The sequence below is a fragment of the Hoplias malabaricus genome, chromosome 6, assembly GCF_029633855.1.
Source record: "Hoplias malabaricus isolate fHopMal1 chromosome 6, fHopMal1.hap1, whole genome shotgun sequence".
Taxonomy (NCBI): Eukaryota; Metazoa; Chordata; class Actinopteri; order Characiformes; family Erythrinidae; genus Hoplias; species Hoplias malabaricus.
This window is the reverse complement of record NC_089805.1, coordinates 24,734,813-24,806,901: the sequence shown is the minus strand read 5'-3', so window position 1 is coordinate 24,806,901 and position 72,089 is coordinate 24,734,813. Positions and strand designations below refer to the sequence as shown.

Genomic DNA, 72,089 nt, shown 5'->3' with positions numbered 1-72,089 from the left:
CTGCTACCACTTACAGCTTTGGAAAGGCCACACTAAGTTACAGTGAGTCAACAGTTTACCAGAGCTATGTCCCAATTACCTATTCCTCCTTTACTGTTACAAAGAGAATTCATTAACCTCCTATGACGTACATTCAAAAATTACTGAATGTATAATAATATGAAACTGTACATTTCCTTAAGCTACAATGACTTGCAAGTTCAAGTATGTGTAGATCCTATGTGTTTGTGCTACAGCCATGTTACAGTTTGAGAGTATTTGATGTGTGCCCATAACAGATCTACATTTTAAACTTGAAATTATTCTCTATGTTCTCACCATGTCTGCATGGATGTCCTCTAGGTGCTCCTGTGTCCTCCCACAGTCTAAAAACAAAAAAAACCCTGGACACCAGTCCATCACAGGGCATCCCACACACACACACACACACACACACACACACACACACACACACCTATGGACATTTTTGAATAGAAAAGACACATACCAATGTGTGTTATTGGACTGTGGTAGGACATAGGAGCACCTGGGGGAAACCCATGCTGGCACGGTGAGAACAGACATTCATTTTTAAGTTTAAAATGTTGGTCTATTATGGGCACACATCAAATACCCTCAAATTGTAACATGGCTGTGGCAAAAACACAGTTAAGTTTACAATAAATATAACAGTGACACAAAGATAGTTATGATTATAATGAACATAACAGTAGGTTGAAGTTGTTCATTCTTTATACATATAAACATGTGACTAATGCTGGCTGACACTTCACATGACCACTGATGACCCCCCCCAAATAAGTCATATATCTGCAATGTGAATTTCAACCAAACTTTCCTGAAGTTCCATTTAAACCAAGGCTAACATATGGATTCATGGAGATGGTAAAGTGTAGGAGTGTAAGGTCACTATTTCAGGTGATCTTAGTCACAAAAGCAGATTAGGCCTCCCACTCCCAGATGCTCCATGGGCACAAGCCCAGAACAGGCTGTTTTGACAGTCTGCCAGAAAGTTGTGCACAGAAAAGAAAGAAGGTTTCCTGCCCAGGACAGTGTAAGCAGTTAGATTTTGAGAGAAATATGTTTTCAAATAAAATCAATAGCATGAAAACAAAGAATGGTTTTGGGGATGATAAGTTCAAAAATATTTAAATGTGGATATATTGTGTATATATGGTAGATACTGGGAATTAATACTGGGTGAGCTTGGGGTTTGGAATGTAACAGAACGTACAGTAGGCTAGCCCACTTACAAGGCATGTTTGGAAACACAAACAATGACTAAATGGCACTTGCTTTTTAACCCTGTTTTAATGAGTGCAACCCAAGCCATGCCTGTGTGACGCCTCTCTCTCTCTCTCTCTCTCTCTCTCTCAGACAGAGCCTCCACTAGCATGCTGGACTGGGGTGGGGGGGCTGGGTATATAAAAGCCTTGAGGCATGCTCCCGTCGGGCTTTAGACCTGCGGGACAGCACAGAGAAGCCCTGAGACTGTCTCGCCCTTCTTTCAACACTGCGCTCCCCATTCTGCCATGATGCTGGCACGGTGAGTAAGCAAGGCACTTTGACTCGAGGCTGGCTAATGCATTTAGCATGGTGCATGAGTCTGCATTATTCTCATCTGTCTCTCATCCTTCAGATGAAACATGGGGTCAAATAATGTTGTGCATGTTATTTAGCTTTTGTTTTATAGGGATCCAGTATGATCCAACTGTGTATCACTAAATTGTCTGTTTTATCCTGATGGTTTTGGAATTTAAGAATTTACATTTGCTCCTCATGATCTAATAAGTTGATAAAGTGTATGTTACAGTGTGAGCTGCTTAAAAATGGTGATTAACAATACTGTTTATAATGTTTTAAGTAATACATATCAGGCAAACATAATTTTACATTTTAATTCAATTTGTCCCATCACAGTTTTTGAAAAGACTGGAAAATCTTTCTTGCTCCTGTTTTTAAGTGATTTATATGCAAGGGAAAGAAAGCAAATGAGACAGGGGATCAGACACACAGAGGGAAGAAACAGACAACAGGAAAGATACCAGTTTGAGCAGTGTCTAATTACATGTGGAGCAAGAGTTCTATGAAGCTATAATGTATTAGCGATTTCACAATGTCACAGATATATGTACATTTTAACATGACACCTGTTACTACTGTCTGGTTTGGTCTTTTTTTCATTTATTTATTTTTTAATTCAATATATTCCATTTCTATTTTTATTCATAGGACACTGATTGCTCCCCTGATATTTGCTTTAGTGGGTGTCGCTATTTCTGCACCTATAAGTGGTAAGAAAATACTTACACAATGGCAAAGCTTTAATTAGGGTTGTATTATGAAAGTATACATTCAGTGAAACAGCCAATAATTCAGTGCAGTAAAGACTGAAATAAGCAACAATTCCTCTCTTTCAAGGGGTACTTCGTGCTTCCCCCCAAAGAGAATGTAATTAGAGCTCAGGTCTGTCCTGAATACACAAAGATGTTTTGTTCACCTGAGCCTTTTGAGTTAGTCAGGGCCTCTATAGGAGCCTTTTCCTTATAGCTAACCAAATTGAGATGCTTAATTTCTCTCCCCCCCCCCCCACCCCACCCTGGGTTTCCTTTCCTTTAGGTGGCACAGATAACGATGGTAAGGACATATCTGAATACCATGCATATCTGCATACACATTAAATGACAGTAACTCTCATAGATATAAGCAATACATTTAATCTAAGGCAACAAGCAATGGTTAATAAATTCTGACTTAAAATTACTTATAATGTTGGGGTTTTCACATTTTGCTTGTTTAATGTTCTTTTTCTTTGCTTGCCCTAGAGGTTGCCCAAGATTTGCTAGCATTAGGGAATGGTATGTGACAATGAACATGGAACACCCCATAATAATACAGGCCATATCACAAATGTATATTAAGCCAAAGTAATTCCTACATATATTTTTGTTTGTTTTGCATAATATGGTAGCAATTGTGCTAAAAATTCATCACAAAGTAAAGGCTTCCTCCATGTAATCATAATGTACATTATTTGCTATTTCAGCTATATGATATAGTTGTGTTAGAAATAGCCATAGATCTAATCAGTTAAGCTCTGGAATCAATTATCTATTCTTGAGACAGAAAAAGATATGTCTTGGTGTAATGGATACATAATCTATAAGCTAGCATCTCACATTATAATTTATTTATTTATTTATTTATGTATAATTATTTATTTTCTCCTCAAGATCTTTTAAAAACATATTATATGCAATGTAAGGTAGAGTCATGGGATGGGGAGAGAAAATGGGCTTATTTTTGTGTTAGTTCAGAAATGTTTTCACTGACAGAAAATACAATTTAAAAAACTGATCACAAAAAAGGTCAACCACTCATTAATATTTCTTCATCAGGTGCCATAAAGGAAGCTGAACCAACCCATAGTCCTGGAGACACAGGTTAGTACTGGTGCTAGATTAAGGCATTTTGAATCATTTTATATAGATCTGTAGTCCTGGTAGTAAATATATAAACTGTTAATAGAGAATGGCAAAGAAATACAATACTGCTGGCCTCTAAAGCTGATACATTATAGTGATTCAGCAAATATTTTTGAAACAGGAACTACTGATGGAAAAGATTCAGCAGAGAAAGCAGAAGGTATGGCAGATCAGAGATAATGAGATTTGGGTAATTTATCTTAGAAAAAGCTAGAGACCTCTTTTCTTGTAATCTAGGACTGAATAATATTTGATCAAAATACAGGAGAAAATCCCAAATAGGAAGAAAACCAATAAAGTGAATGTAAATACTGAAAACTATAGTGGTGTGACTTTTCAGTTTCAGGCCTTAGTGACTCCTCAACAGACGCAACAGAAAAGACAGGTAAGGACCTCAAAGAGTCATAGAGTCATAGAGGAAAAAATTAAGATCTTGCCATTGGATCCATATTTAATGTTTTTAATAATTACTATATAATAGTTAGCTAGAACAAAACATTTAATCAGCACATTCTGGCACTACTCAGCCACCTGGATAAGCAACAATATTTCTCTCCTTGGAGCAGTTGGCTTTGGTCAACTGAGTGTGTCCAGAACATTGTAAAAGCCCTCAAGTATTCCAGTTTGAGTTAAAGGGTGACTATGTTTGCAATGGCTGCTTTCTCAATGTATAACCTTTAAAGCAGGAAATAGATTAAACTTCAGTGACTGAAAAAAGGGTGTTTCGGGTTAAATGTTGAAAAGGACCTTGAATTATTTTGAGTCTGTTTAATTATTTATGACTGTTCAGGAATCAGTAGCGCAGGAGCAGCAATGTATCGCTGCTTCACTAATAAGTATACTGGCATATGTCTAGTAGAATTATAAACAGTACATTGCTATAATATGTACATTGTTATAATAGTTATTTGTACATTGCTATAATAGAATATTGCTATAAAAAAACAAAACATGTGTGTACATTATTATTAGATTATTTGAGTTTAACTGTACAATATAAATTAATATAACTATTTTAATGTTTTTCATGTTTTGGAAGAAATCAAAAGTGAGAGTGAAGTGTCATCAGATGCTAACAGTAAGTTATTCACATTCTTTGAGATATAAATAAAATTAAAATAATCTGGTTGAAAAAACATTGGCAAATGGTGGATATATTTGGCACTATGACAGTTCAAATATGCAATGAATTTAGGCCTGTCAGATATAGTAAAACTATATTTACATATAAATAAGTATTAATATAAATTAATTGATTTAAAAAATTAAATATTTTTGATCTTTTCCATTTTTTAAGCAGACTTTAGTTGCTTAAACTGATATGTCATTCTTTATAAAAATACATGTCTATGAAAATGGTGTCAAAAAACACCCTCATTTTTTAGGTGACATAAGCCAGGATGACACCACAAGTGGCCATAACGCAAGAGGTAAGAGATAATATTTTAGTTGATGACCCATGTCAGTAATCATGATATCAGTCTTTTTCCCCCAAGTCCACAACACCTCTAAGCTTTACAGCAAATGCATACATAATCTGTGTCATGAAATCCCATTTCTTACATCAGATTCAGCAGAAGGCATGGTTGAAAAGAAGGACCCAGGAATGCCAGGTTGGTTCATGGTCATGTCTCTAAAAAAAGAGATGTGATTAACTGTAAATCACAGAGTTTGGAAAGCAGCAGCTTGTTATTTTCCTTCATTTGAATAGATTTTACCAGACCATGAAATTGTGTGAAACATAAATTTGTATAACAGAAATAAAAAAACAAAAAAACAAACAAGTCTTTCTCCCTAAACAACAGATGACAAAGCTGAACGATCATCAGCAGAAAATAAACAAGGTAAAAGTCCAAACTTCTAAATAATTATGCTAGCAAATATGTTCTTACAGACAGAGGTAGAGTATCAGTTGATCCAAGATCACAAGCAGAACTCTTCATTCATTCATTCCTTTGTTTATTCACATCTACTATAATGTACTCACACAGATGAAACCAAGGAAGCAACAGACAAGGAGATTGACTCTCCAGGTGAGGCAATCTACATAAATCCAAGCAAAAAACTCATCAAAAAGCATTGTATATTTTATTGATTTTTGAATAAACTGGTGAATAAATACTTCATATATTCATTACGTAAAGCATCAAATGAAATAGACTCTCCAGATGAGACTCCATGATCAGAGCTGATGAAGAAAACAAACACAATCCAAACAATAGCTGAAAGTTTTCTGTTATCCAGATCCTTAAATTGTGTATAATAGTTTAGTTGTTTTGCCACTCATCCATGACAAATGACCTTAAAGAGTTTCATGACATCACTAGTATGATTCAATCTCAAGAATTTAATGCTAGGGTTTTTCCCCCAATCAGTTAATGATAAACGGACTAGGTTAATAGTTAATGTTCAAAGGATTATTCTACAAGTTCAGTTGCCTTGAATTATTGCTACTATCTAAACTACAATTATAACAGGATTTTAATTTAGTTCAGGGCATTAATAAAAGCTGAGAAATGAATATTGCAAAATAATAAAACCTGATCCTTCTTCTTCATTTCCTGTTTCGTTAATCTGTTCAGAGGGATCAGAAAAGGATGCTGCTGCTGATGATAATACTGACAGAGGTACCGCTTCAAATGTTTATTCCCCTTTTGTCAACTCAAAGCCAGCACAAATGGGCACACACTGCTTACCCATATGACACATATTGTTTCAGACAAGGATTCTTCCAGTAAGATGTCAGACAAGGAATCACATGATGAACCGCTCAAGGATTCCCAAGGTATGTTACATTATGTACTATTAATCTGTATTAAAATAATAATGTATAAACTAATCATAATAATCTTTTAATATAACAATTAATTACAATTTATGGTTTATCCTTGCTTTCAGTGTTTATAACCACCAGCAACTATGATGCTAAACTGAAGGTGGCATACATATATGTTTACATTTTTGTGGACACTCCTTATGATTAGTGAATTTATAGTGATTTAATGTGCACCCATTGTGGATACACATATATGTATACCACGGTTCTATAATCCCACCAGAAAACCATGAAACACAATGAGACATTCTCTAGGATACACTTAAGAATGATCTACATATCACCATGACTAAGACAACATTTCAGCCCACCCCCAACCACCATTACAAGAATAGTTTAAATCACTGAATCACCTCACCATTTTATGTATTATTTTAATAAGCTTAATTTTAGTTTCATACTTTAATTCCATATCAAACAATCTTGAATGGGTTTAGACATACGCTGTCTAGAAAGCATCATACCTTATCAAGTCATAATTGAGTTTATTCACCCTCCATAACTTTGGCAGTATATGCTTAACACTGGCAGTTTTTTAAAGCTGCACTTAGAAAGCAATAAAACAGTGCCACACTCTGGACACAGCTATGAAAGATCAGCTTTTAATAGAGGACTATTATTTCCACTATGGGAGTATGAAAATGACAGAATCAAAATAGAAATAAACAAGTCCTTGTATATATTGTAAGAAATATGAATAAGGCATATTTCTGTGTACTTGTTTTTAATTTGCCCACAGAGGACACAGCAGATAAGCCTGATGCTGCAGACACAGACAAAGAAACTTTAGATTCCAAGGGTGAGACAAACAATATAACATTAAATATATAATATCTAATCTCAATTAGTTTTTTACTTTGAGTAATAGCATTATTATTTACAAATTTAATTAGGGTTATTTTGTTTGCAGTGTATGCTAATGATGATTTTGCATATTGAACACGCCTTCCAGAAATTTCTCTTAAGGATAATTTCATTTGAAAATAGACATTTCAAAACCAGTCCAGCTTTCTCAAATTCCACATACATAGTAAATAGCTTCTTTAAATCCTTAAACTATAAGAAACCAATTCTCACCTCACATTATATAACATGTCCACTGAATTCAGAATCTGATAAGGACAAGCCAGATGCCAGCGATGACACAGACAAGAGCAGTAAGGAGCAAGACATAGACAAAAACTCAGAGGTGGAGGACAGTGACACTGCTGAGAAAGACGTGAAGGACACAGATGGCGACAGCAGTGAAACAAGAGACGCAGAAGAGAACAATAAGCGGGAAAAGAATGACAACACAGACACAGAAGATAACAATAAGCGGGAAAAGAATGACAACACAGACACAGAAGATAAAGACTCTGCTCACTCCTTAGAAAGAGAAGACAAGGACAGCAAGGATGACACAGAGACTGCCGATAAAGACAGCGGCAGTGAAAGTGACACAGCAGATTCTGCAGATGCTACAGAGACCAAAGACAGCAGTGAGAAAACAATCAATGTTAGTGACAAAGACAATGATAGAGATGGAGACAAAGACAATGATGCAGACAGAGACAGTGATGCAGACAGCAATGGAAATGGAAATGCAGACAGGGATAAGGATGGCACCGCTGAGACTAGTGATGATAACAGTGACAGCAATGAGGGAAAGGAGATTGACAGGGAACCTATGAATGAAGTGAAAGAAAAAGACACTGACCAGGAAACATCAAGCAAGTCTGAAGAGACTTCAGGTCTGAAGAGGGAACCATCTTCTGTAGACTCCCAAGAAAGCCAGAAGGCAGACTCTACCAGCTTGGACTCATCCAACTCCTCAAGTAAAGAAGAAAGCCAGGACACAGAGAAGAGCAGCAATGAGTCCAGTGATAAAGACAGCTTGGACAACACTGAGCACACTGACCGGGACAGCTCAGAGAGAGAAGGTGCCATTTAGAGTCTTATTTACATCATTCTACACAAGCATTTAACACAGATTTTACAGCACAGAAATCCACAAGATCTTTTTTGTGGTAACAATATTTTTGTCCACAGCTGCAGATGATGATAGTGCCAAGAGTAAAGACACAGAGACTCCAGGTAAGTAGGTAGCTCATAGTGACAAATCCTAGCATCTTGCTAAATCTGTGGTCTAACGAGTAGCATTTCCTGCTCACAGATTCTCCAGATTCAACATCTTTAGAAACAGATGAAGATTCTCATGATGATTCTAAGGGTGAGATCTGTGAATTACCAAACCCTTAATTCAGAATAATTGAACCTAGCTATACTGACTTGAAAGTAAATCTTGTTCTATGCCCAGATGAGAATGACCACAATGACTCACTAGATGAAACAGATGTGACATCACATGGTAAATATTTAATTATTTTAGCTTTCAAAATGTTCAATATCTGCTTAGACGAAAGTGAAACTGTTTTATTTTGCCATTACAGAGAACACAGATGAAGACACTGACATAGACACTACTGGTAGGTAACCATAAACATGGGTGTTGGTTCAGACAAAACAGTCTCTTTTGCACATGGAGTTGATCTCACAATAACTTTAAGTACAACATAATAGCAGAGAATTGGTTCTCAAAATACAGGTGGGATTCAGGACTCAAAATGTAATTTTGGCTTTTATCCTGGGAGAGACTAAATAACGTTAATTAAAGGGTACATGATTCACAGCCTGAGGGAGGAAAAAAGCATAAGCTTCCTTACTTTTCTCTTTCTTTTTAGATGAAGACGATGATGCAGACATAGATGAAGATGACACAATGCAGGAAGACACTGAGGGTAAATGACTGTACTACCACTTAAATGGTTTAAAAATAACCTTAAAATAACCATATCTAAAAGCAATTTTGGTGTGATGTCATATGAAAACATATGAAAGTGTGAAGAACCAGTTTAAAAGATTTTACATCACCTAATAATGCTGCATTTAAATACCAGTTAAAGGTCCTTCCCAGAATTTCAAAGGCAAGTTGGAAATATATCTTTAATGACATTAAATCTACTAACCAAACACTTTCTGGTGTTTTTTTATGCAAAGTATATGGTCCAAAACACATGTTAAAGATTATAATTTTATTATACATCTGGGAAAGGACTTTGCATGTAAACATAAGTGCTATATTTTAATACATATACCATATAACACTTATTATTTATATAAATAAAAAGAATAAATAGGTTAATATATAGAAAAAGGAATCTATTTAAAAATGTTATATTTATTATATGTCAGTTTTATAAAAAATATATATTTAGATATATAACAGTTAGATTTTTAATATTCTAACGATTGAATTTCTCTCAACAGCTTCTCCCATTGATACACCTGACCGGCCAGATCATCTAGATGACACAACACAAGGTATCTGTGGAACTTGTGACTAATGTGTGATTTTATAGCAGGAAAAGAAGATCATATAATACTCTCACTCCTCTCTTTGCAAAACAGATTAATTTACACAAAATCTGCTAGAATCATCCTGTTCTACTATTTTTCAGGGCCTGTCGTTGGCAGCAATAACCCTCCCTTAAGCTCCTAGCATCCAGGACTTTGCTAAAAAAAACAGTTTAGCAGGTAATTACATACTTACTGCTTTAAAGAATTTAATTTCATTGTATGGTGGAATATGGCAGCTATCACAAGTGACTAAACTGATTATAGAGGTTTGGTTTTGTTTCTTTATTTCTGTTGGTCTTTCCTCTACAGGGTCATCAGACACAAAACAAGAGAAGCAACTGAAGTCAACAGTAACCAGACACATTTTGACTCCCATTAGGACATGCCTGTTTTCAATACCTTGAACCATCCCCCATCCCGCACCCAGCACCTCTAGGATACACATTAAATTATTCAGCTGTTTGGTGTACATTCTGGGGTTTTTTTTAATTAAAGTTGCATTTTTCTTAACTCTAAAACTGAACCAATGTGATACCTTCCCATATTGGATCAGATAATTTTTGTTTAATTTATGTAAAAACAAAGTTGCTAATTCCCAGAGGTCTTATATATGCTCCCTATTAACATTTTGAAACCTAGATAGAAATATTAAACTGTTTTTTGGGGGGTTCTAAGCAGCTAAAGAAAAAGCAATGAATGTGTTCAATAACTGCAGAATGGTGGTGATCCAAAACCCAGAGTCTTCTCATTTTATTGTCTGCCTTTTCATTTTTTCCCACTGTCTTTGGCCCTGGTGGTGAGACATAGTTGTCCATCCAACTGCTCCAACTTTTAGGTTGACAATGTTGTCCTGACTCTCAGTTATATTTCTGCCAATTAAACAATCTCGAACCTAAATGACGTACTGTAGATTAAACATTTTTCTACAATAAAAAATGTACAGACAGTTTTGTCCTTAAAGTTCAAGTTTCTCAAGCTGTATTAACTAATATCGTAGTGAAGTAATGGCAGATTGGTTTGAAAATTTACTGAGATAACATATGTATAGACACAATTAATGCCACTTAAATATGTATGCAGGGAGCAATTCTAATAAAGACTAAGTTGTCAGACAAAAAACAGTCCATGTTGTTTTTTCACAGCAACACATACACAAGCATGCACACTATATTTACTCAATCAATAAATGGGCCAGACAGGTCTGGAAGAATGAAAGGTATGTTTTTCAAAGTGAATTCAATAATATGATGAGTATAACTGCTTTATTCATAGAGCAAGTCTAGTCTTAATTTGACTGTTTTATAATGTACTACCTTTTTTGTGCTTATTTTGCTATTATGCTGTTATTTCCTTACATAAATGCATAATGAACTGTTATTCATTTTCTAAACACAAACATATTGCCATTCAACATTTTCTGATTATTTCATTGTCTCTTTGTGTATCTCCTTGAAAACATCTGCATGCTTCCAAAGACCAGCTACACTTCAAAAAATATCTCCAATAACAATGAGAGGTGTTCCCATAAGTAAAAACACTCCAAAAGAAACGATTATTACCACAAATAATCTTCACGCTCTGGTGATGTCACATGCTGACAGAAGAAAGGAAAAAAACAACTAGCGCATTTTTGCTAGTGAGCTCCATGCAATTAAACCTTGCTGCACCTAATCTTCAAGATATTGTGGAGCAATTAAATCATTCTGTCCGTTCTGCTAGCAGCCATCGGGCAAATAAACTTCATTCTACGAACATTCTGTGTGCTACATGGGGTTTAAAACAAGTTTGGAAGGTTAATTTAATTAAAAAAACAACAACAAACGTTTATTTAACCAGCAAAGATGACTAATAATTAATTTTAATAATAAAGGACTGATTCATGCCTGGGCATTCATGAGCACCTGCGATAAACACTTAAACAAGGTTAGCCTGCCTGCACTTAAAGTTAAATGTTATCAGATCATGTGAATGACCTTAAAGTCAGGTCATGTTTCATTCTCAGAAAGGCAAGAAAGGGCATTATCTAAGAACTGCTCTTTTGGTTATTCTTTTTTTTTTAAATCTTGAAGCCACCCAGCAACAGACTGTTTGAACCCAGAGGCCAACACAAGAAGGAGGTAAATTTCCACGTGTCTCCAAAGGGCCTTTGGTGCAAGGGCCTCAGACTCACATTACATGTTGCCTAAACTTGGTGGTCCAAGCCTGCCCTAAGGTGAAGCAGGAGGAAGATGAGGAGGAAGAAGGGCTGGACCTCAGACAAAAGCCACCAAACAGCTCTGAAACAAAGGGTCTATGGCTGGCCAGACCAAGCGTGACTCATTTCTCTGTGCTTTCTAGTGGCTGGCCATCTCACCCCAAACTAGAGGCTTATAGGGAGGCCACTGAAGAACCCGTGTCAATGTCCAAATGGATACAGCCAATGAAGCCTGACCTTCCTTGCGGTGCATTACGTGCCCTAGTCTACCCCGTCCCACTTTCCCAAACAGTCAAGAACGGACGGAAGGGCGCAAGCTCTACGAAATATTATACTTTAATTTAAGGTGTAAGAGGGTTTTCAGTGGCTACTCTGGTCATGGGATTGATATCTGTGAGAAAAGAGCTACCTTTAACTTAAAAAGAGACTCGTCTGGAGAATGACACACTCAGTTGTCTGCACTTATTGTAAGATTAGCCATTGGGCATTTGTCTAATATCCAAAGCTAACAAGACTGATTGAGGTAACAGTGTCCTTAGTACTTTCATATAATAGCAAGTACACTGTCAGCAAGTTTCAAAATGCCAAAACAGCAAAAGCATCAGGTATGTAGCCTACAAAAACATTAAAATAAATATAGATTCTACATCTAAAATGTATTATATTAAACCTTAAATGATAATAATTTAAAATCAAATCTGGCAAGATTTTGCTTGAATACTATCAGTACAATGACAACACTGCAGCAGTTTAGCAAAAACAGAGGTGCTTTTGCCTCTATTACTGGTCAGTGCAGAATCATAATTATTCTGAATCTGCCATTTTAAAATAAAAATACTACTTACACTATTAAAAATATTTGAGCAATGACAAAGAAGAACCACTTTTGGTTCCATAAAGAAACATTCTCGATAATAACTTTTAAATGGGTAAAGAACCTTAAAGTGCAGTGATGGATTTGTAAATGTTAAAAGGTTCTTCACACTCACACATCTCTTAAACAAACATGGTTCATTAAGGAACCATCACTTTTTTCATGAAATTGGTTCTATGGCATTATTCAAAGAACCCTTTGAACCACCTTTATTTTTAAGATTGTAGTGTTGCTTTATTGCCTGGAAAATCTCACAATCTTTTAAACAAATCTGTAAAATTATATGTATTTGATTTGAGTCGCAATAACACAGCTTTTTGGGTTTTTTCAATTATAAAACTAGAAAACTGGATGTGGACACTTTGACTGTCATGGGGTGATATAAAATGGCTTCTGAGAGTTCGTGGTAGGCATGCAGCAGTAAGGGGTCAAGATAGTTAATGCCCAGTTTCATTTTAGTGTCCACCTGAAATCTGTTCACGCTTCAGCCCACCACCGCATGACGATACTGCAGATTAGATTCCTCCCAGACTGATTAATTACAGACTGGCCTGGGGTCTCCAGCTCCAGTGTTCCTTGATATTTCAGGGCAAGTTGTATTTATAACCAGAAAAGGCCCCTCAGGAGGAGCAGAGGTAGATTCTAATAGAGCTTGAGACTGTGTTGAAAAGTGAGAATAGAGGAAAGTCTGTACTGAGGGTGGGTGGGGGGTGGGTGGTGTCTGTGTGAATTTGAGTTCGACAAGTGTCCTCCAGCGTGTCATAGGAAAAGTGTGTGAGAGCTTGTGTTTTCCAGGGTGATATTCTCACACCAAAATGCCAGAATTCTTAGTAACCAATCCTTTCTTCCATACAGCAGGCTGAAGTGTAGAAGATGTAGCCCCGGTTGCTGACCCCTGCGGCCATGCAGTCTAGGGCCAGCAGTGTTATGGCTTCTAATCTCATCACCCAATATTGGCTCCAAAGCCACTACGGTTTCACTATGCCACAGAGGGCTATTGTCTCAGGTCAGGCAGGCCTGCAGAAAGCAGGAGAGGCGTACGACATAGATCTGGCTAAGGGAAATCTTGGCAAATTGACCAGCAGGCCCCAATCCTATGTAATAATGTAGCCTTTCTATACATCCTTGCCTTTGGACCTTGTAATTTGACCTGTTCTGCTCTATTCACCAAGTGGAACTTTTCATTTCCACAGGAATGATTTACTTTTCATGGCTTAAAACGATTGTGCTAACTGGAAAGTGACCAGTTTTAGTGACTATAATTGACCAGTGCTGTTAAATCGCAACACAACTTGCATTGGTTAGGATGAAATGATATAATTTCAGAGTGGTTCACTATGCTACCTTATAGTTCTCACGAAGTTAAAGAAAAATCAGGTTTAAAAATGGAACGAGAGGTTGTGTAATTCTACAGTTAATTACTTTTGTTATGATAGACATACATTTTAGCTAATCAAGGATCGTATATTAAAGGAAATCTTGGGGCCTGCTCTTATTAATTACAGTCTACAGCCGATGGCTTGTCTCCTACTGATGTGAACTGGCAAGCGGAGCGGGAATGCAATCTTCCTCAAAGAGAGCAGGTATTCAGTAACAGCAGAGTCACAATGCATTAAGCTTCACAAACATACAGCCATTGACACCTGTAATACATATTAATTTTCCTTACTATATAACACAATTAAAGCCCTTGTAGTTATAATACTACTTATCTATCAATTAGGGAACATAACTTCAATTTGTAAATCTCATATATAGCTTGCAAATGCTCAGCTTACCAAATAAAAAACCTGGAAAGGCCAAGGTTGGACAGAAAACAAAATAACTCTCAGGAGGTCAGTATCTTTAATCAGCAATTTAAGCTCATCTTAACAAGGTCACCTTACTGGGAAAGATACATTTTCTCCAATCTGTCCTACAACTTCCTGGGGTTACTGTTAGGCCCAACTACTCATTGACTGTATTTCAATAGGAAGAGAGAGAGAGAGAGAGAGACAGAGATTGAGATGTAGAGAGAGAGAGAGAGAGAGAGAGAGAGAGAGAGAGAGAGAGAGAGAGTGAGAGAAAGAGAAAGAGAAGAGAGAGAGAGAGAGAGAGAGAGAGAGAGAGAGAGAGAGAGAGAGAGAGAGAGAGAGAGAGAGCTGCAGTAGGATTTATCTAAAGACAGCCTGTGCCCTCCACTGGTAGATCTCCTCAAATGTGATCTCATCTGTGTCAGAGGTGATAGTATATGCCAAGAGCATAAGTCCTTAAACCAAGTGCCAGTTTGGTAAACCTTAGTTTCTCATCATGTTTTAGATTTTAATCATGCATTCTTATATTCTTAATGCAAATTATTTTTTCTTTCCTAACCTACAGCACAGATTTAAAACAGTTCTGTCAATTGCACAAACAGTGGGAGTAGCTTGACTGATAGGGGCTGGGGTTAAAAATAAAGTCCTGCCCCTTACCAAGATGGGGGGCCAGGAGGGTATAAAACAAATATTGGTGTCCACTGAGGCATAGGGAAGTCAAAAAACCTGTGTGCTACCTGCTCTATGTCTGTTCTTGAGTTTCCCACTTAGATCTGTACAAAAGATGTTGACACGGTGAGTATATCTGTAAATATTTTTGATGCAAATTTATAAAACTGTATATAGCTTAAGTCATGTTACAGAATAAGTATAAATGTATAAATATCTATAAATAAAACAAATGCCAATATACATTTTAAAACATATAACACACAGCTTTAAAATGAAACAGAGATTTGGATATCATGTGATGGATTTATGCTGATGAACTTCAGAATAACATTTTGAGTAGGCTGATGATTTTGATGATATTTTGCTCGTAATTTTCAGTTTAGATCCTGAAGCGGATCTGGCCTCTTGTGGATTTATTATCTTGTCACTCCTGATTTCTCATTTTTTATTTAATATATTTTATTTGCTGTGCATATTTAAATATGTTAACATAATAATTATACATGCACAAAGATGGGAATTACTCATTTCTGTGAATAACTCTTAATAGTGCTTCTGTAGTGTTGTTTTATATCTTTTTTTCACATGTCCTGCCTAGAGCACTATGTTTTCCACACTGTTTGCTTCCTTTAGGCATAGGCTGCTTTCTTGCTCATTGAATTTTATTTTATCATAAGATTTTCTGTTTTTACAGAAATCTTATAATTGCCTCAGCTGTAGTTGTCTTTCTGGCAACAACTGTTTCAACCGCTCCAGTTGAAGGTATGATGTTTGAGGTTCCTGTTTGAGTCTGATACCCCATGCTTAGTTCTCAACAATAATGCAATAAAATTTGACAAACAGATTTGATAAGTGTAAGAATCTCCATTTTCAGATAAAGAACCTGAGGAGAATGATTTTGAGGCAGAGGAGGGTGAGGAAGAGCTCTCAGAGGAAGAAGAGGGTAAGGGATGAAAGTCCAGTTTCTGCTACATGAACCTCTAGTGCAGTGAACAAATACAAACTACAAACTGATAATCTAGCTTCCTGCGTTTAAAAAAAAAAAATATATATATATATATATATATACTGAATAAAGAAAACATCTGTTTGCATTAAGTAAAAAAAAAAACATAACAGTAACTTCTAGGATAAGCTTTAGCCAATAAATCTGTCAGAAAGACCCTCCTTCATACAGCCACCCATCAGCCGTACTGATATTAAATCACTAAAATGATTAGCTTAACACAAAATCTAATTAATCCAAATAATCATAAATGGATAAAGAATTTTAAAACATTCCATAACTTTGGGGAAAAATGAAAGCAAAAAAAGAAAATATCTAAATTAACACTAAACTGAGAGTACAGTATAGACATAAGCGATATTCAATCTTTGAGTTACACTACAGAAGCAAAGAAACCAATTTTCTTGCATTCAATAATTAATCTGAAAATTGAATATCTCAAACTAAAGAAAACATTTGGAAAGTGGAAGACTTACTTGTGAACAGTTTTTATGAACTGTATCATCTCCCGTTTCTTTTCAGATGATGATGACTCCAAAGGTCAACCTTTGAAGGGTGGGTGACAAGTTAGCCACTTACCACCAACATATACAAATTTAACTATGCTTTAATACGCTAAACTTTCTCATTGGCATTTTACCCATTGTATATCTTGGCCTCATGCACTCTATCCAATTTGATGATGTTCACAGCTAGGATTTTTGATACAAATGTTATAGAGTTATACACCTATATCTATCTGTCTATCTATATATCTATATACACAGTTCTTAAGAGCAATTAAATAAAACTAAAAGCATTTTATGGACAGTAAAGTTGGTCATGTTACACAATAGTATTTAGCAAAATTAAAAAAAAAGCTTTTTGTGTCACTCATTTGAAACATTTCTCTATTATAACTAAAATGGCCTTAACATAGATTCATAAGTACTAAAATCTCTATAATCTAAATATAAAAACCCATAATATATTTAAAAATTGCCTATTACATGTGCTTAATTTTTTAATATAAGGGATGTACAGGTTTGTAATCAAGAGACTGACAAACTGCTTTTGTCTTCTTCTGGGGGTGTGTGTGTGTGGGTGGGGGGTTAACTAAAACCAACAAACTGCTTGAATAAGATTTGATCTCACAGAATCTCAATAATATGTTTCTTGTTTCCTTGTGTATTTCTCGACAGGAGCAGGAGCACAGCAAGCCACAGTGGTGCCCAAAGGCCCAGGTAAGATGATGCTAATCCTCTTTTAGCTTTGGAGACAGATCTTACTCTGAGAACACTGAACCCCTCAGCTGTGGAAATCAGCTCACTGGGTGCAGCTTAAGCTTCCATTAATGCCAAGTGGGCAATGTCAATCACTCCTTAATCTGGTTGGGGCTCAGGTATGTTGACAGATATGCCAAAAGGGGCAGGAACCTATACATGTTACTTGATGCATTCATAGACGCAGGAAACTGAAACTAGCCCGGTGCTTGTCTTAAAGGACGCTTAGAGTTACATATCGTTAAGAGGGTGCTGAAAGGTATTTCAGTGGACTATGACTCTGCCTGCACTAAAGGGTTGGTTCTTTCTAAGGTATGACTGCTCTACCTGGCACTTCTCTGGTGGGCCAATCTCCAAATGGTAAGGAGAGAATTCTCTATTCCTTAAACCCAAGAAACCAGTCCATTAGCCCAATTTTCTCATGTGTTCACTGACAAAAAGCTGCTGAGTGAGACTGTTAGAAAATCAGTGACCTCTATCCATGGCTTTATAAATGTACTTTTAGCATTTGAGAAAATGGAACCTAATAGACCTCATCTTGTTATTTCCCAGGTCAGAAACTGAATGGAGACGGTGCTGCTCAAACCAGCATTGGCTGTAAGCCCCATGGAATCTTATCAAAGACAGATACAGGAAATATTTTAAAAATAAAATACAGCAAGGGATTTGGACTGACCAGTCCTATGTAAAGACTTATCTGACACATACATAGTTATAACACAACATATATCACATATAAGAGGTTCCAGAGATAATTTTAGGTTACACAGAAAAATGCAGATGTTTGATTGCCTGTTTCATATTATATTTTTATATTTTTATAAGTGAAATTTAGCACACACCCTCTACTTATTTGTGGACATTTAAATGTATGAATACTGTGTTTTTGTTTAATTTAATGCTTTAAAACATAATTGTGGCCTTTGCTACAGTTAGCATATTTGTTTTTTTATTTGCATATAATGCCAAATTTAACTTTGTATACTGTAGAGAATGGTTTCATTTAATTTTCATTTTAACCAGGGGCAAGCTTTTTATACAATTGTAGGCCCATATTTATTCAACAGAACAATTAACACAAAAAATCCTAGAAAAGGTCCAGTATTCAGTTGTCTTGGGACATTGCGTACAGAATAGATATTTATTAGTATAAGCTAAACAAGTGGATATGATTTCTGCGAAACCTGCATTTCAACCAGTCATGGATTTCTTTTTTGTTTTCATAGCCTCAAGTGTCTCGTCAGCAACAGCAGATGATACTAATGGTAAAATTAATATTGTCCTGTTTCATCCACAAATTAATGTTGAGTTTGTCTTATCTAAACCATGCAAAGGGCCATGTCTCCCATTCAAACTTACTTTCCTACCCTATTTTCAATACAGGAAACAATGGACGAGACTCTCAAGACTTGCCTGCTGGTTCAAGTTCTCTTGGTAATGCAATGCGAGTTTGAGATGTGAGACTTACCAAATTGATCCATTTAAGTGTCCAGCTTTCATCTCCTCCTTCTTCTGCTTTCAGATTCAACTCAGCCTGGACAAGGAGGGTCCACTTCAGGAGCAGTTTCTGCAGGTAGTTATTGTAATGAGTTGTATGCAGCTATAATGTAGCCTTAAACCAGACACTTAAGATTAAACACAATTAGACATACTGCTGAGTAATTTCAAGTAGTAAAAAAATAAAATAAAATAAAATAAAATAAAATAAAATAAAATAAAATAAAATAAAATAAAATAAAATAAAATAAAATAAAATGAGAACTGGGGGAAGCACGGTGGTGCAGCAGGTAGTGTCGCAGTCACACAGCTCCAGGGACCTGGAGGTTGTGGGTTCGATTCCCGCTCCGGGTGACTGTCTGTGAGGAGTTGGTGTGTTCTCCCCATGTCCGCGTGGGTTTCCTCCGGGTGCTCTGGTTTCCTCCCAAAGTCCAAAACCGCAGGTGGATTGGTGATTCAAAAGTGTCCATATGTGTGAGTGTGTGTGTTGCCCTGTGAAGGACTGGCGCCCTCTCCAGGGTGTGTTCCCGCCTTGCGCCCAATGATTCCAGGTGGGCTCTGGACCCACAGCGACCCTGAACTGAATAAGCGGTTACAGATAATGAATGAAATATTGAGAATTGGAGTTTGTGTGTGTAAGTCTGAACTAATTTTAGATTACATTTTACACTTGTATTACACCAGTGTAGCATTGTTAGCATGTTAGGTTAATCAAATAAGTATTCCGCATTTTGGAAATGAAACTGTTATTCTTACTTTGGATAAATGTAAGCAGGGTTTTCTTATATGTCCGTAGTGAGTGTGTGTACTGTTTAATGCACTCTAGATGTCCAGCTAAGAATAAGGTATGGACATGGGTGCCAAAGTTTGAGTTAGTGTGCTGAATTTAGGCAAGCCTTCCGTTTTATATATTTATTATTTTAACATGCAATTCCTGAGCATGAATGAGAAGGCATTAGATCGTCATCTGAAATTAGCTTCATGATAAATGCTACATCAGTTAACCTTAGCTCTTAACAGCTGCTTTCATACATACAGCAAAATACTGAAATGTCTTAAGGAAAGAGCATTCTACTAACTAACAAATCGTTTGCCAAGAAAATTTTAATTACCTTCATATTTTTGTGTCTTAGCCCCATAAATGCACTGTTGTCAGGTCTTAGATATTATGACTGTCAAAAACAGGTAGCATCTAGTTTTGTTTATTTTTTTGTGCCAATTTGAAGCAACTTCAGTTATAATCATGAGGTAGTTCCATTTTAAGGTTGATAAAATTCTGTACTTTTCCCATATGTAAAATGTACACTAGGAACATGTTACACTAGGAAAATTGGTTCATGGGTTTAAATTTTATAAGTGTTCAGGCACACACAAATGTTGCCAATTTTTGTCCTCTCTGCTGCTCATTGTAAGGCTAGCTGTGCTAAATGCATTGTCCTTCCCCTCCCTTTCTTTATATTTATCCAATATTACCTTATGGTTTGTCCCCAACACGTTTTAAAGCAAAGTTATGCAAATACATTTTTCTGCATTTCTTCACCCTGTTATTTAGCTTGCAGTTTTACTGATGAGATTTGTAGTAGTTGCAGACTACTCAGGCATCTTTGTAAAATGCAAGGAATGATGTGCAGTGACATCATTCTTTCATGATTAAGAGAACCGGGTTATGTACATAACAATTCATTCTTTTGTTATAATTTTGGTATCTCATAAAAAGAAAGGTATAGCCAACCCCTGTATGCTTTCTAAACTTCTGAATCAGATGCAGTACATTAAGAAAGGACAGCCCTAATCCATAGTCATCTTGAGCCCTTGGCTAAAGTTATCGACTAAGCCCTTATCATATGGGGAATGTCAAAACTATGGAGAGAGATTACGCATTTGCAAAATATTTTGAGACTAAATGTTAATCCGGGCGGCACGGTGGCGCAGCAGGTAGTGTCACACAGCTCCAGGGGCCTGGAGGTTGTGGGTTCGATTCCTGCTCCGGGTGACTGTCTGTGAGGAGTTGGTGTGTTCTCCCCGTGTCCGCGTGGGTTTCCTCCGGGTGCTCCGGTTTCCTCCCACAGTCCAAAAACACACATTGCAGGTGGACTGGCGACTCGAAAGTGTCCGTAGGTGTGAGTGAATGTGTGTGTGTGTGTTGCCCTGTGAAGGACTGGCGTCCCCTCCAGGGTGTGTTCCCATCTTGCGCCCAATGATTCCAGGTAGGCTCTGGACCCCCCGCGACCCTAAATTGGATAAGCGCTTACAGATAATGGATGGATGGATGTTAATCCACATATTAAACACAAGTCACAAATATGTTTCACTATTCACAAATGAACACATCCCAATCTGTGTCTCATGGTCTGCAATTTGTAAGAAAACAGTTACAGTCATAAACACATGTTTTTGTTTTCCTAAATATATAAACATTTTATGCAAATTAAATACATTTAAAATTTAAAGTTACATTGCATATATTTGTAAATTCGAAGTCTCGAATTGAAAATGTATTTGTAACGTGTTGAATCTGCATTTGTGGATCAAGTCACTCACGTGTTTTCCGTGACGTATATTTTTTAATTCCTTTTGCGGGTTTTTGAATTTTGAGACTTTCCTCGCATTTCACCTGATCCAAATACAAATGCAGCCTGATCCACCAATGTGACCAGCAGGCGAACAAACCACCGCTAGGTGGCACTGTTGTTTTAGGACGTGGGGGTCAACTTAGAGATAAATAGAGACGCATTTGAACAACATTTAATGTGGAAGTTCGAACAAAATGCCACCCAAGCCGCTGAATTCAGCTTCATATCACAGACAGTTACGAGGGGGATCACTGTGGAACACTTCTGAATATGCCCTAAATTTAATTAAAATCCAGAGGAAATTCCCTAATTTCGCTGCAGACTAGGGTTGTCAATTAAATTACTTTAAAGTCATTACGTATTTGGACACTAAAAGCCGTGCTGCGTATTGGACTGATATGGGACGCGATGTGTTCCGTATTATTGAGATTAGATTGTTAAAACCGGTGATTCGTTTCAGACAGACACCCTCAGCCGGAGGAAGGGGCGGGTACCCCACGGCTCCTAAACAGAATATGCGCTTCTCATTGGTCATCACTTTTATTTAGCTAATCCGCAGCCAGAGTTAGCTGTCTATCATTTACTGCGGCAGCCAATGGGAGTCACAGTCCCGTCTACAGGGGGTTTGCTGCGACCCTGAGAGAAACAGGTCAGTTCTGAAACACTGGGGAAACAACAGTGCCACCTAGCGGTGTCTTGTTCGCCTGTTGGCCACATTTGTGGATCAGGCTGCATTTGTATTTGGATCGGGTGAAATTCGAAAGGAAAGTCTCAAAATCCAAAATCAAGCGAGAAAACACGTGAGTGACTTGATCCACAAACGCAGATTCAACAATTTACAAATAAAATTTAAATTCGAAACATTGTTTATATTCAATGTAACTTTAAACAAATGTATTTATTTTCACATTAAATGATTATACATCTGTAAAAAACAAAAACATATATTTTTGAAAGTAACTTTATTTGTACAAATTGCAGACCGTGAGACAGAAATTGGGATGTATTCATTTGTGAACAGTGAAACATATTTGTGACTTGGGTATAATTTGTGGATTAACATTTACGCATTTGTAAAGTATTTTGAGACTAATCTCTCTCTATAAAAAACAGCCCACCAAAGACAAAAGTCTAAAACCCAAAGCTAGCAAACATTGCACTGACCAGAGAAAAATAGTGAACAGACCAAAGGTCTGGACAGGGGCTGCTGTAAAAAGCCCCTTGATCACAAGTGCATAATAAAGCAGCATCCAGACCAAGGGTAGTATTGCATTGCCGGACTCTCTAGGGAGAGGCTGGTACCTTTTGCCACATAACATAGCAGAATAGCCGAGTTCCTGGAGGAGGGTTGCTGGCCATTGTTTTGATGGCTATGGTGATTTTTCAATGGATAAATTAAGACATCTAGACAAGTTTGACACATTGCAGTTAATCAGGAAACTAAACTGGAACTCTAGTCACATAATGTTGAAGAGTTATATTTTTTTGGTCACCTCATATAGCAATACCGCTAGTAAGCACTAGATAGCATCAGAAATCATTCCCTTCATCTAAATACTGCACAGTGCACTATTCACTAAATTGTGAGCAATCGTTCCTCCCTTTTCTTTATTTTGCCTGATCCACTAGCAAAAAAACCCCACCCATGCTTGGGAACACTCTGGAAATGGTGTGTTGAGAAGAAGCAGAGTCAGAACATACATGGACCTCAGACTTCAACAACACCACCCATATGTAAAAACAGAGCTATTACATGGTCTTTACTTGGTCAAAATATATGACTATATGTGCCCCCGAAAAGGTCACTCACATCATGGCCGTCTATTATTTCAGAAATATAAAACACTCTATTGTCACTTTGATGTGATGGCAGGAGTGGCAGAAAGGGCACAAGCTCAAGGCATGGACTCAGACAAATATCCCAGAGGAATCAAAAGCTCCTTTCACCCATGCATGTTAACACAGACATTTTGTGGAGCTTGCTGGAGGAGCTGTAACCAGGTGCAAAAAGCATAAGCAGACCTTGAAAGGAACTAAATGACATCTTTTAGTATATACAAAAATTGTCAATATATAAAAAAATACTGAGATCTGACAGTGACACTTCCACATAGTTAGTTAATACCAGCAGAGTAAGGTAGGGTGACCAGACGTCCTCTTTTACCCGGACATGTCCTCTTTTTTAGACTTAAAAAATGTCCAGGCGGAATTTCACAAACGTCTGGGATTTTGTTTTTCTAGAGCTTACATAGAATTTCGAGAAGTTTTTCGTTCACAAACTAGTCCCGCCCTCCCCTACTCCGATTGGTTCGCTTGAGTGAGAAGGGGGAGTGGTGAAGTAGCCTAAAATCTTCAGATTGGACGGTCTGACTGTAGAGCTACCATTATTGGTCGATAACCTTCTCTGTAAACATTTAATTGGTCAGTCTGCACGTCAGTAGTCGTCCACCCCCCCAGAAACATGTACTCTTTTTCACCATCTCAGATCTGGTCACCCTAAGTAAAGGTTATCGATCTTTACCACTATTAAAAGGTACGACTATTACGACTATTAAAAGGTAAAGGTTTTTAACCCCCCCAAAGAGATGGTGTCCTCTTTTCACCATCTCAGATCTGGTCACCCTAGTTTACAGTATGTATAAAGGTAGGTGGTAGGTAGGGAAATTTCTTAGCTTTTTATAATTATCCTCTGAGCTGCTGCCTTATGGACTTGAGGTGATGATTTGTTGGTGCTTGTATCTATTTTTTGTTGGTTAACATAGTAGCCCAGCTTGAATCTACCAGCTCACAGTACACTGGGGCTTGCTGGGTCTGACAATGGTAACCAACTTTGCCTGTTATGCTGGACCACCTGCACAAAACACTGGTGGACATGTCCAAAGTCAGTTAAGGAGTTTAGCAAAGCCAGTTTAGGAGCATTGTATGAGTATCCAAAAGGGCACGTGAATAGATAAGGTCCTTGGATGAAGCCTCATTTTATCACTTTGTTGTTGTGGATTTTGACATTGTTTCCATAAAGTTCCCCTTGCCAGCGAACGTCAGGGATGCACCTTTCTATATTTCACCCTCAGTGTTTGGAGCTGCACAGCCTTTCTACTTTTGGGAGTGGTTGTGGGTTGAGTGGCCATAAGGCTGGGTTTGAGCCTGTGAAAGTTTGAAGATATCTAACACGCTTATAAATCTTGCCGTCATACATAGGGCATTTAGTTCAGTGTAGCCACATCTTGGGTAACACTATATGGTGTTCCCCTGATGCATGTGCATGCAGCAGTGACGTGGTCATTTTTCCATTTCTATAATGTAAATGTAGTTGTTATGGATTGTCTGAGTGCAGGAAGCCTGTCATGGGCTGTCCCTAGGGCTCCTTTGTGACCCTGTTGATATTTGTTGTCCACTTCTTGGCAGAACACTATTTCCGCAAGTAACTGTGGTTATGTGAATTGCGGAAAACCTCAGCTGGCACATGGCTTTATGTCTTTTAACCATTTTAAGTAATTTTATGTATAGGTATTGCTTCATTCAATTAATTCATTCATTATCTGTAACCGCTTATCCAATTCAAGGTCGCTGTGGGTCCAGAGCCTACCTGGAATCATTGGGCGCAAGGCAGGAATACACCCTGGAGAGGGCGCCAGTCCTTCACAGGGCGATACACACACACATACACACTTACGAGTCGCCAATCCACCTGCAACGTGTGTTTTTGAACTGTGGGAGGAAACCGGAGCACCCGGAGGAAACCCACGCAGACAGGGGCAGAACACACCAACTCCTCACAGACAGTCACCCGGAGCGGGAATCGAACCCACAACCTCCAGGTCCCTGGAGCTGTGTGACTGCGACACTACCTACTGCACCACCGTGCCGCCCGGTATTGCTTCATATTATTAGCCAATAATGTTCTTGCTTTAAAATGTAATGCTGGCACTTTATAGAGATAAAGCAGTTTTAATACAAACAAAATATCTAGAAAGTGAATAACCTTATAATATTCTCAAAACATGATCAAATATTACATATTTTAGAAATATACACAAAATGTTTTTACCCTGTAAAATGAACATTTATATATACTGTGATGCCACACTAAATAAGACAATTACATTTAGGTGCAGTCATAAGTGGAGCTGGTCATGGGAGCTCAGGGTCAAAGGTCCCTGGTAATGACAATTTTGTGCAAATATATATTTTTTTCAAAATACTATTAAGTCTAAACTTCCTACTAAAGAGCCCACTGACCTTTATTTATTGCAGGTTCAGCTGGGACAGCTCACTCACACACTATATCTCATGGTATGTTTTTGTATATTTGCATACTATATATGACGTAGTTGTTTATAATATGTGTTATTGCACAGTTGCTGTCACAACGATGCAGTAAGCAAGTCAATTTTGTGGGGTAAGTTTGGAGAATCTGTTTTTGGTTAGGCTCACCAGGCCAGGTTTCACCGAGCCATGTGTCATCAAGCCATGTTGTGCAAAGTCAGATGGAACCAGGCCAGACGAGTGGTTCAGCTTTAGTTTCTTCTGAGGTCCAAGAACAGCCAGCAGGTACCCAAGACACACATCAGTCCTCTTCCCTCATTGAGTCTTATAACCAATGCAGTGTAATAGACCTGCAGAGGGCATTCATTAATATTCATTTTGATGAATGTAGAAGAGTAATTCTCCAAATATGTGTGTGTATGTGTAGGTTCTGATGCAGTAGCTCCACACACAGAAGGATCAGAAAATGGTATTCGTATTGTATATTGCAAAATTGCATCATGAAAATGCACTGGAAAATTTTTATTATGACAATGGTGCATAACAAAACAATCTTCTAAAACAGTGCTCTTGATGTAGGTGAAGGCCAAACTGTTCATGTAGGGTCCCAGGTTGAAACCCCAGGTAAGTGAAAACTTGATAACTAAAAAATGAACAAAAACATAATTTATGTTACATTTATTTTACAAAATAAATCATATTAGTCACACACAAAAAGATAACAAATCATTATAATTAGATTTATGTAATTTTAGGTTCGGAGTCACCAGGAGAACTGCCAGAAAATGAGAACAATGGTATGTATGAGGTTAAGGTTTTAGAAGCCCAGTAACAGAAGCATACGAATTTTCGTCTTAAAGTCAAATGCAATACATTAAGACTTACTGTTGTACTTTTACAGGCAATGGGCACAAGCAGCTGACTAATGGACTAGACAATGGCCATACAGGTTGGAAAAATTGAACACATAGTAATCAATGTTTAATTAAAAATCTTGATAAATCTTGATTTATTGTTTTATTTACTTGCTTTTATTTTAGAACATGTATAGATTACTCATATTGGTGTAAAATCTGGCCTCAAAATGTTTTATTCATTTCAAAATGTTATTTTTAAAATTAAGAGTGCTTTTTCACCTGGTACATCTTAGCGCTGTTTTTGTCTGCAAAAATGTATGAAGGTGGCTTGTGAAGCAGTATGATTAAATTCAGAGCAAGGCTAGATCTGTCCCTACCATTTGAAGTGTCTTCTATATTTTCTGGTTTTAACACAGGCTTGGATCACTTTGTGGAAGGCACAACTCAGATAGACTTGACAGGTATTCAGGAAATATACAAATCTATTCTCAACTTTTTTTAATGTGTTGCAGGTATCAAATTTTACATTTTTATAAGATTGTTATCTGTAAAAACATTGGATATTTTTTATTTGTGTTTGTTAGTTAATGTAATGTTAAATCACTCATTCTTGTTTTTATTGCATTTTACACAAAAATCCCATGGTTTTTGGAAATGCTTTGAAAAATGTTGTTCTCAAACAAAGTTTCAGAAATCATGGTTAGATCATTTTATTTTGCAAATAACTTGCTTTTTTATGTCACAGGTGGTTTTGATCATTTTGGCTCAAGTTCACATCTGGAACTTACAGGTAAGTTAATGAATAGGGTTTGCATCTGTACCATGAGTTCTGTAGTACATATTGCAACTTGTGCTTTGTGTATGCCAAAGTTTGGTCCAGATCCTCATACAATTTAACATTTTAAACATTTCAGTTTTCTAATACCTGCCCTCAGAAACGTCTTTAGCTTTGAGCAGGTTTGATAAAAACTCCCCTGAATCGTTCCTCCTTCTCAAGGATATACTTTTTACTGTTACTTTTTACTGTTAAGTGTATCTTTGTGATTTTATGCAAAAGATACATTTTTTTGACATCTTCATTTAAAAAGGAGACATTCACATTCTTAATCAAAATAAACTTTTCAAAATATTCACGTTTCTTCACCATTTGCTAGCTCTCCAGTCGATTTGTTTGCCGCAAACCAGTCTAGTGTGTTTATGAAGCCCTCTTGTCAGTAAACAGATAGAGAGGCAGATAGGTACATAGATAGATAGATAGATAAATGGATCATTTTATTCCGACATGCTATGCTTTCTCCCTCTCAGCTCATGGCAGAGAATTGTTGAAAATCATGAAATTAGATGAGGATATTGCTATATTCCTGCTCCACTGGTGGGTAATATTGACTCATTTTAGCTGTTGCAGATTTCTGAAGGTGAAACGGACTCTAAATTCAGGAGAATGCTAACTACATGAAAGTAAACACCAACCAAAAGAGCTACAAAACTAAACAAATTGAGTTGCAAATAAGTCTGTGGTAATTCTAACAGTGATTAAAAACATACAGAAAAGCTAAACTTCAGCCACGTTCAAACTAGTTTTTCCCCTCAAACTTACTGTTCCACCTTAAAAGACAATGAGCTGCTGAATGTAAACAAACGAGAGAACAGCAGTTTCCCAGAATTATTGACATTGCCTTTATTAGGACAAAACTAACAAACAAAACAATAGTGAGTCAGGAGGAATCTCTGCAATAAACTGAATATTCTATTCCACCAGACAAAAAATTATAATAATAAATAAAAAAATTACCAGAAAGCATTGTCCAGTTCTGGTCATGGATTGCCAATGTACATTCCCCATTGATTCCCCAGTTAACACACACCTCTATTTGAGCAGTGAAGTCACCAGTTTTGCTAGCCCAAGAACTGGAGATGTAACCTGATTTAACATGACATATCGCCCATTGATTTTATAGAATATTCTTAATATATGTATTAATGACCATTAAAAGGTCTGCTGGTTGATAACTGGGTCCCTGGGTCTAATTGCATATGTCCTAGGCATGACAGACCAATCCAGCCATGACTTCCTCATTGGCTTAATGGGTGAGTGTCTCTTTCATTCACTCTAGGAGTTCTGGGACACCTAGGTCATTACTACCTGAAACCCACTTGTGTTCTTTTTGCAGGTGGCATGGGGGAAAGCTTTTCTCCAGACCCTTACACCGATAGTATAGGTATGCCTTCAGACCCCACTGCTGCTCCCTCAGACGTTATGTCCACATGTCTAATAACTGATGCTATCTCAGCAGATCATATGGGACTTGCTTATCAGGTAGAGTCAACAGGTTAGTGTCTCTTCATTTACTTTCACTTACATATTTAGTCAAACAGCCAGTGTAGACTGAGGTTTATCATCTCTCAAAAAAAAAAACCATTAAACTGCCCATTAATCTCCTGTGACTCATAATAAGATGGTTATCCTACTTCACATAAGCTGGACTGATGGTTGTGTGTTTGTCCATACAGCCCTTAAAAGAACCTTGAAATGCTTGCTCTTGACATGTTGCATTAATTATGGAGCATTTGGATAAACTAATCTAGAAATCTAGATGTAGTTCTTTCCTGAGTGGTAAATGAAAGGGGAAAGTGGTGTAAATCAGGGTTGGTTTTGCTTTGTTTCACTCTGTTGGTTCTTTTTCAGCAGCTGGGCTGGATCCAGGACATCCAGCCAGTAGCAGTTCAGCTCCAGACCCTCCACCAGGTAATGGCTACTGGCTCTATTCTGCTTTGCCTTGCATCGTAAATTTAGCTTCCTTCCCCACAATAGCATTCTCTATGTACCATGGCCTATCCCACCATAATCTCTGAAATGCTTTGCCAGGCTTACAAAGGTTGCATTGTTGTACATGAGACATTGTGCCCACACATCACTGAGGAAACCAGGCACTACACCAGTGGGTCCTGAAAACCTTGTGACAAATTTGGTTTGGTGAATCTCCTAATTGAACTCGGTAGTTAATTTACAGGTTTAGTAGGAGAATCACCAAATGTTTAGTTCTTGTTACGCCAAGACCAGATCTACATAAAAAAACTATTGACAATTTCTCATCTTTAGTCAAGTCATATATTTATATTTTGTTTTTAATAATGCTGTAAAATAATAAATCATTTTAATAATGCATTGTAAAAAACATTTTGCCAAAGTGTTTGTCCAAATATTGAACCCCTTCAGGTCCTGATCATTCCTCTACAGGGACTGGTCCTGGTTTTTCTGTCCAGTCTACTGGTAAACAGCATTCTACTGTATACTACATACAGACATACAATACTGAGTTAAAGATTTCTCTTGGAAATATACATGTAAATAAATAAACAGTAATTAATATTTTATGTGACCATAATAGCTTAACCATTCTGGATAGGCTCCAGACCCACCGCAAACCTGAATTGGATAAGAGGTTACAGAAAATGAATGAATGAAGGAATATTAGTTCAACCATGTTAAACCCTCTCCTTCTGGAAGGACAGGGTTTTTATTTATCATGTTGCACTTAGTTTGGCTAATCAGTCCTTCATTAAATTAAAATGGCATGTTCCCTGCAAGAAATTATATTTTTGCAAGTGAAGATATCTTAAAATCTCTTTTAAATACTTCATTTGAAAGCATATGGAATTTTAGTATACAAGTAGAAATACACATTTTTCTGTTTATTTTTTCTACTTTTTTCAAGAGGTTATCTCCAGAGAAATTGTCTTATTCTAGTGGATTTATGAATGTTGTAAGACATAATGCAAATCATTTTTAATATTTCATATATTATACTAGAAATATGACAAAAAATCTACAAGTAGATTTGTACATACATTTTATGTGTATGTTAAGCAGATTAAACAAAGTTAAATAAAGGATATCATATTTTTGTAGTACCTGTGAGAGAACTTAATACATTCAGAAACTAAACCAACATTATAAACTCCTTAAAATTATACATGATATTACATTTTACTTTTTTATAATGTAAAACTTTATACTCACATTTGTATTTTTAATGTGAATTGTTTTAAACAATTGTGTACCTGTTTAAGATTTTGCACGGTAATGTACACAAAAATCTATAATATTGGATGATCCATACTGAAATTTATTTGTTATGCTTATAGGGTCCTCTGATAATGGCGCTCAATCCAGCTCACTTGGAGACAAAACAGGTAAACAAATCTTTAAAAGGTCCAATAAGTATGTATCACCAAAATTGGCTAAATATTTCTTAATTTTATGCATTAAAGAATGGGTCCCATACATGCCATGGCTATGTTTACTAAAAATTAGGTACAGAATCTGTGATACATCCAGGTCATTAGCCATTAGTGTAATGACCTTTTTATAACATAGGGAGTCAGTGAAAATGGTTAATTGCTCCTTCAATAACCTTAAATTAACCAAGCAACATTTGGTAACTGAGACCAATATAGATTTAGGTCTCAATTAATGTATTCATTTTGTGACACTGATTCAGTACTAATATCCCAGGTGCAGCTACAGGCTTTGAAATGATGTCACATTCAGATCCTTATTTTACGGATTACACAGGTAGGTAGTAAAAGCACAAGCCACAAAATAATAAGTCAAGATCCACTATCTTTAAGAGAGTACATGCTTTGGGAGGTGTGTCATTGCTAATTCTACCACTTGTGCTCCTCAGATGTTGCTGAAAATGGCAACAATGATATCAATGGTGCTGAATCATCTGATAGAAATGGTAAGCTCTGAACCAAGCATCAATTCACAGTAGATAGCGCAAATTATTTTTTTGTCCAATCATATGTAACATATATACATCTACAGGCAATGGACGACACAGACCCATAACAGACATACACAGAGGTATGAACAAAATATGATGCAAAAAAGCTAAATCTTCTCCAAGTTGGTAAAATATTCCATACAGACATGGAATATAGTTAAAGGTATGTATAGATATAATTGTGAGATTAATATGTATTGATAGGATTTGTGTTGTACACAGGTGATCCTCCTGGAACTGGCATTCATGCTGATACTAGTATGTATCTTACAAGTATTTATCATAATGTCCTTAAAAGTAGCATAAGCATAGCACAGCTTTAGGACAACAAAAAAATTTTAGTGTCACAATGTGTTTAACTTCTATTTTATATTTGTAATTAGGCTCACTGGATCATCAGGTTTTTGTCACACATCACCCAGTTGGTAAATATGCTTCACTGCAGAAAATTACATTATAGATCAGTTAGTTTGTGAGCTTTAATTCAGTGTTCATGAATTTACGCTTGGCTAACAACTCCATGGCATGATTGATCCCTTTCAAAAAGGGACTTTTCATTGTGGAGGTTAGATCATCACTGTTTTCACAAGTTTTTCTTGGACCACAATTTTCCCCAACAGGAAGAAACAGCAAAGATTATTTCTGTATGAAATTATTTTTTCATCCACAGCTTTGATGTACCAAAAATTATTCCAGTAACCTCACGTTTGATTTGTCCCTCTTTACACAGGTGAGCAGCCTGGTCTCGCCACACAAACTGACAGAAGTGAGTTCAAATGATGAAGACAAAACAACATCAATGCTCACTCCTTTTTTCCCCTCAATAGTATGCTTGTGACTTGTGTCATGGCGCCCCTCGAGGTGAACGTTTGCTCGCTCTTTGACTCTTAAGCCCTATTCGGATGGGATGACTTTTACCTGTGGATGTGGGGGAAAAGTAAAAAAAAAATCACCCAGATGAGTTTTTCGCGTGTTTTCTCGAAAGCGAAGGAGCTGAAGGATGCGTTTAGTGATGAAATATACGGTTCAAGTAAAAGCTTAGCGGCTGAACGACACACCACGATCAAATCCACAAAACGACCTGTATGTTTTGTCCACACTAGGAGCCTCCATACGTGTTATGAACGCGTGTCGCTACCATTAAACGGTTTATAATATCGGTTATAATAAGGATTGTGTGAAGGATTAGTAAAGTTTTTTTACCACCTTCTCACCCGTTATCTGTTATGAAGGACTAGAAAATTCGTTTAGGGCTGTATGTTTGGTGGGAGGGCTGATCTCAGAGCAGTTGGGACCGTCTAAAAACTCCTGTAACTCTGCTGTGTTTATGCAGCGTTGCCAACTATTTTCAGAGGAAAGTAGCTAAAGTTTGCTTGAAAACTTGCTATATGTCGCTAGATGACGCAATGCCTTAATTTGCATATGTATTACGTCATCGTGACGTTTTTAAATATTCCACCTAGCAGGAGATGATGATAGGATGACCAATGACTATAGGAAATTTTCCCTGCGGTCATTAGCTGAGACCAACTGATGAAATCAGGTGTGTTCTAGCTTGATTAGTTAGGGAAACCAGCAGCTACAACAAAACTTATTTGATAGGACACCCCAGCTGTACAGGATAAAATATACAAACTATGTGCATATTTACAAAGAAATAATATTTCTAAACATCTAAGAAATAGAAGTGAGAAGAGGAGTGGAAACACACCAGATTTATGTATTTATGTTCTCACACAGTATGTGTGTGAGAAAAACAGAGTGATGAGAGTTTGCGGTGTTTCAGCATAAACAAAATGTAAAAAAAAACTAATCAGCGTTTTGAACTCCGCAACAGCAACGCCACATTTACCTTAATTTATTAACAGCTAATACACCACTATGCTTTGTGAAAGAGTGTATTTATGGTTTGAGTCAAACACCTCCTTAATTGAATTAATGTGCAATTAAAAATGTCAGGGTTTCCAGATTAAACATCTTAATTTTAATATTGAATAGGTTATGTGACCGCGACCCAGAAATAGATTTGGCAAAGAAGAAGATGATAGTTACGGTTTGTATAAAAAGTCACTAGATTTGTCACTAAAGGGTCTGAAAAGTTGCTAAATCTAGCGACAAAATCGCCAAGTTGGCAACACTGTGTGTATTATCCACATTGTTTGACGGTAGTGCGTGAATCGAGTAGCCCCTTCCATCTGTTATTTTCACCGCGATTTCTTATCCAGTGTGAATCCACCATAAACATTACTGACGTCTTGTTGAAAAATTACTCTACCCTAGCTCTTGTGTAAAACTAATCCCGTCCGAATAGGGCTTTACAGTAGCCTCACAGTGTGAGATGCCTCAGTGAATTTATACCTGTTTTGCTGTTCAAATACCAGAGAGTCTCAGGCGAGCATTCAATCCCTAAAATAAATCTAAGTAATAAGAAAAAGCAGCTGGAGAACATGGCTCACATATTTTCCATTGATTTTCAGCAGGAACTTTGGATTTAAAAGACCCCACCCTCAGTCCTTATGCCAAAATCACTGGTAAGTATACTGAGGCTATAGGGATCACACAGTATGACCTTTGAAAGTGTGACCTCAATGCCTGTAGAGATTAACTATTTAAAACAAATCTGAATGCTTAATGCGTCAATTAATATTTTTAGATTTTATTATTTCAGATGGTGCAGTTACAGGTGCAGATACTCGAACGGATATGACAGGTATTGTAGATTTCATCTAGGAAACAAACATAGGCATATTTATGTCTAACTAATAATAAGATATAAGAAAGCATGATGTTTAATCATTGTGGGTGATGCTCTGGACAGGTTTAGGAGGTAAAGCAGTAACCAATGGACACATCCAGATGGACATGACAGGTGACCCAGAGAGGGCTTAGCACCATTGTTGTTCTCAGTTTATATTTTCATATGACTACCACAAATTCATCTAATACTACTAGTAACAATTCTCTTTCTTACCATGTTTCAGCCATGGACAATGCCATCTACAGTTCTAGCCCTCCGGATACAGTAGGTTCGTATGCAATGATCAGTTATTCCCTCACACTCAGTGTTTGACTGAAGAGGTCAAAGCTTAACAAAATCACAAAGAGTATGATACGAAATAAGAAAGAATATTTCACCTTCACTTTTATGTTGCAATATCTATGCATTCTTGCTAATCAGACAGAACTTTTTCAGTATTTCAATATACATTCTTTATAACATCCACCACTGACTGATGTTCATTACAAGGCACTGTCAACTTTTTAAACTAACTTTAAAATTAATATTGACAAAGCCAAGTGGTTAATGTTTGACAGTGGTGCTATGTTTCTTGTTTTTTCCTGGCAGTTTTTCCTGTGGCTTTTATATTGTTCACATCGATTACAGAATTATATCAACCCACCAAAAATAAGAAACATATTGTGATATATGTTTTGACCATATCATCCAACCCTAGATGAAACAGGCTTCCCATTGTCTGAGACACAAACTTCTAGTCTATTCCCTGGCCAGCCTAGATCTATAAATCTCTGTCTGCATAGATAGTAAAGGCATTGGTTTTTTTCTACTACTTTTCTACTTTAAAGTATTTCTTTGTAGTCATATTAAAGGGGATATGTTATAAATAAACCACAGGGTTTTTTCAGTAGATTTGCATATAGATATTTCTGGATTGCTTACCAATGATTCACTCTGATTTTCTACTGCTCCTCATGTAGAGTGCAAACCCTTTACATACAGCATACTACGGAAACGTAAACAAAGATAACCAAGCAAAACAATGGCTAAAACACAGTGCTTCCGTTCCTCAATCCTGTCTTCTCATGCTGAATTAAGCTGTTGCTAATTTTCATTTAAAGGAAAAAGCACTGACACGGTCCTTCTGGACAGGGCTGTTTGATAGGTTAGCAATGGTGCTGTAATGTTTGAACCTTGTGTTATTTTGACTAAATTGTGTCACAGACCTTTCCTTAACAGCTTGTGCAGAAACACCATATAGCGATCATATTTCCGTTAGTAAAATGTGATGTTGTCAAGAGTTCTTAACACACAGTAAACAACAACTTGTTTTTCAGAACTAATCCAATTACTCGCACACTGATTTTCAGCTGTCTACACTCTTCTCTGGAAAATACAAACAAAACACAGCCTGCTCTGTCCAGATTGTTTTCACCTGGAGCCTTGTGAACAGAGGCGATTGCTCTAAGACTGCAAGGGAAGCTCGGCTTCCCCTAAAATGTCAAAAAATAAGGGATCAAATATATTCGGTTGTGTGTATATGTCATTGAATAAATATGCACTACAACGCGATTAACTTTTGTTCAGAATCAGCTTCTTATCACTGGTAAAGACGCAGCTTTCCTCTCAATCATTCCCGCAGCTTCACAGTGCTTTAAATAGCGAAGTTCAATAGGGAGTTCAGAGTTCAATAGCGAAGCAGCGAAGTGCAGCAAAACGAGAGGAGTCATTGGATAAATGCTGGGCTTTGTCCCGCCCATCGGACGCTCAGCGTCTCTGGGGGTCTATGGGGCAGTGGGCTGGCCTCGGCTGGCCCGGACGCTCAGCTTCTGCATGATGATTGGACGATCTGCCTGAGGCGGAATCCCTTTTTGATTGGCAGCGAAATGAGCGAATCAGCGATCCTTTGGTGTAAAGATCCGTGGGAGAATTACATTTTCATTCTGTTCTGAGTTGAACCGGAGATTTTCTTAATCCTTTTAGCAGCATTTTCTTTGTTAAAAACAACTAGTGAAAAATCGAGCTTCTATTTCTGGTGGGTTTTTTGTAGTTTTTTTGTGTTTGGAGACTGACTTCTATCACTCTTTCTGACTTCTATCGCAGTTTCTGTCCAGCGGGTGCTGCTGAGCCCCTCCACCGTCACAAAGCACTCACAGGCGGACACACTTCACATGGGCCAAGGCCGTTTAAGCAGCCTAGCTCTGCTGGCCATTGAGAGGACACTAGTCAAGTCCCTGGAAAAGACGCTAAAACCTCTGTAAAAATCAGTTACCAATCACCACTCACTGCGCCACAGTAAACAGGCGTTCAAAAAGAGTCAGTCACACGCTGGGCTCAGGAGCTCTTAGAACAGCAGATGAGCTGAGGGAGCAATATGGAACACCATCTGGGCCAAAACATTTTAGAATAAGCTAACATTTACATGTTTGTCACAGGAAAATGAAAAGCTTTATGTTTTGTGACAGATTATTTGAAATTTTTTTGGACACTTTAAGACACAAACTCCCTACTCAGTAAATGTTGTGTAACCCAAGAACACTTTAAAAATTTGCAGGCTCTTATAAGATCCTAGCAAATCAGAATATGTAAATGGCAAATATGGTATCCCCAGCACTCAAAAATACCTGATATAGGGATATAGTGTAGTTTTTTCTTTTAATTTATTTTCTTTTCTATTCTTTTCTTTTTAGAGGTTTTTAAATTTATTGCTGAAATTAAATATTTGGGCGGCACGGTGGCTTAGTGGTTAGTACGTTCGCCTCCCAGCGCTGGGATCTTGGGTTCAAGTCCCATCTGGGTGGAGTTTCCATGTTCTCCCCGTGTCTGCGTGGGTTTCCTCTGGGGTCTCCGGTTTCCTCCCACAGTCCAAAAACATGGAGGGTAGGTGAATTGGCTTCTGTCTAATAACTGTCCTGCTGTGTGAATGTGTGTGCGCCCAGATATGGATTGGCACTCTATCCTGGGTGAAATCCTAGTGCCCGATGCAGTCCTCCAGGTGGATGGTCGTTCCTGGTCGAGAGTACGCTGTGCGCGTTTGGCTGCTGCTTCTTGCCAGTGTGTGGATTGAGTGTTCTGAGCAGTGTGGATTGTAAAGCATCCTTGGGTATCTAGAAAGTCGCTATAAAAGTGTAACGATAGATAGATAGATATTGCAAACAAAACCCTGGAGGTGAATAAATATCTTGCCCCAGTAACCCTGATTTAAGCCCTGAATGATTGTTATTCTGTATGTAGAACCCAATATATGTAGTGTAAAACTGGGGTGGCACAGACTGCTCGAAAATGAGAAACCTGTCTCTATGCTATTAACCCATAACTGTGTTAACTTGTGGCAAAGAGGGAGAATATGTCCCATTTAGAGTTATATTCAAGTTGAATCCAATACCATTCATGGAAGATAATCCTCAACTAATCCTATGCTGTAGTCAGCCTTACTTATTAATTATTATTACTAATTAATAACCTAAATTAGCAATCTTGTTTTTAGAAATGAAAGTGATCACAAATCACATCAAAGAAGTCAAAGAAGGCATACCAGGATGGGTTAAACACAGGGCCAGTATGGGCAGCCCTTCAAAAAAACACAAAGCATCTATTTAAATCTCTCTAATAGACAACCCAATATAGGCCCATGTGGACCCTATATATAGAGAGTAAAACAAAAAGAAATACATGTATCTACTTTGTCAAAATTTCATGATGAATGGATCGATAGAATTGTCCCAAAGTCTTTTTACAACGTATTCCACTGAAAGTCATTTTTTACTTTCTCTTGTAAAGTCTTGGAGGTACATGTATTTCCTTTTAAAATGATATAAAGACTTACTGGGTGCTCACATTTACCTGATATATACTTCCCACCTGGGTCAGATTAATAGCTCATATTTCAGCCTATCCAGAGCTCATTTCCATCTTGAACCAGCTAACCCATGTTCAAATCTTGTAACTCACTTAGCACGTAGGTATGCTGGCTGTGTATGTATGTCTTAATGTAGAAAACAGATATATTCATCAAAAGATTTTCTAATAAATAAAAAAATACTGGTCATACACAGGTTTTGAAGGCCGAGTTGTGACTGAAACAACCTCAAATCATACAGGTAACTGTGGTCCTTTCAATAAGTTCAATTAATGATCCACTCATTCACTCAGGCAATCATTTCATATTTAGTTTGTCTTTCCCAACAGCAAATAATGTGCTTGAGGCTGGGTTTGGATTTACAGGTAAGCAATAAGTCTACTGAATAGTATTGTCTTTACCTTTAAAAAAAAAAAAAGGACACATGGATGTAAAGCACTGAATGGGCCATTTTGTTGAACATGAATGAGTGGATGTGTGAGTGACAGTTTCATGAAGTGCTCCCCATCCAAAAATACAATGGTAGTAATCCTCTATTATTTCATATCTCTTGTGAAAACCACTCCTCACTTTTTCAGATGCCTCACAGACACACAAGAGTATGGTTCAAACAGAGTTTCCAGGTTGGTGCAATGGGTTTGAACTGGAAATCCCAGTTAATATTTGTGCTTCAGCTGATTTTGTACATAATGTAACACACTAACCCTCTCTTCTGTTACAGGGGGTCCCATTGGATCCTCTGCACAGACAGATGCCATGGGCACTGGTGGGTCAAACACATGCTGTTTAAAGGAAATTGAGCAGAAAACGACGTAGCTATTATTGCTGAATTTAGACAGGCTTGAATAATTCACGATTTATTCCTTTTCAGCTACATCTGAACCTCAAGGGTCTCTCGGGGGTTCACGTAAGTTTAATATTCAAGTCAACTGAAGTTTCATAGGTAGTTCATAAAAAGATTTATTGTCAGTAACATATTTATGAATGGCAGTTGAGTTTTTCTTTTATTAATACAGATCCTTTTCTGATACTTATTTGCTCTCGTTGATAGGTCAACTTGGTGCTACGGAACAGACACAATCAGCTGGTAAGCTTAATGGAAGTTAGTATTTGAACATAACATTTTCTGTTCAAGATCAGTTACATAGATCGTACATATTTTTATGGGCATTATGTAAAAGTAAAAACTGGCTTAACCTAAATTACATCTCAAAGAGCATAGCATTAGCATATAGCTTTGAGAAAAACAAACAAAAAAAGCCTGGAAGAATAAATGTATTCATTACATATGTTGAAAATGAGAATCAAGAGTAAAGAGAATGAAGCAAAAAATGGCAAAAACCAGAGCTTCTGCTCCTTGTTTGTAATTCCTGGGCATTCACCCTGAAACTGGGCACTATGTACAGGGCTAGACAGGGGAATGGTGCTGTATTGTATGATCCTTGTGCTACTTTAAACAAAGCATGTCATACACATTTTATTAAGACCCCAGGGAACTGTGCTAACTGGTGAAAAAACAGTATATGTCCCCTTTTAATGTAAACATCTAAAAAATCTGGGAGATGTTTTAACTCCCTTTCAGAAGAAATGAAGGCTCTACTCTACTTGGAAGAGTAGGTGACTACAAACTGGAAATATAGTGTAGATTAACTAAACTACTGACCAGTATTTGTGAAGTATTAAAACTTTTCTTTATCACCAGATGCTCAACAACTCTTTTGTTTTGTCGGTTTTGCTTGTTCTGTCCAGTTTCAGCAGGTGAACAGTACCACACATCTGGTCAGGGTCCTGAAGGTGGGTCACAAAGCCTTATTATTATAAATGGTTTCTGCTGAAGTCAAAACCTTTAAACATATCTTATTAATCATCAGGGGTTATCAGCACATAAGACTTTTCAGATGCAGAGAACATAAAACTATTGAACTGTGTAAAGATGTTCATGATTTTGTAGCGCTGAGACTCAGTGAGATCTATTTACATGCTGCTCTTGAGAGGTAAGATTGAAAGGAAATTCAGGCTGCTTTTTTGCCAAAGCCATAGTCCGCCTTGAGGTCAACAGTGCTGAACAGCTAAAATAATAGTTTTAAAAGTAGCAGCTCACCTGCATGAAATAATTGCATTCTGCACTTTCACAAGGTGCAGAAAATGTGGAACTGGAGGATACCTGCTGATTTCCACATGAAGCCACGTGTGAAGTTTCTGCGGTACAGATTTCAGTGTACAGACCAGTCGGCCTGGCAGAGGAACAGCAAGCCCGTCCACTAGCCTTAGACTACATTTTGTGTGTCAGTTTTGTTTTTGTGTTCAACTATTTAAACATTCAGATGACATTGTAAGGTAACTTGATATTGCGTGTTTTTAAATGCCCTGTAATTATATACTTTATTGATCTAAGGCAGAGTGGGTTAAAAATGAACAAACTGTGTGATAGATTACTAAGCATTAAGGAGGCTCACAGTAGTCTCACCACTTCAGACTTGATATTTAAAGGCATGCAACAGTGCAAACTTTATAACCCCATTTCTCATTTTGTTCGCTAAATTTCCATGCCTAGCTGTATGAAAAACATTCTTTACAAGTGTCACAAAATTGTACATTGCCAACTGTATGTCATTTGAAAATAATCTTCACATTAAATTTAACATCAATTTTGAACATCAAACTCTTTTTTATTTATTTTTTTTTAATGGCAGCATGTTTACACTTTAGTATGACTCCTAGAAACATAAAAGCTACCTTTTCCTGTCTGCCTTTCAAGTGTCATTAAATAAAAATCTGATACATTATTTATGCATGTTAAAGCTCACCTAAAACCATATTTTACATTTCATGTTCACTGGTATATTATTGTGATTGACCATTTCATATGCCATTTCAAGAAAGACCTAGTGTCACAATAGTGTTGTGAAATACTGAATAGCACCACACACTTGTGGGGCAGTTCCTAAACATAAATAAGTGGCACCAACTCACTGAGAATTTTAGGCTACCCTTGAGTGAGGTACACGTTCCATGTATTACTTTGCATCCAGGAACAGAAAATTAGATTTTATGTGACATAGGTGTAAAATAGACATATTTTTCAAAAACATTTTTATTTAAAACATACCAATACACAAAGTATTGTTCACATGCGTAACAAAATAATTTAGCAGTGTCTCCATTACAGATGTCTAATGACAGGTGATTGTAATATTAGAAATTATCAACAATATATGTACTGTAATAGATGCTCTTGTCACACTATATATTGCTCCTGTTGCGTATAGAGCCACATGGGGGCAGCATGGGTACAAATAATTACAAAAAAAAAAGTTTTTTATCTTGAATTCCTTCAACTCGAGCAGAATACATTTCAATATCAAATTTGCTTTTTTTTCCATACAAAAAATGTCATGCACGGCTATCAAAAATGTATATCCTTTAACTCTTTCAAAACTACTGTTGAGGACCATGCTACACATTCAGTCAAAGAATGGTTTAGCAACTTATTTAGTTTAGTCTAACACACACTGAATGTGTCACTACCCACTGAGAAACTGGATGTACTCTTGGATGTGCATTTCAAACAGCAGATCTAGGATGAGATTTCTTTCATTCATGCTGAATTGTTTTGCAGAAAAACTGTTCCTAAATCCATTTATGACTACCACCCTGCACTGAGAAAGATCAGTCTCTGCAAAACTGGCCCAATTCTGCTGTGCTAAAGCATCACATATTCATTGTTTCAGAAGCACCAAATGCATATTTCAGCCTTGGCCTATTACATTCTCTTAGTCTCTTACTTAGACTCTCTATTTAGGCTTTATATACAGTACATTTTCCTATGGTGACAGACAGACTTGGTTTTTTATATTTTTAAACACCCTGACTCGCATCATCCTCACATTTCTCTGTCATACTGCTAACAAGATATGCTTTAAAACAAAAACTAACAATCAAGAGGTAAAAAAAAAACCCCACAATATTCACTCGGTCATCCAGCACAGCAATGTGCATCAAAAATAAATATGATTTTTAGGGCTAAGGCAAACTTGTGGAGCTGGGTCTGTAGTCACAAAGCATCTTTAAACAGATGCCCTGATCTAGGACCAGTTTTCCTGCTTTGTCTGGATAACAACTTTCTTGTGGTGCAAATCAATGCTGATCTGAAAACAGCATTCCTACAGAGACGGAGTATTACGCCAAATCACTTTCATTTTACAACAGCACATGTATTCATTGTATGCTAGATCCGTGTTTGAACAGAAGAGAGCTGGATGGTTTTTCAGTGGTTCTGTACTTGTTTGTATACATCTATGGTTCATATATTCTTTTACAACCTCAACATCCATGAGATGATGCAACAGCAACAGTACTCCATAGAAATGAAAATATCTTGTAATTTCTCTGGCAATTTAAAAATCTTGCACTTGGATGGAGAAGCAAGTGCAGATTCAAGCCTCATATGTGGGATAAAATACATTTTGGTACAGTTGTAAAACTAAAACGCTAAAGTGATGAAGTGTGCACACCCAAACTAAACGGTTCTCAGTGAAATGAGCGCACATGTAAAAAGCCATGTTCAGCGAGTCAACTCTTTTTACATCAGAGTTAAGAATAGCTTATTGGAACAGTCTTTATGCTAAACCTATGTAGAGGAAAAGGGAACAAAGTCATTACAGGCTCTTGTAAAGTTGTCTTGCTTTGAAAACAGCAGATGAAAGCACAACACAAAGCATTAACACCCCCCCCCCCACACACACACACACAAACAAACACACCCGACACACTGTGCCTGATAAAAGATAAAGATAAAAACTTGACACTCATGAATATATGTTATGTTACAGGAGTTAAAGCCCCACTCAGGAATAGCTACTGCTGTCAATATGGGAAGATTTTCAAACTCCTTTTTGTATGTTTGCAGCTAAGTGTGCCAAGGTCTTTGTTCATATACTATCTGTATATGATTAGAATATGAATGTGGTTGCCTTTGTTGGTTCATGTGTAGCAGTTGTATGGTAAACAGATGCAGGATTATCATGAATACAACAAGTAAAATAACAATGGTTGTAGCCATGGGTGCTACTTTTTATTATAGTCCGCATTTCTTATTCTCCTGATTTGTGGTCAAGGCAGGTAGACGGGGTCAGCCGCTGTAATTTTCTGTTCTTTTTTATGTCAGGATTGTTAGCCACCCAAAGATGTTTTGGGTGTTTTTTGCTTATCATCTCATCCACTCCCCTGATGTAATGCCCTATTATTATTATTATTATTATTTTTGAAAGTGGGTGCATTCCAAAAACATGACCTGAGCACTCTAAATTCACCTCCGTCCCTCTTTTCACTTTTACAGTAGAAGCTGTAACAAACGCCATTACTTCCACTTCTTGATTAGGCCATGTAACATGTCATACTCTAAGTTAATCAGAGCTAATTACAGCCGAAGAGCTGTTTTGGCCATTCCTGATAAGGAATCCAACCCGCTGCCTTATTACAAATTCAACTGCAGATATAAGAAATTTAACATGCTCATTGCAGCTGCACCATGTCTACAAACAATGCAAGTCTTCTTTGTTGCTCGGAGGAATTGTGGAGCTATGATTTAAGAACAACTAACAGAAAAAGTGTTATTTTAACATGGCTAAGATTAACAGAAAGTAAGAAAAATTAAAAAACAAGAAAAACGTTAAACACATATATCCCTTTATAAAACATTCCTCTCCATTATAGTTTGGGGTCTTGGGGTACTGCAGTTTGGTAGTCGGTCAGGAGTGAAATAGTAGGATCCTCTGCAGGGTCCTGGTCAAAATAAGAGTCCCCTTCCAATTCCAGTAGAATGGGCAGGTCCTCCCCAGCAGTGTCTGTGGTGAGTGAATCAGGTACGATCACTGGTTGAGAGGTGTACTGAACCAGCTGCTTTCCTGAAACAATCAGAAACAGTTCTTAACAACAGCTCAGAAAACATTCAGCAAAGGTAGCAACAAATTTTCAAAAGTCACTAGCTTATATTTATATTTGAACTCAGGAATGTCGCCTTGATTTTTATCCCCAAGAAAAAGCTGCCTTCATATGTGTAGTGGAGAATCTGGAATTAATAGTTCAGAACACAAGACTTCATTATCCTTCCTAAACCAGGGGCCATATGGAATACTTCAGAACCCCAAATAACATCTCTTGTCTGAACCTCTAAGGTCCACAAGAAGTTTCAGCAGACAGAATTAAACCAAGGGACAACAGTTTATGTATTCCTACAGGAATTTAAAGCCCAACTTAAACATTCAAGAGAAAATTTCTATAAACTTGGAATAGAACAATCTATAATCTCTGGGGCTCAGGTTAACTCCACATCTGAATGATCTACCTGTACATGTCAGATCTGATGTGAATAACATGGAAATTCTACAGTAAAATTCAAAAAGTTGAAAGTATTAAGTACACCAAGATCAGACTGGGCATACTGATAAAACCAGAGACCCCATATGTGACAGATTTCAGCAGGCCATAGCAAATAGTGCTGGGCGGTAAAACGATATTGATATGTTTCGTGATTAATTTTCGCTCGATACCGATGATAAGCTTTGGGTTATAGAGTTTGATAAACCTTAATTTCTATTCCTGGTTAGCACAGCCAGCTGCACGCTATCTGGTGAGTATACTCATGCTATTACGGTCAATGCACAGGCGACCGCATGAATGCGAGAAGGTAAACAAGACTATAATAGGTTTAATTCATGTGCTTGTGTGTATGTATTAAATATATAAACATTTATATTAAATATGTTATAGTCTCCTGTTCGCTATATGTTTTGGGGTGTATTTTGTTTGGTATGGCAACCCCCTGTCAGAACACAAGCACAGAATCTTTCCCTTGGGCACAGGGAGAATCTGGTGGGCTTTTCTGCACTCAAAGTGTATTTTCCGGTTTGCGAGAGCACTGTTAGTTGCCTGACAAGGTTTTCCTCACATGAAATTATTTTCTCTGCTCGCAAATTTTTAATTGGCTCCAATGCCATAGATCAGGCTGCTTCTGGAATTTTTCCGCCTGGGTATGCTCCGGACCCACCGCGTCCCTGAACTTGATAAGCGGTTAAAGGCAGTGAATGAATGAACGTGCGAAACTTAAAACATTCTAGCTTTCCCACTGTTACAAGCACTGTTCTAAGCCTTCTAATGGGTTAAGTGCAATATGATTATTGTTCAGAACTTAGGAGTGTTCATTCATTTATTTATTTATCATTTTAAACTCTTGTTAAGCTATATTTTTACTCTGCTTCTTTAAACACTTGAGGTGGTAATGCCCCAAGAATGTTTTCATAACACAAGACAAAGATATCAGTACTTTTATGTGGTAAGGAAATTTTATTGTTCCAGTGAAATATTTCCTTGTGTATTTGAGTAATGTGCATACAATATGCGTGTATATATATATATATATATATATATATATATATATATATATATATACACACGCATATATATATAGAAATGAACATTTGGTGTATTCAGTCTATATTTTTTATATTTTTTTGTCACACTGTGACAAAATATTAATATTGCGATAAATATCGAGATTGATCAATATAGAAAACATTATAGTGAAAAGTTTTTTGGCCTTATCGCGCAGCTCTAATAGCAAATCACGCACACATTTTGGACCTGCCCTTGTCCCTGTTCATACTGGTCTGAAAAACGTAGCTACGAAATGTACTGGGACCTAATGGAGACATCTATGAAAGAATCAATGAAAGTCCACAAATCCCATATTAAATCAAAGTAAACGTGGGGGGTGAACAGCCTATTTAGTCTTTAATTCACAATACCTGATTTAGTGGAGTCTGGACTGGTCTCCGTCTCCCTGGCAGGCTCTGAAAGTAATTCCTGAATCTGTAATTAGAGGAGTTTAAACTCCATTAGCATAATACATTCAACAGAACAAAAAAGTTGACTTCACTAACAAAGCTAGAATGAATGACAAAGTTCAAATACTAACATTCAAAACATTAAAGGTATTTGATTGAAAAAAGGATTTCCTTCAATACCATGCATTTAAGGGTGTGTTTTAATCTTTTAGATTATTTCCCTTGGTCAAAACCAATGACTGTACAAAACATAGACAGTGCAATTTCTCTCGGGCAACTAGACACTCCTGTTGGGTGCACTAACAGACGCTTTGTACTTTCAATGCTGCATTGTTTACAGTGAAATGTAAAATTTTCGCACACAGCAAATCCAAACTAAGAAAACAAAATAACCAGAAATTAAGGTAGCCTGTAAAAAATCCACCCTGCTCCTATGCGGCAAACATGGCCATCTGAGACATTCTTGGAGAAAAAGGAGTCTACCCAAACAAGGTGGTGTGTTTATCTCAGCATTTGGCCTAATGCATAGAATCTGGTATCAAATTTAGACAAAATTTAGAAAAAAAACCCACCTGCCATTATTTTGGTGCGCACCAGTGTAAGCATTCACACTTACTGTAAAGAACTGCACTAACAGAGAAATCACACCAGGGTTCTTTAATCAAACCAAATCTAACAAGTATAAACACACCCTGGGGCCACAGGTTTAACAAGACAAAGACATCAAAAATCTAAATGACAGGTGCAAGGGGCTTTAGTGAATAGGAAAAGGAGGAATGAAAAATTCTTTAAAAAAAAAGCTCATATAAAACTATGTAATCGACTGACCAGCTGTGGGCCCGAACTCAAAGCACAAATCTCATAAAGGTCATAAAATGAAACATTACATATGAGGTATAGCCATTTTCACCTATACCTGCCTGTACTCTTGGCAAAATATGTCCTTTATACTGAAGTGTCATGCTTTATGTAAATCCTTCTTTATATTACAAAGCATGATTTTAACCGGTTGGAGGAATTTTAATATAGTTCTTAGAATTTTAACTTAGACTAGAATCATTATAATAACACTTGTTTATTTTGATATTAAATGTGAAGGACAATTGTCTCAATATGAAAATTACAAACTACCAAATACCCTAACAGCAATAAGTATAGCTGATACTAATTCATCAGCAAAAAAAAAACAACACTTATTAAATTCATTTCAGGAACAGAAACGCACTGATTCGAGTGTTGGAGCCTAATACCAACAAGGAAAGTGTAAAACATTCAACAGCTGTAGACACCATTAATGAAGTCAGACTCACACTTGTTAAGCTGTCCAAGTCGAAGTCAGAGCCAGGGTTTGCACTGAAGATCTATAAAAATTGGAATGCAAGTTAACATCAGCTTTTTATTACTTGGTACCAAAAGATTTGTGGAGCTACAGCTCATACTGTCTTTCTACTTTTGTATAATGACTGATAGAATTAAACTACTGAAAATACAATGCATGTCAAAAAAGATTGCTAAAGGCTTCTAATTTTCAGCCTAAGAAAATCACTCATTTATTGATGATCAAAAAAGAACACTCACATCGAAGAGTGGTGAAGATTCAAAATTGATGGACTGGGCATTGAGGATCGACTGGAGGTTTTCCAGGCCATTATCAATACAATCCAGGTGATCGCTAAACTCCGATCTGTGGCAGAAGAGAGAAAAAAAAAATCTTAAAAACTCAATTTATTAGCATCCATTTCTCTGACCTCTTTTCTTTCAGTAATCTGTAAGTACTGACTCAATCTTTATGGGGAAAAAAACAAACAAATTTCAACAAACGTTTTATTTTCAGTGATAACCACAAAGCTACAGAGCTGTGCCACACGCTGGTGAACATCAGTAAAGGCCAGTTTCCTGAATTTTCTTCTTTTTTGGACCATGTTTTGAAGGGTGACCCCACTACATAAATGTCTACCCCCTTGGAAAAGCACATGCATCTCTGCTTATATGACATGCCACACTCCAAAGTGCCCAAATGGTAACATCTAGAAGTAGAAAATAATCCATCACTGATCATCATGCCATCATAGATACTTATCACAAAGGGAGAGATGAGGCTTGTCCCAGAGCTTAGGAACGTTCAGTCACTATATGCACTAGCCCATAACAACAACAGTATGCCAGACAGAGCAGCTGAATCTGAAGCAAACATGTCTATGAGGAAGATCACTGTCGGCACAAGAACACTGTTATTGAAATGAGTTATATTCAGTGTTCATATGAGTGATGTGATAATTTCAGTATAACAACTGTGCCTTAAAGACAGGAACAGGAGATTTAGCTCTGGATAGGACTGCATTATGATGTGGAAAAAAGACACATTTTCAATTAATTAATTTCTAGTAAATGGCTAATAAATATTAATTACTATGTTTTACAGGGTCAGATAAAACTGCAGAAAAACAGGTATTTAATAAATTACACAGAATCCTCAACCTCATCCCGGTCCAGTCTTTGCCATTATTACAAGCTCTACTTCTTTCAATGCACTTCCTTTCAGTTTTTCAACAGAGATATTTTTTCAAACTTCCAATATTCCATACAATCTGGTTGTGTTTTCTGCTTCTTATGATTCAAGCGATTACAAACACTTTCAATTCTCCTGAGGTCTGGGCTGTGGGGTGGACATGCCATTGTTCTGAGAACATCAGCAGATTGTTTTGCAAAGTAAATTACAAATTACCTTTATCAGTAACTTGACAGCTAAACATTCTTTCAGACTAACAGTAACAGTTAGTTAGTTACTAACTGTTACTGAAACAGTCATGCCAATAAAGCCAAGCTGAATTGAACAGGGATATGTTGCCTTCTGAAGGCATTCTGGTGCTCAAATCTTGGACCGTTGCTCTGCTTCTTTTAATGATTATTTTATTTTAATATCAGAAATTGCTAGTGACAAAAATATATTTAAAATGAACCATTTTCACCAGAAACTAAATAACTGAAGGATGTGTCTTCCTTTTGCACATTACTGTATATAAAAACCCATTGGTAAACTGCTGGCCTACATAATGAATTCCCATGTGAACACTGGAAAGTGGCTGAGGGTTCAAAAACACTGAGGTTGATGGCCGCAATTCTCCATGGTTAGTGTGAACAGGCCTTTTTAGCTTTTGAAGCACAACACTGCATGTTCTGGGCATGAAGCGGCCAACTGAAATGCTAACCCTGTATGTAGTCTGAGGTGAGGAGATGAGGAGGAGAGGCTGGGGAAAAGGCCTGAGACCTCAGACGTCTGGGAGGAACTGAAAAGACAGAAGCACAATATGGCACTGGAAAAAGTGGGAGGGCAGGCACTACACAATTACTGTTCACTCCCACAGAGAAAAGCTTGAGCGAAGGTTTCAGTGGAAAAGCAAGCATATAAGCTAGGTGCAAAATGGAGATTTTACACCCAGCAGCATCCATCTCTCTGCATTATTTATAAGTTTGTAGGTACAATTTAAACAGTAGAATAAACAGAAAATTTGAAAATATGCTCGTCCAGTAGTGATTCTTTCTGGAAAAGGCCGAAGGCTTCAGCTAAAGAAAACAAAATTCATGAATTAGCTTAATCTGCATTGTAAGCTCAGAAAAATGCATATTATATACAGTTCACATAACCCTTTTGTTTAAGAAAGGGGTTTATTTGTCATGAGATCGTATGTGCAATGCCACAAAACTTGTGCTGATTATACTTCTGTAAAAAAAATGCACAACATTCTATCGTCAAGCAGTGAAGTGAGCTGAGGGAAAACATACAACGCAAAAGCTTGTAGATGCACTGCCGTGCACACCTCCAATATATCAATTGTGTGTCATACAGATCTGTGAAGCTGTGGCTGAAAAAACGACGAATTGGCCATAGTCACTATACCCAAACAAGTCTCAATCCTAAATAGTATGAAAACTAAATTAAGCAGTTTGAAGATGGGTTGTCTCAAATCCTCAAGATATTAAGAGTGAATCTTTCCTTATTCTTTAAAGTATTCAGATGCATTTGGTACAAAGGACCATGAGACGTTCTACTTGTTGTTTGTTTATACATCCCAGTTGTATGCTGCCCCCTTGTGCACATGTTCACATTACACATGTTGTCTGACACCTATGTCAACACTGTGACATTCGCACAGATAAGTTCATAAATTAACAGACATAGAAATATAAACCAGCATTACTACAGATTGCATTAAACCTGCAGAATGTAAGAATCATATTTAAAGAAACATGGCAACCAAATTTGTTTAGATTACTTAAAATGAATTAAAGACTGTTATGAGCACTGTTCAAATTTGATCATGCCATCTGAACACATAAAACAATTATTATAAGCAATCTTAGAATTGTGGATGAATGATTCCTTTAAAAGTTCAAAAACAACGTCACACATTGATAGTTTTCAGGGCTCCGTTCAAGCTTAAAGGGGCAGTATAGCTTATTCACATTACATCTAAACACAGGTAAGGTGATTTATAGACTTGTTTTTTTATATATATCAATCATTTGCATAATTTAAAAGAGGGGGTCCCCTGTCACTGGGAGAAGAAGGACCTGTGCATAGGGGAACCTGGGGGAAAGAGCGACACTACTCAAAGTACGAGCTGGTCATTATTATACGTGCATGTCTTTATATAGGTGGCACTATACATTTGGCTCATAATTGCCACATTTATGCAATTAGGATCAAGTCATTAGTAACCATGCACAATTTGAGGATGATCAAACCAAGCATCTCAAAATTACATCCATTTCCACTTTAGCGTGGCCGAAAATATTTTTTTAAAGAAAACAAATTTTCATAATTTATTGCATGCTGACCATGACAATCTTTGCAATGTTTTGGAGTCTAACTTTAATACTGCCTATTGTAGAATTAGTATGTGATATACTTACATAAAATATATACATAAAATAAGAGAACAATGTTCCCTGTGATATATTCAAAAATTCTAAACCCATTGCCTAAAATGTTTGTGAGGAAAAAAAAAATAAATGAATTGACCAAAACAATTTAAATGTTTGCCAAATTTGAATGTATCAGCCAGCTGTGCTAAGATTTACAAGGAATTCAGCACCAAAGCAAGATGCCAGACATGGCATGGAGTTGCAGCAGTTCCGAATGGTGTCCTGCGACAATACCATCCCATGCAACTATAATATTCTCACACAGTTCTTGCAAATTTTGGCATGGCTGGAATTTTGATAGCAACACTTCTTGTCAGGCAAAGGTAATATTACTCAATGGGTAAAATGTCTTTCATAGTAAAACCAATTTTACTACCAAAATTCAAGAGCATTTCAAGACTAGTGATACATTGATTAATTCATTCATTTTCTGTAAAGCTTATCCAGTTTAGGGTCACGGTGGGTCTGGAGCCTACCAGGAATCGTTGGGCACAAAGCAGGAACAGACTCTGGAGGGGGCACCAGTCAATCACAGGGTCACACTGATACACTCATTTAAAATGTTAAGGGGTTACTACTGAGTCCACTGGCTATGTTCAAGGCAAACGACCAAAAAATGTGAACTTTCACCAAACTTTCGTCACATTAGTCAAAATTAAACACCAAGCATCAACAAGAGGTATCCACTTCCTGTTTGAAGTATTTATTCATAATTTATTCACTGCATGTATGACAATATCCCTATTAATTTATTACTTTATTCCTTTGTTTCCTATTGAATATCAGGGAAATCTGATGAACTCTCTAGGAGTACTTCAAAAGTGTTCATAAAACTTGAAAATTTAACAAATTCCAAAATGTGCAATTTACTATTGGGTGGAGTCATTATTCAAGCCAATACTAAAACTAGAAAAAAAAAAAAGAAAAGAAAACTAGGCTGGCCTAGTTTTGCCGGACCACCATTAGCCATATAGCCATTGTCACAGAGGTGTTTCTGGTATTTCAAAAACAGGCAAGCCCAAAATACATTCCCTAGTTATTGAAAGGTCTGGAGAAGCTTTGGTGCTTCATATCATTATCATTGTTTACATGTGGTTTTTATTCTGTGATTGTGTTGTACAGAAAATATGGAGGGCAGGACTAATAAATGCAGAAAGGAAAAAAGGAGAACAAAGTTTTGTTCATAACTTATAACACCACTATCAACCACTATTCTTGTTCATTTTATTAAAAAACACTAGATGAACACCATGAGAACACCATGGACATTTTGTGGATTTTAAGAATTACAATGAATGGCGAAGTAAAATAACTAACAGAGCCAACCACAGCCCCAGAAACACACACAAAACGAGCAAATTCCCATTTTATTTCCTATTATTTGTTTATATGAATCTTTGTAAATGACCCTGTCCAGCTCCAGCTCCGATAAGGCTGTGTGTGAGGCTCTGAACTTATTGAACCTCGACACACCCATGGATGAAGCCACGGTTCACGGTGCTTTTGAGCTTTTGTCCAGCTGGGAACTAATCTTGCTTGTTTGCAAACCTGTTTATGTCAGTGGAAATGCACCGAATGGTTCCAAATTTTGTTCATGCACTAGAACCGTTCCCTCGTTGGTGGAAAAGCGCTATGTGAAATGACTAACAACATACTGTGTAAACATGGCTGAACTAACAGTAGAAGGTGAAATAACGTTCCTCTTCACACACACGTGTTTCAACATTAGGAGCGTCAGTGAGCCAGCGAAAACTGCCAACTTTCTTCTGTCCTTTACATTGTGTTAAATGAATGTACCAATATAAATACTCCAAAATTACTTGGAATAATATCTTTTTACATTGTCCTCCAATGAAAGCTAAATTTTTCCCCTCTGTAAAATTGCAATTTTGGATATGCATGTTTTTTATTACCGCGACCCTGAAATGGATACACAGAAAAGATGATGATGGGTTTTATTGGACAGTGACAAAATAGTTTCAGGAAACTGATGGTGAATATTCAATTAGCATAATTATAGTCATACATTTTTCGTTTTGGTTTGCACACCAATATTTTCAGGAAAAAAAGCTAATAAAAATGTATTTTAAAAAAATTGCCAAAAATTTAATGTAAATTTATGTAACTTAAAAAAAATAAAATAAACTAGGCTTTACCAGCAATAACAGGCCTGAATGGTTAGTGACTGAAGTAAAGAGGTTTGAAGATTATGAAATACAGACACAGGCAAGACATGAGGCACAAACTTGCAAAAAGCTGGGTTATACAGACTAACAGTAAAATAGGTTTTAGATCATTCTGTAAGAGTGAATGAGACATGGACATTCATACTCACTTGTCCAAGCAAGCCACACTCAAACATTTTTGTTCTGTGGGGGACGGAGTAGGGGCAGGTGCTGGTTCGCTCTCCTGCAGGATAGAGTTGATGAAAGTGGTTGGCGAGAATGGTGTATCAGCAGGAACACTGGACTCTGCCCCAACTTCCACCTCCACAGGACACACTTCTTCTATTTCGGGACAGTGGGTGGGACTTGAAGGCTCTTCTTTAATGTGCACCAATGGGCTCGTTCTGTTAAGAGTGCAAATATACAGATTTCTAAAATTCTATTCTGGAGACAATATTTCACATTAAGTTTTCTACAACGCTGTGTCCCAAATCACAACTGATGTAAAAATGAAAATGTTTTCACATTGCAACTGAAGCAAACTTTATTCAGTTTGATCCGGACAGAGACCAACACTTGGGGCCAAAGTTCCAGACCAAACAATGTGGGTGTGAAAGCACCCAAAGAGGTGCGGAAGGCCTCCAAAATGTCTTTGTTTCTTATCCTCAATGATTAAGTAATTCGATGGCTACTTAATGTTCCATGTCTGTATTCATGAGTGGTTGGCTGCATTAAGCATGATTTTTTGTGAATACTATGAGTTCTGTTGTGCTCAACTGCTCGATGGGAAGGTGGAGGCCTAGGTGAGGGGAAGGTATAGCTGAAAACAAAGCAGTTGTTATGGTCTCAGATGCTGCTACTCTAGTGTAACACTCACAGAATGTATCACATAACTTCTTTAGTATACAAAATAAGCTTCCTAACACAAATTAATATGAAAGGTGTTGGTATAAATTTTGCTTGTTGTACATCAAATGAGAAACACAAGTTAACTGACTGAAATGGTCATTAGAGGGTGCTTCTTAAACATGTGTTCAGTGTAGGTTTGACACAAGATGGAGAAAGCATCATCACAGCAACAAACAAACACCTGTGGTGAGACTAAGCTGTGTTTTATCAAGTCTAACACCTTGTGAAGGAGCAGTGAGAAAGTGTTTATCATTTTGGTGCAAGTACTTGCCTGTCCTCAATCCACTCTTCCTTGTCACTGGGGCTAGACTGGGCCATATCTGTGATGTCAGAGATGATAGGGCCAGTTATAACTGGAGCATTGGAAGAAAATATGCCAGTTCCAGAAAAAGCTGTGCCAGAAGGCTGGAAGAAAAGAAGAGAGAAAAAAAAAGTAATTTACAATCTTTTAAAATACACTAAAAATAATGTTAAAGCCATCATCTAAATAAAACTATTATTATTGCCTAATTATGGAAAGCCATTGCTGTGTTTTTGGAACTACAGAGGGTACAATTTATAATTATACAAGTAATTAGTAAACGTTTCTGGAAAGACTATTCTAAAGAAAGTCAGTAGGTTATCCATCTGTAAATGAATTCAAAACAAGCAATATAACTCAAGTAGAATATGCTGTAACATCAATGTCAAAAGTTGAAGAAGCTGAAATACCAGGAAAAATTAATACCAAAAAATGCTTTAACATTTGATGTGTAGAAATATCCCCCTTTCAAGTAAAAATATGAAAAGGAATTACTGGGCCACTGATAATTACAGTGGTATGAAAAAATTTGGGGACCCCTGATAATTTTCAGGATTTTCCTTTATAAATCACTGATTGTTCAGATCAATTTAAGTTAAATATCATATAGCAGATGAACACAGTGATATTTAAGAAGTGAAATGAATTATATTGGATTTACAGAAAGTGTGCAAAAGTTAATAGTTAACTTAATAAAATTAGGCAGGTGCATAAATTTTTGCACCCCAACAGAAAAATAACATCAATATTTAGCAGATCTTCCTTTCGCCAAAATAACAGCCTCTAAATGTGTCCTATTGCTTCCAAACAGAGTTTGGATTCTGGCTGAAGGCATTTTGGATCATTTTTCTTTACAAAACATTTCCAGTTCAGTCAGGTTTGATAGTTTCCGATCATGGACAGTCCGCTTTAAATCAAACCACAGTTTTTCATTGATATTCAGGTCTGGGGATTGAGATGGCCATTCCAGAACGTTGTACTTGTTTCTCTGCATGAATGCCTTAGTAGATTTTGAGCAGTGTTTAGGGTCATTGTCTTGAAGTATGCAGCTCCGGCACAACTTCAACTTTGTCACTGATTCTTGAACACTATACTCAAGAATCTGCTGATATTGAATGGAATCCCAGTACCTGCACTGGCCACAAAGCCCCACACCATGATGGGAATCGCCACCACATTTTACTGTGGGTAGCAAGTGTTTGTCTTGGAATGCTGTGTTCTTTTTCCGCCATGCATACCGCTCTTATGGCCAAATAACTCAATTTTAGTTTCATTAGTCCATGTTGATGCACAGTGACACCATCTGCAGCAAGATGATGTTGTAAGTCTTTGGAGCTGGTCTGTGGGTTGATTATGACTGTTCTCACCATCCTTTGCCTCTGCTTATCTGAGACTTTTCTTGGCCTGCCACTTTGGGCCTTACCTAGAACTGTACCCGTGGTCTTCCGTTTCCTCACTTTGTTCCTCACAGTGGGAACCGATAGCTGAAATCTCTGAGAAAGCTTTTTGTATCCTTCCCCTAAACCATGATGTTGAACAATCTTTGTTTTCAGGTCATTTAAGAGTTGTTTTGAGTCTCCCATGTTGCCACTCTTCAGAGAAGGTGCAAAGAGGAGAAATACCTGCAACTGGCCACCTTAACCCTTTCTCATAATTGGATTCACCTGTATATGTAAGTCAAGGGTTTACAAAAAAAATGTTCCAAAAACGTGCTAATGGTATTCAAATCAATAAAACGACAAGGGTGCCCAAATTTATGCACCTGCCTAATTTTGTTTAAATAATTGTTGCACACTTTCCGTAAATCCTATAAACTTCATTTAACTTCTCAAATATCACTGTGTTCGTCTGCTATGTGATATATTTAACTGAAATTGCTGATGTGAACAACCAATGATTTATTAAGGAAAATCAAAATAATCAGGGGTGCCCAAACTTTTTCATACCACTGTATATCGCTCTCTAATTCATTTCTTATTCTCAGAACCTCTGAGGTCATTAAACAACTCGGGCACAGAAACTTTTCTTGAGTGCAAGAGCTGATAAGGTCAGTAAACTTGGTGCATGAGGAAAACTAAAAATTGAGAGGCCAAAGATATTCAATAATAGAAAAACATATTTTAAGAATGAGATGATAATCAGTACTCAAGAGAAATATTTCCACACATATTAAAACAGATTTAGATTTTTGACCTGGTGTTTTTGTGTCCTCTAGTTTTGTGGCAACAAAGCAGAGTACTTACAGACAGAGTGGGTGAATGTTCCAGAGAATACTGTCTGCTGAATTTAGGCATGGAGTGTGCAGTGCTACTATCGTTCAACATTAAGGGCCTAGAGAGAGAGTGAGAGAAAGAGAATTATTAAATGAATGAACAAAAAAAAAAACAAAGAAGAAAAAAAAAGTCCAGTCCAGTTTTACAGGTCTCTTTATGGTATGAATGTAGATAATGTGTGTAAAATATCTGAAAGACTTGCATTTTTCTTTTCACACCGAGGACTCTGTTGGACCGTGCCAGTGTAACAAGGAACTGGATAAGCTATAGAGACAGAAAAAAGCAATATTAGGACATTTATGACACTGTACTATTCTCACATAAACAAAGTAAAAGATTAATATTATTGCTAGAATAATGTTTAATAAATAAACAATGTTTTAAAAAAAAGACTCAACTTATGAGTCTTGACAGGTGTAAAAGTCAAAAGTATTGCACAAATTCTGTTTTACTGGTTGTGTTAGATGACTTCTATGTTGAAACCTTTGTGCTGACAACCTATGTTGAAATCATCTTGTTGTCATTATTTGGTATTTTTCCTTTAAGCAATTAATAATAACAGATTTATATCACATCTATCTTACTGGAGCTTTGGGCGTGGAAAAACAGTAGACAAAAATAATGAAAATATTAATTTGCCTGTGCACATTGTAGAACACTTAGGAAAACTTGATTGGTTGTTCTCCAACATACCAAAAAATGGATCCAAAATCAAAAATAAGGGGATGGAACGTCTGTAATCATTATTGACATCAGACCAGATTTACAGCCTATTTAGGTCTAACAGAAAAAGGTCATGTCTTCGCCAAAGAATTTAGCACTGATATACACAGATAGAAGTCATCAGATTAAATATTACCTTATTGACCACTTTCTGTTGCTGGGCATGTTTCTGTCTCAATGTAGCAACCTCTCTCCACAGAGCTTCATTCTCACTAAAAAAGAAAAACAGAACATGAGAGAGAATTAAAAAAAAGACAAAGTTTAGTTGTAATAGAAAAAGCATGACTGAGACTACAATAAAAGCAACAATGACTTAGCACTGGGGTCTGTACAGACACAAAACCATGAATAAGCACTCTGTTACACACTGTTAAAAAGCAGTCCACATTTTTATGGAAATGTAAAAGATAAGACATTTTTAGGACATTATTTTGCCAAGTTAATAACTAATACAATATCCAAGCATCTCTGGTTTATTCATGTTTTTAGAACCACTTCAACACTGTTCTGTTGACACTGTTATAGCAACTTTAAATATTTGCACATGACCCTTGACGCCAGTTTAAATCAGCAGTGCATAAGTCTCAGGTGGATAACAAACTATTCTGAGGCATGGACATTGATATTTACTGCACTCCAACTCGGGATAGCCCCAGAGAACAAGGCTCAAGATACAGCTTCCAGGCTCAGCATTGGCTACATTGTAATTTCAATGTCTCTAGAATTTTTAGGTCAAAAAACAATGTTTGGAAGAACACCCTGTCAACATTGATCACAAATGTATGCCATCAGGTTTGGGTTTGATAGGGCTTCTTGGAAGAGGTGGCTTCCATCAAGGGTATGTTTAAATTTAATGTGCAGTAGTTGTAATATGAATGTAGACTGGAGCTGTTATAATCATGACATTAAACTAGTTTTGATTAATGGATCAATGAAGTGAATTGGGACAGGCAATACTTGGTACTCGTTTATACTTCATTTTTATCTGCTGTTCATGTTTTGTTTTTTTAACATGAAAGCATTAGTTAAGCTTAGCATGAAACAAACTTCACTACCATATTTGTATGTTTTATTAGGAGTCATGAAAGGAGAAACTAATCGGAAGAAATGCCATTCTCTTAAACATCTACAAAACCCAACACCATGCTTTACACAAATTCTCATAAGTATAAGACAATGGGGAGGGTAAAAGTCGCCATGCTCTGCTGACAGACAGATATGAATGAGCTCATCTGCAAAATCCCATCTGCATCTAATCATCTCAGCAATGTGGTACAGTAACCAGCCTGTCCTGCAAGCATGTGTTCCAATCCAAAAACAACTATGACAGTGCACTACAGCTGTGTGTCAGAAGAAGGGACATCTTAATGATGTGTGCTTTAACAAGTACTCCTACAATCCAACTTGAAGTTGATGATCTACATCTCACTTGCATGAGAGCTTGCCCGTTTTTGGATGGTGACTAAGGCGAGCTAAAAAGGAAAATCATTACTGTACTGTCACCCCTCAGTAGACGCCCAAAGGCAGAGGTGCTTAGCCTACATTCACTACACAAGAGAGCTAATCCAACAGCCACTTTTAAGTTTTAAACTCCTAATGAGTACAATGCCTGATTTTTTCTAATTGATACAACTTTTCTAGGAAAACAACAAAAAATAACAGCAACCATGCCAACCTCAAAAACAAAAGTACAATTCCCTGCTGACTGCCTCTGCCTACATGAAAAACACACTGCAGAAATGCACACATGCAGGAAACACCAATAGTTTGTCAAGTTTGATAGCTGAACATCCAGACTTACAGAGCCATAAGAACATGTAGTGTAATCACACAGCTTTTAAATGACTTCACATCAGAATGTATCGGAAATCTCTCCAGCCCTTATCAGACCCACTACATGTTGTGTGTATTTTAGTCTATGCTGAGGCTCAATGGACTCTGCTTCTTATCAGAAGCTTAAAATAAATGAGCTTTGCACAGCCTTTACACGGAGGCCACTTTGCTGTGCTCAATGAGAGAGAAAAATAATAAAAAATACACTCTTTAAAACACCTCAACAAAAAGGGCAAGTATGTAGCAAACACAAAGTTTTTTCCTGTTTTAAAGAGCATTGCTATTGGGCTGATATCAACATTACATGCTGGATCGGGTATCAAAGGGGAAAATAAAATTAATATGATACCACACCATAAAATGTAAACAGAATCACACTGGATAGCCTTGTGTCTAGGAGTAATGTGAGTAGTTTGAGTGTAATACCCCACTTTGTCTTGTGCTGTAAATAAAAAAATTTAAAGCTAGGTATTCTTTAAAGATTAAATGTTGTACTGGTCAATGCTGAACAATGTTTTATTGCTACTGGAACACAGAAATAGCTTTTCTGCCATCTCTTCTTTCAAACTATTTGTTGAGCTGATTCAAGATGCAAACAGTTCCAAAGAAAACTGGCGCCTACAGTTCTAAAGCACTACCAGAGAAATTCTTACGCAATTCATCAATTTTTCCTCAAAGTTGGTACAACTTATTTTTTTCAATACATAATTTCTTTGCTTGTACAGCCCTGCAGAGGGTCAGCTTTGAGAAGAATACAATGACATACTGAAACATATATGACATAGAAACCAACAATCTCTGTGTTTCACTTACTGTTTAAGGCTGCTGATTTTGGAATCCATAGACTCTTGCTTTCCCTTCATCTGCTGCACATCTGAAATCATCTTAGTCACATCATCTGGGCTCAGCTTAAGGTCCTCTTGCTTAATATTTGACACCTGAGAACAAACACCACGAAACTGTCAGAGAGAGATGTGTCTGTGTGCAGGTTTGTGTAAGAGCTATGCCCTTTAATTTTAATTATTATATATTATATCTATATAATTGTGCCCAACTGTGTCGTTGTCTCTCCCTGGTGTAATGGGACTCATTATAAGGTTCAAGGTGTGGATGGGGAGCAGAGCTGTCACATTTGGTGCTTTGGGGACAACTCCCTCATACTGGCCACTGCATATTCAACATAACCTCATAGCAACAAACTCTCAGAGGAGGTGAGGAATAGAACTGTTGTTCTCCCCAAAGATGGCCTAGGCTATAAGACTGCTTACACCTTGAAACTGAGCTGCAGCATAGTGGCCACGGTCATACAGTGGTTTTCCAGGACAGGTTTCGGAACAGGTTTCGCAAAGATGTTGACATGTTCTGCCTCATATCCAGATGTTGGCTTCAACAAAAAGAGACGCATGAGTGCTGCCAGCATTGCTGCAGAGGTTGGAGTGGGAGGTCAGCCTATCAGTGCTCAGACCATACACCACACACTGTATCAACTTGGTTGACATGGTGGTTGTCCCAGAAGGAAGTCTCTTCACAAGAAGGCCAGTGTGCTTAAACAAGCAGTCCAAGAGCATGGATTGCTGAACCCATCTCCTGTGGTTAGACAAGACAAATATAAACTAGTTTGCCTCAGATGGTGTCCAGCATGCGTAGTGGTGCCATGTGAGAAGTACTAAGATAACTGTGTCTTGCCTACAGACAAGTACAGTGGTTGTAGCATCATGGTCTGGGGCTGCATTAGTGCTGCCGGCACTGAGGAGCTGTGGTTCATTGAGACAAACATGAATTCCAATATGTACTGTGACATTCTGAAGCAAAGCATGATATCCTGCCACAAGGGGAAACTAGGCCACAAGGCAGTTTTCCCAACATGATAACGATCCCAAACAACTCCAAGACGACAACTGTCTTGCTGAGGAAGCTGAAGGTAAAGGTGATGGACTGGCCAAGTATGTCTCTAGACCTAAATCCAATTGACCACCTGTGGGGCATCCTTAAGGGGAAGGTGGAGGAGCGCAATATGTCTAATATCCACCAGCTCGGTTATGTCATCATGGAGCAGTGGAGAGAGGGAAAAATAAATAAATAAATAAAAATATTGTGTAATGTGTCCAAAGATGCATTGAGTTTTTCAGAAGACAGTAAGTCTATAAATCTATACTGCTATACTAGCTGTACTACTAAGTTATATCTAAGTTTAATTTATGTAGTGTTGTCCCTATAGTGTGTAGTTCATTTACACTACTATCAAAGATTTACTGCTGGTTCCGCATGAATTGTTTCTAGAGGGGCTGTAATTTGTGCAGCACTGGGTTTGTTTTGGAGAGTGAGGGAGAGATTGGCATAAAGCCGCTCTGAGCGAGCGAGGGAGTGAGTATTTTTAAGCAAATGTTTGTAAATGTTTATCATCGTGTTTCAATAATAAATTAAGACACTAAATGACTATCCATCTATTCGCCTGTGTTTCATATAAGGGCTCCTGCACTCTTATTTTAAATTTGTTTTCACCACTGAGATATTTAATCCCACAGACTATTCTCTGCACAAACTGTGAAAATCGTCCACATAGCAGACAATTTACAAAACAAATTTCAAAGACGCCAAGTTATCATTTGTAATAGCAGCTAAAATTACAACATCAGACAGATAACAATAACTAAAATAAAACATACCAGTAAATAATATATCGGCTACTGATACATACACTCACACACTAAGAACTTGGGCTTGAATACACACTGAACTGGTCAATGAGACTGAGGCTGCCAGTGGAAAGGGCCTGCATTTGTGGGGTCAAGCAATGTCAGATTACCAGATTCTCTGCCCCTAATCCACATAACCCTGACTGGCAAACACCCAGAGCCCTTGAGATTAGCTCAATCTGGGCCACAGCCAAATACAGTTGACCAGACCAGCACTTGATAACATGATAGAATATGCAACCATTTAGACCTTATGTGAATGAATAAGGAAGACTTTAGAGTTGCACAATAGTTATTATACATGACAATAGTTTTTGTATGTTTAACCAACACCTTGTATTTCCAAAATGATCATTTAAAAAAAAAGACAAAACCTTTAAGAGGTTAAGTTATTGAAAATGAACTATTGAAAATGAACTAATATGGAGCTAAATACCTGCCATACATACTTGAATCTGGATTTTTTTATATTTGTTTATAATTTATATGGCATTTGATAAAATTGTAATTTATTAATATATCAGATTTACAAATTCTGATCCGTAAATTCAACTCTTTTAAATTCACAGCTCAAAAATTAGACTAGGTCAACCATGTGGGCTTCCCAGGAAGAGTAATAGAATCCAGTGTGTAACTTGACACTGCCTTCTGACCATTCTGTACAGATGTACAAGATGTTTATAAAGAAATGCAAGTATTTCTATATTAAAGACTGGATCCTAGCAAAACTTTATTATGGTTAATAAAATATAAAGGTGCTTGCATTTGACATTAAAACAGCTGTTTAAATGTAATTTAGTCAGTTAAAATAACTAAACTTATTCTTTTGTAAATGTTAACATGACAAACTGGATGTTCAACAGTGCTAATGGCAGTTTTTTTTATGCATTTTTGTATGGTTAGAATGAATGGACTGAACAGGGTTTGAATACTGGGGTTTACACACACACAAAAAAAGACTTGTTATTAAGAGTGTTCTTTAAAATAATATTTACAATTCATAATTATTACTTATATAACTTGTAATCATTTTATTTCGTTTCATACTATACATTTTTAATCAATATATTCCAGTTTCATAGTTGTTAAAATTTCATCCAGAGTAAAAAAGCATAACTGACCATTTAGAATTTAGTTACTTGCAAGATGATGACTAGGTGAGTTATTTTAGTCTTTCATACTAAATTTGCATAAGCTTATTTAATCAGCTTAACAAAAAAAAAAACATAGCCAGCTATCTCCATCCCTCAGCTCTACATTTTTTAAATAATTGACAATAATTGAACACTGAGTTTCTTCACCTCGTTCAATAGTCAAGTTTATATAGTCACAAAAATTTAACTTTTTACTTTGTTTAAACTAAGGGCTGGGCATACCGTTTGAATAATTAAGCATTTGTTGTTAGTGTTGGTAATGATTTACTGATACAGTATTACTAAATGCCGCAAGTTGTTAACAGTCAAGACCATGCCAGATCTCCAGAAAACATCCTTAATATTGCTGAGTATATGCAGATTTACAAGCTTGTTTATTATCACCAATACAAACAACAAAATATTTTATTATTCAATCTAAAGAAAACTAGCAAATAGGTTACATTAGAATTTACGATAATGATGAGAAAAATAGGTCTTCTGATACCAGCATTCTTACTCTCAGAAGATGAACAGAATTTGGGCTCACCTCTCATTAAAGAACCTTTAATTTTAAAGCTTAAAAATCCAGATAATTCCATGCTTGCTTATAACTGGATGCTTGCATTGCAACATTGGCCCTTCCAAAAAAAAAAAAAAAAAAGAATATATATATATATATATAAAATTCTATTAAAATTAATAACTCGAAATACTTTTTGATGAGATTTATAGCAAATCCCATAGCTAACTATTTACATGCAATGGCTTCATAGCTGATTGTCTCTTTAAATCTTATCAGAAGATACTTTTATCAAAGGCATATACTGCCTTTTACTTTACAATTAAGAGGTTTTGCTTCTCAGATTGCCGTTTTTGTGTAAAAGACAAGATAAAGAAGTAATAATACACCACTTACAGCGGTCACCTTCCGCTTAATGTTCTCCAGCAAGTGCTCCTGTCCTCTGACAAAGTAAGGATGTTGGAATTCTGTGTCATCTTTCTCTGGCTTCACTAACCCACCTTGCTCAATGTGGACAACTTTGCGAAAACCATCTGTCAGAAAACACAGAGAGTGCATCAATGTAGTCCAATGTTCATGAACAATTTTTTCTTAAAGTAATTATTCACATAAAATAACATGAAAGATCTGTAATGTGAGTACTATTGTACTGTAATGGGGTACTCTTTATAAACTTTAAAAGGTTGATGCATAGTAAATATTTACTATTTCCTACATTAAACATATACTTTGTGACATTAGCACTGCAATAAAAGTTTCAAAAATTCTTACACATATTGAGTTGCCGAACAAAGCTGGCCATGTTATTGTGCTTGAAGTACTTCGGGAGCACCTCTTTGGAGAATCTGCCTTGGTCAAACACATGGAAGCTGTTGCCATGCTACAACACAAGAGAGTTTTAGTTATTTTAAGAACATCCATCCATCCATTATCAGTAACCGCTTATCCAATTTAGGGTCGCGGGGGGTCCAGAGCCTACCTGGAATCATTGGGCGCAAGGCAGGAATACACCCTGGAGGGGACGCCAGACACACACACATTCACTCACATACTCACACCTACGGACACTTTCGAGTCGCCAATCCACCTGCAACGTGTGTTTTTGGACTGTGGGAGGAAACCGGAGCACCCGGAGGAAACCCACGGGGACACGGGGAGAACACACCAACTCCTCACAGACAGTCACCCGGAGCGGGAATCGAACCCACAACCTCCAGGCCCCTGGAGCTGTGTGACTGCGACATTACCTGCTGCGCCACCGTGCCGCCCTATTTTAAGAACATTTACTAGACAAACAAGAGTTAAAGCTCCTGAATTATATTACTACAATAATTACATGCAAACTGATCATTCAAACCCTAAAATTGACTTGCCAAAACAAGAACATGTTACTGACAGATACAAAATCAAAGATCAACCAGTTTGAGGTAATAGGTTCTACCCAGAATGTGCAGTGGATCTAAAAAAATCCCTCTTGAGTAAACCAAGCTTTTTTCCATTCAACACAGAACACTTGAATGCTATGAAATTTAGGGGAGAACACATCAGTACAGTCAGTGGTGTAATCCGCCATGAGCGGTGAGTCAGTTGTAAACTTTCAAACACAAACTATCACAAAGCTAAACAGACTACTAATGATTCACATTAGCACACTGCATAGACATCTGAATACACACAACTCCAATATCCATTGGTATTTAGTTTGCTAAATAAACATAAATAAACATATTTAGTTTGCGAAATAAACGAAAAACACATAACACCTAACATTTGCTAATGCTTTAAAGCCCCTGGGAACACATTTTAAAATTAATGCTCCTTAAAAATATGCTCCTCAGAGCTTTCTGAGGAACGGTGTGGGCATGATTCAGTACTAATGACTGTGTGTGACTGACAGTTCTCTATCACCAGAGAACAGAATGCTGTTTATGTTACCATGGCAACACACAGCCTTGAGACTGCAGTTGTCATCTTACACAAGATACACAATAAAATGGCACAGGCGGATAAAATTGGCATTATAGAGCCATTCATGTATGAACCTACAGATGTCTTTTGTGTGTCTATGGTGTAGTTTCATGTGATTATTTATATTATTATATACAGTGGAACCTCTACTAACGAACTTTCCAAGATACAAACCGGGCATTTGAATATTTTTTGCCTCCACCAACGAACCATGACTCTAGAAACGAACCCGAGCCTCTGCTGAGCCGGCGGCTGGAAATGGCCACTGACCCCAATAGGAGAGTCTCCCAGCGCGCCCAGACTTGAGTGAGCTTTTAATAGCAAATTGTAGTTTTAGCAATTTAGCATTAGCGTAAATAGCAGACATCGAAATTTGTGCTAAGTTAAGACGTATCTACGCTTCGTCTCCCCACATTGACCCTCCTACTATCCGTTATTCCACCCACCCCCACCTCCCGTCATACAGCCAGGGCCTGTGTTACTCCTCCAGCCAGTCGTCACGTCTTCAAGGTAGCGATATGTAACCACTTAAAACTTTTTGGTTTTTTTATTACTGTTACCATTGTATTTCTTTTTTATTTTGAGTAATACTACATGTATTTTTTACTAATTTGAGAGTTAGGTAAACATATCAGTGCAAAAAGGGTGACATTCTGGGTGGGGCTGGAACGCATTAATTGCTTTTCGATTATTTTAAATGGGGAAAATTGACTCGAGAAACAAACTTTTCCACTTATGAACTGGGTCACGGAACGGATCAAGTTCGTAGGTAGAGGTACCACTGTATATGTTAACACAACTGTATGAACTAGATACCTTAGACTCTCTGCAAATTGGTGCTTTCCCCAGCTGCTACTCTGTTGTACTGCCGGCCCAGTACAGCTGCTATCTCCGTTGTAACTCCGACTTAATCCATTCAGGCTCGTGCTGTATTGTTTTGTTTACTCTGTTTATCTCATCCACTCCCTCCCCATAGCTTGGTGAACAGCTGGATAGCTAGCTCATTTACTAATGACTCAGAGAAGAGGCGTGGCTATGGCAGCCTTGTGATTGGTCAGGATAACTGTCAAGAATTACCCACTTTTAAGACCACCCATTCTACATCGAGAGGAGAGAAGTACTGGTCATTATTGAGGAGAGATTTATCATATTTTGCATTTTTTATTTAAACTTTGCTGAATGTTTCACATAACACCCAAGTTTTGAATTTTACAAAAAAAAAAAAAAAAAAAAAAAACCCACAAAATTTCAAAATGGAATCCCAGGGGCTTTAAACCAGGAATTCACCAACTTATAATAACCATGAAAGAGAAGACATGCCCTGATATTATAATGAACAGTGGGGTGGTTTGAGGGGCGTAATATAAAAACTGTATTATTGTAATAGCAAAGATCAAGAGCATAATTTTAAAGTAACACTAGTAGTAGTGTTTTTCCCGTAGAATTATAGCTTCAAAATCATTGTAATACTACATAGACTAATAGGGAGAATCCTTTCCTCATGTTCAATGGTTGAGAAGAACACAGTAAACACATAAACTTAAGCATAAATGACAGCTTCAAAATCATGTCTCTACGACTGTAATAAGGAGAACAGAGCCTCTTTCATTAATACTCCGGACTCAGAAACACAAAAAATGCACTATGCATTTTCTAGAGGTGGGTAAGAAATCTGCTAGGGCACATGGTTCATTCTTATGCAGGCAAGATGGCTGAAATTTTCTAAAATTGATTTAAGTTACAATATATTAATTTTTTTCCCTTATTATAATTGTGCAAACAACTTGCCAGCTTAGCCAGGAACGCTTGTGCTCCTGTGCCTGAACACCAAAGGATTGTGGCTCTATAATTTTTTTCTGATGGCCTTGCTTCTGAGTGGCTTATCAAGATATTTTTTGGACATTCTGAACCAACTACTGACCGAATGCCATTAAAAATATGTTGCCTGAGGTGTAATCAACCCAGTGCATTTCCTCTTAGGAGACACCAATCAAACTTAGTTATACACAGACTCACTGAGAACACCTTTTTTTTAAATGAAAGCTAGTTGAAACATGGACTCCAATACACGTTTCAATTGTCTTTACCTGATATGAGCTTGGGCCCATAGAACTAATTAAAGTTTCTGCACAAAATTGAGTGGTTTTCCTCTTGTGTAATGGTGTGTCAGGTTATATTTACTGATTTTGCAGAGGGATTTGCTTGCTAAAATTGTCCACAAGTACAAAACATTAAGCAAATACAATCGAAATATTTTCTTTGGGCTTCTTCAATTATAAAAAGCTGCAAGAGAATAAACATAACAGATTCTGGATTTACAGCATTTTACAAACTTATTCTGGAATTACCAATTTTTTTTCGATGATTGCTTGTGACGTCACGAAAACAATCTATTTTTAGATTTGTCATTCAAAAATATACATTGCTCGTGACCATTGTTTTTTTTTTTTACAAATTTCATATTGTTTACAAATTACATTAAACTAATTTGTTAAAATTAATCATTAAATAACAGTTAGTTTTGATTTAATTTAGCCTACTAATACGGACTGAATGGCCCAGGTTTGTCAAGTCTCTAATCGCTGGAAGTTAGCGTAAATTCACCGTAAAGTAACAACGCTTCAGGACAATTCAGTCACTCTTCGGACTACGGGCATACTTCATTTGTAACTCAGCTTCTATTACAAACTAACTTACACAAGGGTGATTAAGATTACAAATATTACGTCTCACTTTATTCTTCTTCGGAAGTTCGTCCAACCCCCTTTAAATAGCAACGCTAGCACTGCTAACGAACACAAACTGAGAGCAAAGTAAACTAAACCGTAAAACAGGAAAGGTCTGTGTTTTTAAAACGAACTAGAACTTTGTTATGTTGCCATTTTTAAACCAAGAGTTATTATGGACAGCTAATTACTACTTCAGTCACAGTAAAAGCTGTCATTAGCTCTCCAGTAGCGAGCTAACACGGCTAACGCGCTAAGCTATAACTTTAGTGGAGATAGTGGTGGGCTTACCGGGCTCCAGCAGATGAGCGGGTCGGTCTCCGGATCATCCACCAGGGTCCATAACTTCGTGAGAAAGGCAGGCACGTTACTGCTGCTCACCAACAGACCCCCGGAGCCCACCGTGTGGAACTCCATGTCCGAAACTACAAATAGTGTCCTTGTTTTCCCTCTGATTCGGCTGAAGTGGAGTGGATCTCAGCTGAACGCTTTAGCTCCACATCTCCGCGAGAGAACCAGGTTTATCTCCTTTTTAACTTTTCTCACAGACTCTCGGATTCCTCCGACTCTCCCGTTCTCGTCCACGGAGAGATATTTCCTGTGTTTCTCTCCTAAAGCGCTGTGTTCAGTCGTAATCCGTGGAAATTTCCACCACGAACTATACACACCTTACAAACTGCGTAGAAACCTCCACCGCCGCAAACGCGCTCCAGCGACTTTGACATGTGACGTCACTCCAAAGCGAAACGGTCAGTCTCGTGTGATTTTTGTTTGAGTAGGTCGTTGTTTCCATTTCAAAATAAAAGACGCAGGCGTTTAACCCTTGGATCCCAAAGTGAGGAGTGTGCCCCCTTTCGAGGGCGAGGTGCTATTGCGTGCGGTGGGGTGGCGCAGCAAGGCGAATGTGGTACTGTATGTTTGTGCACTGTTGGAGTGGTGGGGTACTTGTATATTCTTAAATTTCAGTTTAAATGTTATTTTTATGCATAGTCAGACAAGGTACAGCAAGTAGTGAAATGCTTAGACGACTGCCCAAAAATGCGAAAACAACAGAAATATTTATCTTCTAAAAAATAAGAGCTAGGTCCCTCTAACCCAGAAGGATGAAAGGCCTTTGCACAACGTGCCTTTGCCACATGAAACCTGGGGCAACCTGCAAAACAAATTAATGTAGGGGCTGATTGTGACTGGTTAAACATGCAATGTCAGAGGCAAAATACCTCTGACACTGCCACCTTTTAGCACTGGGTCAGAAGTATGCCCAATTTGTATCAATCTGTTTTCATGAGATATGACCAAATGAGTTTTGCTGCACTTTGAAGGAGCAATCTTATATATATATATACTGTACTCAGTAATAAAATATCCTGCATGTGTTATCACAGATTAAGAAAACAGGCTAAGACAAAGCATTGGTGTCAAGACCAGTGCTGATGCTAGTACCAAATCAGTAACCAAAAGATAACCTTGAATTTAAATTTAAGCACTGGTTACTTATTTATTTATTTATTTAAAAAAAAATACTGTTTTGTCAAATAGCAATGAAACAACATATGAATTTTATAAAAATATAAAAACTGTGAACATTACCATTAGTTGCACATTAATGTTACATTCTGAATGTGCCTGTTTGAATACATTAATGTGCATTCATTGTCAAAATCAAAGTGAACTTTATTGTCATTCAGAATATACAACAGGAGTGCATAGCTGAACGAGTCAGCGTTCCTTCAAACTCTGTGTAAATGTAAACATAAGGCAAAAACACAGACATAATAACACATAGTACAGACAAAAGTATAAATATAAGGGGGAAATATAAACAATATGCACTTTGTTCAAAATACAAAAAATATTGCACATTTGTAGAAAAAATACATGTACTTAATGTAGTAAATATAGTGTTGCACATAGTTCAGTCAGGTTTGTATTGTCTGCAAAGCCAGCTAGCAATTCTCTTACACTCACCAATCATCAATCCTTCTCACTATAATTTCTCTTAAACTCAACATCCCACTCATATGCAATATCAATCCCCATCACACTCACAATTAAACTCTGCCCCAAACACTATCAAACTCTTTCAACAATTAATCCCACTTACACTATCAACCTCTCTTAATTTCAGACTCTCTCACCATCAATCTCACTGACACAATCAAAGTGGTGTGGGAGAGGATTGATAGTGTGCATGAGAGCTTTGATTATGTGAGAGATTTGGTAGTGTGTATTAGAGGATTGACAGTGAATGTGACATGTAAGTCAGAAAAATTTGGCCTAAAGCCTTTTATATAAGTCTCCCCAAAGGCAGATGTTGGTGGAGCAAGGAAATCTGTCAAATACAATACTTCAAAATTTTAAGTATTAAAACAATTAAAGGGAGCACAGTAGCACAACCGGTATTGTTCCATGCTCACACAACTCCAGGATCTTGGGGTTGTGGGTTGGAGCACTGCTTTAGGTGACTGTGAGAAGTTTGATATGTTCTCCCCGTGTCTGTTTGGGTTTCCTCCCACGGTCCAGCAACCCACATTGGTAGGTGAATTGGCTACTCAAAAGTGTCCATAGGTGACACTTGTGTGACACACATAGTTGAGTCAATGTGTGAGTGTGTGGTGCGCTGTAATGGACTGGCAGGTTTCTGATTCCAGGTAGGCTCTGGACCCTGAGCTGGATAAGCGGTTAAAGACAATGAAAGAATGAATATATATGGTTATGTCTGTTTGGGGGGTGGGGTAGTGCTAATGCTAGAACCGTCACTGCGCACAACACTCATATATAAATTAAAAATTGTGTGTGTGAGAGAAGTAGAAAGGCTGTACATAAGCTGCAGTTAGTGGTGTATGTGTGTCTATTTTCAGAACACTTGGAAGTAATTTCAGTGTAACAGGAAGTCTACGTTTTAGAAAAAACTGAACATGCTAAGAAAATAATTTTTGAAACAAATCCTGTTTTTTTTGTCTTTTTAGAGATGAACAAACATTAGCTCCAATCCTTATTAGCATTTTCATATTTGATCAGCCATTGCTTGTAACAGTGAGGATATTTTTAATTGTCTCCATCATATCCAGTACTGTGTAGAATCCATAGGATATGACCTGATAAACAGACACTATGCTGAACTGAAGCAGCACACAAGAACCATTCAGACCATCATAAGTGTAGTTGAGTGAGGAGAAGGGCATGTGGTAAGAGAATACTCCACTCCGCTGGAGTCATTCAATCAGTGTCTAATTCTCATTTTAGAATTTGAATGCCAAAGACATCAAGGCAAGAGTAGTCTTATAAATCTTCCAACAACTCCAAGTGGCACTTCCAGTAGCCCAAGGTACAACTTGACCACTGTCTAAATCTGGGATTTAACTGGTGATGTATAACTTCCATTTTTGGGATTCATTAATGAACAATTCTGAGAAATTAGTTAGAGAAATTAGAAATTTAGAGAATGTTGGTAAGGCATGTCAAGGGCAGTCTGTTTCCAATGGGGATCCACATTCAATGCAGGGGGGTCTGGCACATCCTGCATGTCAGTTGTTCAGTTTGTTGCAGCCAAACTATTTGATTACTATAATCCATAATCAATGGACTTGATATGTAATATGTAAAACATCACTGAGTCTTTAATAATGAGTTAGATATCTTTAGTGAGGGCCAGAACCCAGCAGTTTGGTGATTTGTCTGCTCTGACAACAAAAGTAAACCTTGTAAATAACTGCTGAGTTGAATCAAATAATACAGCCTGCCAGGCCCAGAGATTTCCACTCTGCTTTAGGTGTTTAACTGTTTTATTTTTTTTTTAGTCTTTTTTACTCACAGGCATATTGAAGGAAACTATAAACTGGTCAGCTGGAGAATGGTATTCCATTGGTTCATTGATGGGCATAGTTAACACAAACATATCTTGAATGTAAACAGGGCTTGTGCTGTACTGTCCCTGTTTCAGGAAAGAGAGTGGAACTTCTGCCTGAC

The 72,089-nt window shown here is 37.2% G+C and overlaps 3 protein-coding genes across 5 annotated transcripts; 2 read left to right on the top strand and 1 right to left on the bottom strand.

Annotated features, from left to right (window-relative positions):
- The first annotated feature begins 1,415 nt into the window (after positions 1–1,415).
- stm (starmaker) lies at positions 1,416–10,827 on the top strand. Of its 2 annotated transcripts, XM_066674723.1 has the most exons (24): positions 1,416–1,546; positions 2,233–2,294; positions 2,620–2,637; positions 2,826–2,858; positions 3,399–3,443; positions 3,607–3,645; positions 3,826–3,870; positions 4,525–4,563; positions 4,871–4,915; positions 5,054–5,098; positions 5,291–5,329; positions 5,477–5,518; positions 6,068–6,112; positions 6,205–6,270; positions 7,061–7,120; positions 7,431–8,243; positions 8,353–8,397; positions 8,477–8,533; positions 8,621–8,671; positions 8,754–8,789; positions 9,045–9,101; positions 9,631–9,684; positions 9,822–9,897; positions 10,030–10,827. In XM_066674723.1, exons 1-23 carry the CDS (start codon positions 1,533–1,535, stop codon positions 9,860–9,862), a joined length of 1,791 nt encoding a protein of 596 aa, XP_066530820.1. In that variant the 5' UTR covers positions 1,416–1,532; the 3' UTR covers positions 9,863–9,897; positions 10,030–10,827. The 2 variants fall into 2 exon arrangements, with proteins under 2 accessions (XP_066530820.1, XP_066530821.1); XM_066674724.1 differs by lacking the exon at positions 3,607–3,645.
- Positions 10,828–19,638: 8,811 nt separating this feature from the next.
- LOC136699097 (autotransporter adhesin BpaC-like) lies at positions 19,639–31,284 on the top strand. The gene is made up of 16 exons (XM_066673544.1): positions 19,639–19,653; positions 25,701–25,751; positions 25,846–25,884; positions 26,020–26,142; positions 26,285–26,326; positions 26,437–26,481; positions 26,613–26,654; positions 26,759–26,806; positions 27,131–27,175; positions 27,460–27,504; positions 28,758–28,802; positions 28,886–29,044; positions 29,401–29,460; positions 29,932–29,985; positions 30,861–30,908; positions 31,217–31,284. The coding sequence occupies exons 4-16, from the start codon at positions 26,079–26,081 to the stop codon at positions 31,252–31,254; spliced, it is 735 nt and encodes a 244-aa protein (XP_066529641.1). The 5' UTR covers positions 19,639–19,653; positions 25,701–25,751; positions 25,846–25,884; positions 26,020–26,078; the 3' UTR covers positions 31,255–31,284.
- A 9,891-nt stretch (positions 31,285–41,175) lies between these two features.
- Positions 41,176–68,867, bottom strand: LOC136699304 (heat shock factor protein 1-like). 2 transcript variants are annotated; one of them, XM_066673909.1, is made up of 14 exons: positions 68,412–68,867; positions 64,198–64,306; positions 63,823–63,959; positions 59,888–60,012; positions 57,378–57,453; positions 56,721–56,782; positions 56,489–56,576; positions 54,216–54,349; positions 53,206–53,439; positions 49,154–49,231; positions 47,523–47,628; positions 47,255–47,305; positions 45,906–45,969; positions 41,178–44,006 (listed from the first exon to the last, which is right to left on the bottom strand). In XM_066673909.1, the coding sequence occupies exons 1-14, from the start codon at positions 68,535–68,537 to the stop codon at positions 43,810–43,812; spliced, it is 1,587 nt and encodes a 528-aa protein (XP_066530006.1). In that variant the 5' UTR covers positions 68,538–68,867; the 3' UTR covers positions 41,178–43,809. The 2 variants fall into 2 exon arrangements, with proteins under 2 accessions (XP_066530008.1, XP_066530006.1); XM_066673911.1 differs by lacking the exon at positions 49,154–49,231 and having other exon boundaries at positions 41,176–44,006.
- Positions 68,868–72,089: the final 3,222 nt, after the last annotated feature.

Coding starts and splice junctions, on each gene's coding strand:
- stm (XM_066674723.1), top strand. Junction 7,121..7,430: donor AGAAACTTTAGATTCCAAGG/GTGAGACAAACA, acceptor CACTGAATTCAG/AATCTGATAAGGACAAGCCA. Junction 8,534..8,620: donor TTCTCATGATGATTCTAAGG/GTGAGATCTGTG, acceptor TTCTATGCCCAG/ATGAGAATGACCACAATGAC.
- LOC136699097 (XM_066673544.1), top strand. CDS start 26,079: ATGGAACCAGGCCAGACGAGTGGTTCAGCTTTAGTTTCTTCTGAGGTC. Junction 27,505..28,757: donor TTCACATCTGGAACTTACAG/GTAAGTTAATGA, acceptor CATATGTCCTAG/GCATGACAGACCAATCCAGC. Junction 29,045..29,400: donor TTATCAGGTAGAGTCAACAG/GTTAGTGTCTCT, acceptor GTTCTTTTTCAG/CAGCTGGGCTGGATCCAGGA.
- LOC136699304 (XM_066673909.1), bottom strand. CDS start 68,537: ATGGAGTTCCACACGGTGGGCTCCGGGGGTCTGTTGGTGAGCAGCAGT. Junction 63,960..64,197: donor TGTTCGGCAACTCAATATGT/GTAAGAATTTTT, acceptor GTTTTCTGACAG/ATGGTTTTCGCAAAGTTGTC. Junction 53,440..54,215: donor GAAGAGTGGATTGAGGACAG/GCAAGTACTTGC, acceptor CACTCTTAACAG/AACGAGCCCATTGGTGCACA.